The 69,415-nt window shown below is 31.6% G+C and overlaps 1 protein-coding gene and 1 long non-coding RNA gene across 2 annotated transcripts in view; both read right to left on the reverse strand.

Moving 5' to 3' along the window:
* LOC105338679 (T-box transcription factor TBX10) overlaps nucleotides 1-13,710 on the reverse strand; it is a 16,353-nt gene extending 2,643 nt beyond the window's left edge. Inside the window, exons 1-4 of the mRNA XM_011443935.4 lie at nucleotides 13,187-13,710; nucleotides 12,747-13,065; nucleotides 594-867; nucleotides 1-121 (exon numbers count right to left, since the gene is read on the reverse strand). The exon at nucleotides 1-121 is cut by the window's left edge and continues 32 nt beyond it. Coding sequence (XP_011442237.1) covers nucleotides 1-121; nucleotides 594-867; nucleotides 12,747-13,065; nucleotides 13,187-13,373 — 901 coding nt within the window. The 5' untranslated portion in view covers nucleotides 13,374-13,710. The remainder of the gene's footprint in view (nucleotides 122-593; nucleotides 868-12,746; nucleotides 13,066-13,186) is intronic.
* Nucleotides 13,711-20,790: 7,080 nt separating this feature from the next.
* Nucleotides 20,791-60,610, reverse strand: LOC105338623 (uncharacterized). Its single transcript, XR_004604213.2, has 3 exons — nucleotides 60,596-60,610; nucleotides 22,387-22,586; nucleotides 20,791-20,939 (listed from the first exon to the last, which is right to left on the reverse strand). It is a non-coding gene; the product is annotated as an uncharacterized lncRNA (long non-coding RNA).
* Between the last annotated feature and the right edge of the window lie 8,805 nt (nucleotides 60,611-69,415).

Raw genomic sequence — 69,415 nt, forward strand, 5'->3', positions numbered from 1 at the left:
ACTTCGTCTCTGGGAAGATGTACGTCTTAAAGTTTTCTGTCAGGGAACAGTCTTCGGATTTCGGATTTACATAAACAACATGACATCGAGGCTGATACTTGTGCATAGAATTCAGGATGATCTGTAAAAGTGAGATAGAGTCCGTATTTATTTAGATTACATGTTACTTCGCCCGCCTTACCTATCTCACAGAAGTTATCTTAATTAAATCTGTAAACAGGAGAAAATGATACAAATTTCATATCAATGTAGATTCTGTTGATGAAAAACAGTTAGTGGCAGGTTGCAAGTAGTATACCCCCCCCCCCAACAAAATCTGAAGCTGATTTTAAATTAATGAAAACAAAATAGTAATTACATGTATATGCTGACAAAAATGTCTTTTTGAATTTGCCTTAAAGCCTATCTCCATTTCATTTGCCATTCATCAACGTGTTTAGAACGATTATTTATGGACCGAGTTTTCACGGCTAAATGTTATTGGGTCATGTACGAAGTATTTGATACAGTGACTAAAGCCTCAACCAGGCCTGGCAATAAGGATGATTAAATTCAATTTGCAGGTGCACAAACATAGCCATTAATAAACTCACATGACCGTTGTCGTCCATTAAATTATTTGTGAGTTTCAATTTGTCAAACGACACCACTTGCTTCATCCACTGCGAGCCTTTGGCGGGTGAGTCTGGATGCACGTGTATTCTGCCAGGCATGTGTGGGTCGGCCTTGCCCGCCACCACCCAGCTGGAGCTATGGAAGGAATACCTATAGCGTTTGTCGTCACACGGGACGAAGTCCATCATCACCATGTAGTCCGCCATGTGATCCAGACCGTACAGACGGACCTGGAACGTCGGAAACATCCTCCTACAAACAGACACACATACAAAATAAAGACACACAGGCCAGGTACAGACCACATACAAACACACATATCAGATACAAACAGACACACAGACCAGATACAGAAAGACACGCAATTCACATACAAACAGACACACATACCAAATACAGAGAGACCCACAGTTCACTACAAACAGACACACATTTCTACACAGATCAGATAGGTCCGATCTAGTAAAGGAGTCACCGCATGTGATTTTGTGATTTACAGTACGTCCACGATCCTCATATGGCATATACTACCAACATCAATAAAACGAATAAAATGATTAAGGTCCAAATACTAAAATATTGGTAAATAGTATTCAATTTTGTTGGTAAATTTCTCTCAGTAATTTTTAATGGCAATTTCTCAAGAGTAATGAAATAATTGCGTGTCGTCACTTGTCCCTCATTTGTTACAACTGTTTCAGGAAAATTGCTCTCTTTACCCGGCTAAATCAACAAGAGAACTCGTTGATGTTCATTTTATTGACCATAAAAACTTCACCTAGGCGATAAAACCTGTGTTTATTTTCAAAGTTCATTAGAAACCATTTTTTCCCCTGATACGTTGCTCGCATTAAACTGATGCTGAGACAGGCCGCTTGTGTCTTCACAGGACCCCGTATGTCGTCAACAACATCTTCATACAGCACCAATTAGTACGAAAGACGAATAGGGCCACTTAAAAAAATATTTTTATCTCGTAATTACGAGAAAAGATCTCGTTATTACGAGTTAATTATCTCGTTATTACGAGAAAAGATCTCGTAATTACGAGAAAAGATCTCGTTATTACGAGTTAATTATCTCGTTATTACGAGAAAAGATCTCGTAATTACAAGAAAAGATCTCGTAATTACGAGTTAATTATCTCGTAATTACGAGTTAATTATCTCGTTATTACGAGTTAATTATCTCGTAATAACGAGAAAAGATCTCGTAATTACGAGAAAAGACCTCGTTATTATGAGTTAATTATCTCGTAATTACGAGAAAAGATCTCGTAATTACGAGAAAAGATCTCGTTATTACGAGAAAAGATCTCGTTATTACGAGAAAAGATCTCGTTATTACGAGTTAATTATCTCGTAATTACGAGAAAAGATCTGTTTTTGAAATGGCGTGTTTCATTATTCTATTCTTTTTATATAAAGTGTATGAACTACTGCAATGTCTATTAATATACACTTACTTAGCACATGTGATCATCGTTTAAAACGCATAATTTGATATAAAATCGGACCAAGCAGTTTTAAAGAAATTTCAGAAGAATTAGCAAAGCAAATTGATTAAAAAATTCATTGAACTATATGTCAATAATTAAGAAGGATACGTGTTATTTTTTTTCAGACTTCAAAATGTTTATATAAAATCAATTATTTTCAATATACATGTAGGTTGTGTATGAACATATAAAACACAAATTCGGGTAAATCCTGTGTATCCATATCCATGACTGAAACTATATAGTCATTAAAGTGATCTGTAACTAATAAAACTGTGTTTTTACGACTATAGGGCTACCTGGTATTTACTTCGGAGTGGGATTGTAATATATATAAGTTGAATAGAAAAATTACATAAAGTTCTTTCCTTTTATTAATACCAGATAAAATGTCAAATCCAATCATTTTGATATGTAGAAATTTATGAATAATGATCGTTGGTATTTTTAAATATTGATCAAAATTGAATCAACGTTTCTGGAATGAAAAAGATAGGCTTAAAGTGTGATCCAGTCGAATTCTTTTTCAGAAACGCACCATTTTATATAGATCTTTTCTCGTAATAACGAGATCTTTTCTCGTAATAACGAGAAAATTAACTCGTAATAACGAGAAAATTATCTCGTAATAACGAGATCTTTTCTCGTAATAACGAGAAAATTATCTCGTAATAACGACATCTTTTCTCGTAATAACGAGATAACTAACTCGTAATAACGAGATCTTTTCTCGTAATAACGAGATAATTAACTCGTAATAACGAGATCTTTTCTCGTAATTACGAGATTAAAATATTTTTTTATGTGGCCCTATTCGGCTTTCGTAAATTAGCGACAGTCAAGGCAGACTGCGACGGAATCATCTCTCTCCTATTTTTATGCAAACAAATTTTATTGCTTTAATCTCTACATAAATGATGCCCAATCTAAAATTCGTTTTTAAGGTTTAAAACTAGGATATCTCAAAATGTTGCAACTGTCAGAAAGTGATATATAGCAATAAAAATTCGCAAATAAACGAGTATATCGCGGAGCTATTAGACTTTTCTACAATTACTTGTTTAGACTGCTGTAAAATTAATAGCCTTTTTCTTGATGGGGGTTAAAAAATAAAGCTGGGGATGATTGATGGCCCCTATATATACATTGATAAGTAACTGCATCGGAAACACTGCCAGCGATGAAAACTGACCACGCGGCGATCCCTCGCCCTCAGAGCACTGCCCGGGGCTTTCACATCTGTTTACGCTTCTTATGTCAACCTCAAAAATGTCGAGGTATTATACACTTTAATTTATGTGAAAGAACATGTCCATTATTGTTTTTAAAAGATAAAAAACGAGTGTAAATAGCCCGAGCTAACAGCTGACGGGGATTTGTCTCGGAAACAGGGTGTGGGAAAAGTCGGGATAAAATATTCCAAAACAAATATTTATAAAAAATAGAACTGTTTTTCAAGGGGATAAATTGGAAATATTTCTTGATATTTTCCGTAGCAGACAAAATTTCTGTGGGATGGAGGGGGTTGATATCAGAGAGAGAGATCGCGGCATCGGGGGCTGTGAAGATCCACTGATGTTACCCTCTCCATCCTCACATTTCTATCCCCCCAATGAAATCAGGTGTCTACACTTGGCTTTGATCTGTCTGTTTTTATCTTCAGATAAAAAAATCAGGACGTGCATGTTAGGATTGTTAAAATATTCCGTCGCCTCTAAACGCTACATCAGCATAGTCGCGATAAAAAGGATTATTACAGACAGAAACAGGGGATCGTAGCCTCCAAACAAGCTTTGTTGGATTTGGAATATGTCACTCTTCCAGAAGTTAACAAATTATTCATTATTTTATTTGTCAGATTTATAATTAAACTAGCATGCCGCGTGTACCAGTTGATAATTGTGTTGGATAATTTCACTATAAACTTAATTATTGTTTTACAACATCAACACTGTTTGTAAATCTCGAATAAAAAAATGCAAAAAAATACTATCCTGAATATTTTTCTGAATTTCTATTGGTCATTTCAAAATTTCTATTATGAATAGGTTATTTATTTTCAACTTAATCCCGTTTTTTTTTTGTATTCACGAAAATAATCGCAATGTATATTTTACTGAAGTCGTTTTCATATATAAATATTATAAATGACATACAGAAATATACGACTGAAACAAACCACACTGTGGTTTTAGAAAGGGAAACGTTAGTAAAAAAAATTGTCAAAGAATTTCCAAACCATTTTGCATCTATATGATATTCTTATGATAGTTTCAAGTCTAATTGAACCAGTAACATCATAAATATTTAACATTGCCACTAGTAAAAAATAATAAAATCAGTTTACTAAATGTACACAGAAATGATGAAATCAAATCGGAGGATCTAAATAAGCAATATATTATGCAACATGAAACAGAAACCATGTTTTTAAAATACATCTTTATAAATTTGTCACATTACAGTCTTAAAATTCAAAGGGTGTTGCTAAAACGCGGAAAGGAAAACGGAACGAAAAGCGGAACGAAATGGAATATGGAAATGTTACATAATGTTATTTACTTGATAAAAGTGTTAACAAGCTAAGAACGATATACTTTATGTAAATTTCAATATTGTTAAAACAGTTATCCACATTCAAGTTTATTCATTTAGAAAATGTATGATTTTCTCAGAATCAACATTACATGCTTTGACCACTAGTCCCAGTTTATCAAACTAAACCACATATCCAGCTCTCTATTCGGATTAAGTTACAGGAATGTACAATCACGTACGTAAACGTAAAGAAACTGTCATACCTAAAATATTAGAAATAAGTAATCTAAAACGGTAGAAGATGTGGACAACAAACGCTGATATGAGACGAAAGACAAGAGACTTTGCAGGAAATCTAAGGCGTTAGTGATCCAATAAAATGATTTTGTTTTCGATTAAATGATCTTTAAAATAGCGAGACATTAAAAAGGTTTACATGCAGATGTTGCAGCAAAACCTCGTAACAATGATAGTAGATATAGTTCGTCGGTCACGTTTTTTATATCAATAATGCTATTTACAAACTTTTATAATAGTTTGGATCTCTAAAAATTCAATGCGGATGAGAGTACATCATGTTTGAATTTTTTAGAATAAGTTTAAAATCCCATGCACGTTTCAAGTCATGAAAAACACAACCAAACGCACCAACCAACTGCCCTACACTATTATTCAAAAAATATTACAAAAGGAAAGTTATTATTATAGCTTATTTAATCACAATGTGTGTAAACTTCATTTTCCCGTTTCGTACTTTATTAGGCTAATTAAAAGCAATGATTTCGTTGATAGCCATTCGTAAGAATGATATCAAATAATTAAGCAACCTTCTGATAATAATCATTCATGAAATATTTATAAATGATGCCAAGTAAATAGTTTGTCTCCAATCTACACAAGATTTAAGCGATAAACGCCATAGTATGTTTCCGTTTTCCGTTCCGCGTTTTAGCAACACCCGAATTCAAAGAATTTGTAAATATCTATAACAGTTACAAATTACAGCATTACGTAGAATACACTTTATCTATAACCATTCTCTTTGTCAACTTCTGGTATCAGCATTTTGCGGGAAAATAAATTAAAGCTATAACAATCAAATATTCAAAAGTCTTTACGTATAGCTAACAAAACAACTTTGGATTTAAATGTTTCACGAACAAATTCTTAAATCATACAGCTCAAAAAATAAAATAATTTCAAAAGAGCAGGTACGTATGTAGACTATGGCTGTTTATTGCATCTATTTTTATCGCGTGGGGAGCAACGTATTGCAATTGTCCTTTTTAGAGCCAATGATTTTTCAACATTGAATAATACAGGTATAATTCATCAAATGTTACACTTATCAATTATTAATACGGTCGCGATAATTCCTTGATAGGTATATATTTATCCGTATGTTGATGCCCATCTTGTCGTGTAAATTTTACAATTATGATAACTTGTTTTCATTATTCCCATAAATCATCTGTACAATTTGTCTGATGTAAAAGATGTTTACGTTGACAAACGAACCAATATAAAAAAACAATTTATGATGAACATTCATATATAGTTAAAATAATAAACATACAATTTGGAAGAAAGTGAAATAGTTATCTACTTTAGCATATAATCTCGAAGCAACATGTCTGGGAATGATGAAAAGACAAGATGAAAATTTTTATGAAAGCAAATTCATGATCAATATCTGCAGAAACCCTTAGCCCCATCCATATACAACCCACAAACAGACCCAATGGATGTTTTGTGATATCTAAGGTTTTCTATGATATCCATAAAAGCTCTCTGAATAAAAAATAATGATGAGGAGGAAGAGACAAGTGAAATGCTAGGGTCGGGGTTAAAAACATACGACAACTTGTGGTTGTAAAAAATGTATAAAACTATAACAACCGATGCAAAACAAAATGGAAAAATAATCAGTTTGTTTAGACTGAAATGTAATCAGAAATCATATATTTGTAGATAGTTAAAGTAAGAATTTCTTTTAAAAAGGGACTTAAATTAAATTTTCACAACATAAACATTGCTTTATAAAAATTTTCAGTAAATTAAAAAAAAATCTACAACGTAGCCAATTATCAATTAGTTTACTTTCAGTGTAAATACATACCATTAATCTTGGCGACAACTGAGTTAAAGTTAAAAAATGTCACGAATGGCATTTCTTTGCTTTGAAAATAGGTCAGCCACAAAATTTATTAAGCAACTTGAAATTTGACAAAAAATCGTGTTTGATGATAAAAGTCGTTTGAGTAATGATTTGTTTAGAGTTTGATTTTATGTAACAGTTATTCTTTGTGTTGAAACACTTTGAGTCAAACCCAGAACTCGGCTTTGAAGAATTCGGCGTAAGAAGCGTTCCAACAGGCAGAAGTAACCTGTGTTTATGTTGCTCGTTTTCTCGCCAGATACTTTCTTTCTCGTTAATTGTAACAAAATACCTAACAATTAGAAATATTTATTTCAGCTCGCATCAGACGTATATATTGAAACGCACACAGCTGCGGATGTATATATTTATTTCCAACATTAAGCATGCTCAAAATTCAATTAAAACTGATGGAAAACACCGTAAGAGCCACTTCAAATGCCTGCAAAACAATTTATAAGCAAGATCCACCGAGAAATTGCCCGGCGGATTTATTTACACCGCCATTAAGGCGGTGTGATGCGGTTTGAACTCGGAATAGAGTAAATTACTTCACTGCAGAAACTAACACCTGTGTTCGATGTCGGCTGATTTATTAATATATCCAAACGTACATAAAATCGTAAAATTAGAAAGCAATGGTCATTTTATGTTGCACCTTTCTCGTTTAAAAACCAGCTGGGAGAACAGCGGGAATTAAAATCGGTAATTATTAGTAGAGCTCACGGGGGATTCACAGCGAAAGAAAACAGTTTTCATAACAAGGTGATAAGGCGAGATAGGATGCTACGCTCGTCGATTTTTAATGAAGCATGGCCCCATGATGATGAGGGTAGAGCCATGTGATAGACCACGGCGCTCACACCGGGGGGACACGAGGCATGATCAGTGTGCATTGCAATACTGAAACTGTCATCATTGAAACGCTTCACTGAAAACACAGACAGGACCGAGATTGGATCAGCCATTGTTATCTGGCATGTTCCTGCAATGTCCATTTTAATAAGTGAAAACTCAGCTCATTGAAGTTCTCTACACTGCACGCTGATTTCAGGGTACTTTTGGGTAGTTATAGTAATCTGCTGTTTGATGTAAAAGTAACACAAAAGGGTATTCTACACCGTATGTAATGATTTGTAATCAACTAAAGTTAAAAAAATATGTATATTAATTTATTAATAAAAAATTAGATATGCATGCATTCTCCCCACATAAGTAACTGAAGACGATTTTTTAATTTTCATTTATTTAATTATTTTGCCCTCTTAAATTGGCAGTGCTAAATCTCGTAATATACATAAGTCTTGATCGTAAGATTAAAGGGAATCCGTAATATTAAATATTCTGGTTTACTTCAATGAAGCTTTGCATGAATTTACAGGCTAAACAGTTATATAATTAAAGATAAATATTATGGAAAAAAACTTTGTAAACAAAATCAAATATTTTAAATAAGGTTGGTAAGTGATAGTATACACGTTGTTGTATTTTGATTTAATGTGTGGTCGCTAAAAAAACTACAATATTTAGGACCAAGGGGAATTTTGTTCTAAAAACTGCAAAAATGAGTTTTATAAAACTAATACACTATATTTATATAATATAGAAATGATGAAAAATACTAACTTCTTTCGCATACAATATAAATGTACCTGCAAAATAAAATGTTTATAAAACTTTTGCATTTTACTCATATTTCTGAACATTTTGATTTTAGTGGAGAATTGTTTCATTGAATTTTCAATATCAACTAAAGCATTTTACCACCAGTTCCTTGTTTTACCGGTGATAATTTGTTGACTTTAAAGCGACTTGGATGATTTTTGTAACTGCCTCAAGTAAATTCAAACATAGATTTATTTTTCCTTACTAAGTATTTTGAGTTACAATGTTATAATCACGCTGTTACAATGTTATAATCACGCTATTACAGTTATAATCACGCTATTACAATGTTGTAATCACGCTATATAAGATGAACGTCTTCCAGAATAAAGAAATTGAATTGGATTGAAGTATCTCTATAACTTTGTACATACCTATGTATCTTTGATATGAGTGATTATTATAATATATATTGATGGCTGTAAGCAAACGTGAGTCGAAAGAATTAACTTGTGCTTGAATTAATAAGATAAAATAAGTTGAAATCACCTTAGCATAATAAAACCAATATTATCTGTCTCGTGAATATACACATTTTAATTGCCTCAATCATATAGATACATGTATATTTAAAATTTGTCTTTTGTTGAATTTTCATTCACGGACAATTTCAATGTAAAAAAGGCATACTTATACCGTTAGGATATAAAACACTCGTTACAAAGTAGTAAATTGTTGTAAATCTGGAGAGAGGACTCTTACAGGAGTGACGGTATATCTCGGAATATAGTGCTTGCCTTTATATGTGTTTACATACTGTGTACATATCGTTAAAATCTAATTTGTACTAGTGACATGATTTTTATATAAACTTTGTGGTAAATTGCATAAAATCTTCATTTTTTAAAATTATTAAATATTTTTTCCGGTATAATATTGTTTAATGTATGTATTTTCATCAAAGCATGCACATAATATATAATAAGTTTGAATTAGGATCAACTATGTATGATGGATACGCGAAAAATTTTTTTTAGCGTCTACATTTTCTTTCTATTGTATGAAATTTCATGAAATTTTCTGAGAATTTAAAATTTGGATTCGACAAAATTTGATGCATATTTTCTGTAATACAGCACGAGCGATGTATTGTGCTTTTTGATCAACCTTTGTATATGGCGATTAAAATTTCTGTCTATGATTTCGTTTCCTGCCCCACCTCCCCCTACCCCCCCCCCCCCCCCCTCCCCGTTCAAAAATTTCATTTTAATCTCTTATGATAAAATTTTTTATTTTTGTCTCATTTATAAGGCTAAAACAAAGCAAACGGCATTACATTAACCAACGTAAATAGCTTAAACATACCTGTATATAAAACGCTTCACAATTTTACCAGTATATGGGTCATTATCAAAATATGCAGACTTTTAAAATATGTAAAACATGAGAAAATTATTGGTGAAAAAATTACTTTGATTGCAAAAAACACATTTAACAAACAATAAAGTATAACATCTAAAAATTTGCAAACATTGGAATCTACCATTTGGTGGATAATTAGACTAAAATTAAATGAACTGTGAAAATTTTGTCAGTGGTGTAACAGGCATATAGTATAGGAAAAAATTCTTAAATAAAATAAAATAATTCTTTTAAAATGATGGACATAAAGTTTATATCAACAAACTTCATTTAAAGTTATTAGAATTAGATAACAGAAAATATTTGACACATTTACATAGTGACCAACATAACATTTGGGACAAAGTCTTGATGTTACTCAACAAATTTTTAATTTGAGCATTAAAAAGAACACAACTGGATTTTTCTTTTAATGGAGCATAAAAAAGACATTATTGTAAATGCACTGGTGTTTTCAAATATACATGAATCATTGTCAGTTAATTTTATTTGGAGAAAAATGTACACGTTACACCACTGATTATTATGTTTAACCACTGACTTAAAGTTACACCACTGACCTAGCGATAATAAATAAGAGATAAGTGTGTTAAATTTTGTAAAATAAACTAATTTCTATTTTTGATTGCATTTAAAACATGAAAAATTTGATCTTAAATAAAAGTTTTTGTGCCTCTTTCTTTCATAATCTGAAGATAGACACACTGTTACACCACTTATAATCAGTGTTACACCACTGACACAAAAATGGCATGTAGATGTTTTTTTACATGAATTCACTCATTCTTTGATGTTATATTTTTTACTGTTGGCATCCACACACTTTTATCCACCTTGTACCGAGTTCGAACTTTCTTCGGCTCATCAATCTCACAAACAACATCTTCAATACTATACCAGCTCATATCAATCATACACTTTGGATAATAAAATTGAAATTTCTCCAATTTTCTCCAAAATCTATGCATACAATGCATATACACTTCCTCTTTGTCTATATATGTTTTCTGAAGATCAGCTAGCATTTGTTACCTTTAAGTATTTGAAAGATTTTAGTATAACATAATAGGGAATGTGAAATGTCAGTGGAATAACATATATTATTGTACACTATAAGTCATTAAAAAATTCGATTTTTTAATAAAAATATGATGTGGATAATTTCATTTCTTTATTAGAATAAATTTGTTTTTACTTTTATCTTTTAATCAAGTATTTAAATGGGTAAAACATAATTAGAGCATACAAAATGTCAATGGTGTTTCAAATAATGTCAATGGTGTAACAGGTCTCATTTTCCAGATTAAGAAAACACAATTGTAATTAAATAGTCAAGCTTTCTTTATTGTGACAGTGTCTAACTTGTAAAATTGATAAATAACAATTGTTCAAAATGCTCAAAATATAAATAAAATGGAAGAAAAAGTAAAATAATTAAATAATGTCATGTGGTGTAACAGTTTTTTCAGTGGTGTAACAACAATTTTTGGTTACACCACTGACCGTTATACCACTGATGTATCCATAGTAAATGTAGCAGTATGACCCAAGAGAACAAATACTACACTAAGCTACATAGCCTATGTTATAATGTGATAAACATTCATCATTTATGTGAAAAACTTTTTTGTTCTTTCATAATAGAAAACCTTAAATAGCACGTTATCCCACTGACACAGTTTACATTGTATTTTTCGGAGCATACTAACATTTTCTGCCATATTTTCTATCACAATGATGTCATCACTGATACATTTATCTTTTTAGTAGCAGGGAATGATGTCACTATGATCTGGGGGATTCCAACTGTAGTACAATATTATTTACTTGATGTATTTTAAGATATTTTTATATAATTTGCCTTGTAACACCAATGACAAAAACTTTTTGTACAAGCATATATCTCATCAAATTCATTGTTTTTAAAAGAGAACTTGTTAAGGAGCATAGCAGAAATTAAAATATGAATGTTGTTTTGAAAATTAACGGCGATTTTTGGAATAAAACATCAATATTATTGAAGATATTGTAGGTTAAAGACGTTGGAAAAATTTAATGACAACATAAATTCACTGAAATCTCATAACAAATAATATTTTTTTTATACTTTAAGCAGTAAATTTGTCGATTTATTTGTTCAACAATATGGGTTTAAGTTTCTAAAATCCAATGGTACTGTATATATTCCCCAGAACATTATTTTTCCCCCTTTAAATTGACACTGACGCAAAAGGCTGCATATTTTGATAATGACCCATATGAGAATTGTTTAAAAAAAATTTCAATGAGATGACCCGCGATTTTAAAGAAATCGACAGGTAGCATGAAGGTTAATTAATAAAACATAAAAAATATAAATTCAAAGCATTTAGATTAATGGCTTAGTTTCTTATTATTTGAAAAGTTTTTAGAATAATTTGATTTACTCGAAAGTTGTATGAGCTCGCAGTATTTTTTAGAGTCAGTCAGTGAATTCTATTTCTGTAAATTTTTTGTGATCGGTGTGTTCGCTTGTTGAAAATAATGCGATGTTATGTCAGGGAGACACACGCGCAGAGACTCTGTGATGTCATATATAGTAAATACTGTCACGCACTCACTCCAGAGCGCCGTCAAAGCAACGGAATCTAGGACACGCATCGCCAAACCATCAAAGACTGAGAACGACCCATAAATTCAGGCGTAATCAGTTTTTGTAAAAAGCTAAGGTATCCTCTCCTTAATAAATTGCTGGACACGTATCTAACACTGTAACCTTCTGAAGCTAAAACCCTTATAATAAATCCACCGACTTAATTCAATTTCCCGGGAATTAAAAGGAACTGTCCATGGAAATTACTTTTAAAATAGTATTTGTATATCTAACATTTTAGAAAGCCATTCACATCAGGGGGCATCAGTGATCCTTACCTGCCGGCTTTGGTGACGATCATTTCCGTCCCCAGCTCATCAAACTCGTCCCACAGTGACTTCATCTCCAGGTGCGCGCTCACGTTCAGAAGTTTGGGGTGCAGGGGTTTCTTGGACAGCTCACCTTTATCGTCAGGTAAGTTCTCCGAGCAAGAGTCACCTGTTTTGCACGTCTGATCACCTTTTAAGAAGTCCGAGTCTTGGGAATGTTTGGCACAGTTTTCGGAATTGTCACCGTGAGTTCTCGATATCACATCTTGATATTCGTACCTCGCAGAATCATAGAACGGTCTCCCGGTCCCCGCATTTAAAAGACAGGCTGAAAAAAAAATCATTGGAAATATGAAACCAAATTCATTTTGGATGTCATAATTATATTACCGAAAAAATATATTTTAAAAATAAAATATTTTGCTGACAAATTCTACTTTTTTGCTTACCCTCCATACTCTTCATACCCGGGGGATACCCACAATTCCCCCACTCCACGAGACAGTCAGCGCCGTATTGGCCCGAGGGTCCGGGATATCCGAGCGAGTTGAAGACCGAGTCAGAGAAAGGTCCCGACATGAGGGAGGCGATGCTGAATGCGTTCGCGCGAACAGACAGAGGTCCCGTGATATCCATCTAGGATCTACCCAACTTTTCGCACATTCAATAGATAAAACTTGTACAAAACGAGTAAAAAAAAGTTTTGTCAATGTTGCGCATGCAGCTAAATTATCCCATAAATAAGACAAATTTTGGCAAATTAACACCTCCAGCGAACGCCCCCTACTTCAACAAGCGGAGCAACGAGTGATCTGATTGGCTCTCTACTTTGAAGTGTGTAAAGAAGCTGGAGACTAATTAGGGGTGTGAGATGGGGGAATGCCGTGTCCGCGTGCACATTGAGGGGACATTTGGTCACTTGTCGGGTCGGCTTCAGGGATAAGCATCACCAAGAATCCAGATGTGTTTAGAATAGTTTGGGTACAGACAGAGAATTGTTGACACAGGGGTTTATATAAGCAGGTATTGGGGCTCATCAATCATTGGAGGTGTCAGGTTTGACGGCTTCGGGGGGTCGGGCCAACGAGAACCTGCACAGCATCATCATTTATAATCATAAAAATATGGACAAACTCTCAATAGATACACTAGATATATACTAGCACCATTATAAATAGCATGAAATTAAATCTGCATTGGCAACAAAAAAGCACGGTTTTAAACGATTAAGAAAATATATGTATATCAAGAAAGAGAATTGTGTTTTACAAGTGATAAACTATTATAGAAAAAGTTTTAACATTGAAATATATTTATTGAGTTTGAGCAAAAATATTTTTTTTGTTATTGAATTAGGTATGCATGTCAGTAATAATACGGTATAACAGTATTAATAAATGTAAAGAATATTCAATTTATTCAGATAACTAGATTTGATAAATGATGAAATTCTATCACAATAAAAACTTGGTAGTAGTATTTGAACTACATTTCCAAATTTTAGTTTAGGTCGACCATTTTATTTATCCACCATTTTCTTTCAATGTTTTGTTCTCCGTATATATATACTGTTTGCTAGCCATGTTTTAAATTTTATATCTAAATGTTGGTCTTGTTTAGTTATTTTTATTTCTATTAGAAAAAGTAAATAGGTTGTCTTTTGTTAACAGATTTTTTTTTATTAGAAATGGTAAAATATCTCACACATAAGGGTTTCCTGACATTTTTTTCTAAGTTACCGTTCACAGTTTTGGTCATTTTCTTGGTATCAGATATCAACATCAATTTTCATTAGTTTACTTAGTTTATTACATTTTTTATGCAGAGATTAAAGGTTTTTTAAAAGCAAGAATAATATTGACACAAAAAAAAGAAAGAAAGAAAAAAAAAAGAAATTAAACATTGTGTGATTGTAATGGCATCAGAGACGAATTTCATTTTATTTTAAAATGTACACATTTTGCAAACCGTAGAATAGGTGGTCTAAGAGATACAAAGAAAACCCAATTATTATTAGATTTAATGAGCAGATGAATACATATGCTGTAGAAAAACTAAAAGCATTGTCAAAATTTATCAAGAAAATTCTGATTTCTTTTGGTTACTTTAATTTCATATACTTGTGATCCTTGCCTGTTTTTGAGTTCATTTGTATATACATATACTTATGTTGAACAGGAACCTAGTATACCAGACATGAATAAAGAATTGAGAACTAGGAATATATATGTTGACTATTTCTGTTGATGGTACGACCTTCATGTTTGTGGGGCTCACTCGGCGCATTATCTGCACGCGCAGTGTTGACGGACGACTCCCAATAAAGTCTACCATTACCTTCCAGGGTCCGACTTTTACACGTCTGTGACCCGCGACTTGTGTAATGTTCTGCTTCATTTCACGCCTTTTGAAATTTGTTCACGCTGAACCAAATCCTCACATCCAAATCATATTGCATGAAATGTAATGATTCTGTCGGACGATAATGTAAACTGATTATTTCTTTATTTCTTCCTCCGCGGTGAAAGATGCAACGGTGATGTAAATACCGTCAATGGGAATAACTAAATATGACGTCATACAACGTCATTGGATACCATTGACTACCAGAACACTCATGTTAAAAAAGCAACGTGAGAGCTAATTGTGTACACAACACATAACAAACTCAAACATGCCAACTTCTTAATTCGTTCTTATTTCTCGTCTCTGAATAACAGAACGTCGAGATGTCGTCAATATAATATCAAGGTGGTACTTGAAAATTAAAGAAATGGGGTATAACACAAGAAGGCAGTAAATTCAATTAACTTGGGATGACTATTGCAGTGGCCGTTTATCAGTCAGCACCCCGGCTGATGGAAATGATTTGTTTACCCCTAATTGTCATCGAGACGAACGGTTTCCCCCAATGCCGATACATCAATATTTATTCCCGAGATTTCACGACTGCTTTATCGCTCAATTCTATCTAATCGAATTTCTACTAATTGATAATTAGTTTAATGACCAGTTTCATTCTTACATTTATCAAACTCAAATACGAAAGCTGACATCGCAACCAAACTGCATGGGCAGGGCTCTGACACAATGGCTGCGGATCATTTAAAACCCTTTAGGTTGAGTTTTTAATAAAAAAGTATAGTACAACTCACAACCATATTGAATAAATGCTTTTACAAATAATTCGACTCAATGTCGGTTGAATATAGTTACAGAAAATATCATAATTGCGAATAAATAATTTCATAAAATCTTTATACTAAGGGTGTCATTTTAAAGACTGTTTATATTTACCAGTTCACAGCAAATAATTTTGTATAAGCATCCGTTTGCATATTATAAAACAAAGAAAAATTATATGGTTAAAAATCTGTTCAAAAATTGAAGGCGTAAGAGGAAATCTTCAGCATATTATTTATAAAACATAGTATGTAAATTATAGATTATACTTGTAAGTAAATAAAAAGTGAAAGTTTTATTTTTATAACTACACAGTATGTTAAAAAAAATCAAATCAGAGGAATGAATGATACCATCTCTTTATCGTTCGTATCTTTTGGACATTACAATAGGAGTATAGTACTTGCACTTATACTGGAGAGCAGATTGTAAACATAATAATTCATATTTTTTCATCGTTGCCTTGCTTGCATTTTTTTTTCATTTTAAAGATAAAAATCAGAATAGGTATTTACTAAAAATTTTATCAGAAGTAAGAAATCTATTCTGTCTATGCTTCGCTCTATCCGCCATTGTTTAATAAATATACTTTACTAAATATGAAATTATAAACATAATGAATTCATAACCCCCTCCCCACACCATTACGAATATATATCAGTTTCGAAGATGGATCGCTAAACCCTTTTCAAAGATTAATTTCCTCTTTCTCTATTTAGTTAAATTGTGAGGTTTATATTAGTTTTTCTTTTAAATAAGTTGTTAATTCATCTTATTCTAGCGCAAGTTTGAAAAAATATATTTCCCTGCTCTTACTTCTTACCAAGAGGTTTGAAAAAAGTTGCCCGAAAGCCTTGAAACAAAGCTGGCAATATAGTTTATATCAATGATGTAAATATGTGAACATGTATAGGAAACACACAAGCTGCCATAGAGCAACAAAAATATTTAGTTGCTATATCTTCCTGAATTCAAAATTCTACCAAATACAATCGACAATTAATTAAATCAGTTTCGTAGTGTATATTTAATAAATGCATGCATTTTATAATTTTCTAAGCTATATATACAGGCAATATGTATAATTCATATACAATAATGTTTCAATCATACCTGTATGAAAAAAAAAACCATTTTGGGGGTAACCTGCTCATAGCCAGTTTATTGTTGGTTACTATAGATGCATGCTAATCAAAGAATTTTTTAAAAAGATTATTGTCAAGACTGAGTAAATATAAACGAACTAAAACAATTATATAATTATACGGCCAGTTTGAGTTAACGGTTGCTTCTCCCTTTCATTTTTCGAATGCGTCAATTTTCCATGTGTCGTTACGAAATAGCAGTGAGCGTATTTTGCTTTGACTTGTCTGTACAGATTTGCTTGTTATAATAATACTGGAAATAGTGTGTGGTAATGGAGTTTTTTTTATTATTAAAAGCGTCATCACATTGAACTAGCAAAGACCTTTGGCGTACAAGACACGATATTTGCTGGAATCATTCACATGAATCACAGGGTACCTCGATTAGAAAGCTGCAGGCTTGAACAAAATTAACTATACTTTAAAATTGCACGCAGGTGATTACATGTTGTCAAACACTTACGGAATATTGCTATGAAACGTGTTCTCCAGGATATATTCATAATGTTTATGCACTGACTTTATTTTTTTTTTTTATTTTAAGGGAGAATATGCTAAATAAAGCTTTTATGATTGTCAACAGAATTTGAACATCAGCTGTCAAGTTTCAAGCAAATTAGAGTGTTTTCAATTTTTTTTGTTATTAAAGGAAAGTTCGTGTCATGTTTTTGTTTACATTTAGGTTGCTGGATATACACATCGCATATAAAACAAATGAAATGTGACAAACAGTGGAAATTGCTTGATTATGTGCACAGTTAACGAGCAAATAGAAAAAAAAATATCTGATTGAAAAGGATTTTTTTTGCTACTTTAAAACCGATGTAAACAAAAGCATGGCACGAAATTTGTTTACAAAAACAAAGAATTAAAAGGCCCGTATGTCGCTTATATCTTGACAAATGCCACCCAATTTTTGGTTACACATTAGAAATACCTTATTAAAGCATTATATTTACATTTTCCAGTGTCTTTCCCTGTGATAACACTACATATCGATTTTGTACTATATAACCCATAATACAAATGACGCCAAATTGAGGCACCAGAGGGGTTTGCTTATTTACATTTAAATATTTAATCGTACGATGGCTTAAAATCATATAAATATAAGTAATAAGGAATCATTCTTTGAATATTATGAGGTTATAATTTCGGTCGGGGCGTGATCAAATCTATCATAAAGCCCTTCGGGCTTTATTGGATTTGATCACGCCCCGACCGAAATTATAACCTCATAATACTCAAAGAACGATTCCTTATTCCTTTTATCAACAACAAAGAATGGGGAAAAACGAGTTTAACTCAAATCGTGACATTTCCTCTTTGACGAAGTTAAAATGTGTAAAATAGAACAACATTAATATTCATAGACATGTACATGTAGCAGAAAGAAGATCGACATAATAAAATATAGTTAAACTTCTATCAGAATATAGATAGATGTAAACTATCTATCAAATATTATGATTTCTTCCCATGCAAAATCGACATCAAACATCTGCCGCTTCGCAGACAAATTGCATAAGCATGTGCAGTTAAACGCATTTAATTTTGGTATTTCTGTACATAGTGACAGGTTATTAAAAACACAATATTCAGTAGTTAAAAATAAGCGGGGGAAAATAATGAAAACACCGGTAGGACTCGAACCCAAAACAATTCACAATTTTAGAGTCGCATGAGCTAAATAAAAGACATCGAAAGTGTTTAAAAATTTGTAGTATCCAAAATAATAGTCTCGAATCTTTGAACTTTTGCGATTTTTTTACCATTTAAATAAACGCAAAATACGCCCTTTCACGATTTAAAAATATTAAAAACAGACCCAAAACAAGCCTGTGGCTAAAACACATACTATTCTAAGCCCAAATGACATGTTATAGCCCCTGGTCTGAAAAAAAGAAAATCAAATCGGACGACCTATTTGTTTTTCTGACCCGGGGGGGGGGGGGGGTTGTTGTTATAGACAGTGTAAAAGGACAAAGAGAGACAACTCGCACTTCTCACTGTAAATTTTTACCAATTCCCAAGAACACGCTTAACGCTTATACCAATTTGTTGACCCTTTAAATAAAAAGGTATAAAGGTACAACACAAATTTAACCTTTGAAATCTAAAACAGATTAAATGTAAAGGAAAATTTAATCGGATTATTATTTTAAAAACAACAGTTTAACAAGTATCATCAAAATATATCCATAGTATAATCTTTTTGTTTTTCATTTAGTTAGTTTTTAAAAATTCTCTTTTTCTCATTACTTCAAATTCATTATTCATTGACAAAACTTATATAGTTTCTCAATATAATATATTCAATGTCGAATACTTATGAAATTTAAACATAAATTAATTTTGAATTATAATGTAAATTGTAATTTAATATTATATAAATAGTGCCTGTTTAGGAGGGTAAGAGTTGAAATTGACACCCCGAGAAAACCATTGTCGACCGACGCGAAGCGGAGGTTGACAATGGTTTTTGAGGGGTGTCAATTTCAACTCTTACCCTCCTAAAAAGGCACTATTTATTTTATTATACTGAATGTCTTAATTTTAAAGAAAACTTAACAGCTTTTATATCTGTATGACATAAATTCTATGGCGAACCGTACGTGCATAGTGTACACGCATGTAACAATTTGTTGTGTTACCCGTTGCCAAGTGTGTTGCTAACGCTGAGGGTAATAGAACGGATTATCAACTGCGTCTTAACCAATCAGATTTCAGTATTTAACATGAAAGTATAATAAAATGTATTAGGCTACTATTAATTGCTATAAACTGTATTGATAGTAATTTTAACATGTAATGTTACCTTTAAAAGGATTATTCATTTTCATTTAGTGTTTAAAGTCCCATAATAATTTGTATAAATATACTTTTCCAAAGGAAAATTGGGACGAGATATAGCAAATTGTAATGTATCATACTAAATCTTGATTACGGCAATAAAATATACATGTACTTTACTACTTTTAAATTTCAACTCCACATCAATGCACTGTCAACAAGTATCCATGAACTCAATACAAGGACTGGAACATTTTACTTTAAAGGGACTTGACACGATTTGAGCTCAACATTTTCAAAATTTATTTTTTCAATTTTTATGTCTAGAAATGTTATTATAGATGTTTTCAATGCTTTGACAAAATTTGAAAATCAAATATCGAGTTACAGAGGGTAGAATTCTTTGTTTTGTAAACAAAGTTTGAGTCCCGTTATGTTATTAGTATAAGTTTTAATCTAATGTTGCTGTTTGTTCATGAACCCATTGAATCAGTCTATCTTGTTTCCACAAGTTATTTTGATAAAGAAATGGCAATTTCTTTACTTTACAGTATTTGTAAACAAACTTATAAGACTCGAGCTTTGTTTACATAACAACAACTTCTTTCCTCTGCATCTCGCTTGTAACATGACTTCTAACATTCAAATTTTGGTGAATAATTCAAAATACAAAAGTAAACCATTTTATAAAAAGAAATCAAAAATAAAATTTTCATCTGAAATAGTGTCTAGGTCCCATTTATCACCTGATTAGAGTTATGGTAAACAAAATCCTAGCATTATTCTTCTGATGATGTTTTTTTTTAAAATCAATTTTTCATTTAACTACGTTTAAACTTCTATTAGGGAATACATAAAACAGGGCCGGCATGAATTATAAAAAAAAAAAAAAGCCATAAGTTTAATAACATGTATTGAATCACCATGTTGACTTTTTCGTTCAGATCAGAACAAGAGTGAAACATAAATATTTGTTTATCCTAAAAATTCACAGGCTGCAGTCTTTCCATCACAACAGTTTTTTCTAACTTTCTTCTGCAGACTCTATAGGATAAAGCTTTCTCATGTCTGCATACCGCTTCTGAAAAAAAAAGAAAACAGAAAAAATAAAGAGCTAGAAATAGAAAGCCTTTAAAGGATTTATATATATATATCCATATTTAAATAAGGTATCTTTTTAATATTTTGAAAATTATACCTTATATTAGAATCATTTTCACAATTCCATTATTATATACCAGAGTTTTTCATTAGATATTAAAATAACTCTATTTGATGAGTACAAATAAACTCCGCATATATGCACAGTGGTTAAAAGTTTCTCATCAGTCTCGTACTAGTCGAACATATAAAAAGAGAAAAGAGTAAGTTAGGATTAAGCACCCATCTAGAGAATGATCACTTCCTGTAGAGAAATGGAAAAAAGAAAATATACAGCACAAGTGGGTTTTATCAGCTCTTATTGCTAAGTGTTTTTCCTAATAAGGCCAATCAAATTTGTTTTAGATCGCGAGACTGATGTACCTTTTAGCAAGGAATCAGTTTTGATGATGGACAATCAGTGAAATATATTAACTTACACTGGTATTTATAAAAAACAACACAAAAGCAATTTATTAATGCAAAAAAATGGCTTTTATAATTTAAAAAAAAACAAACTCAAGTCTGAAAAGTGCCTAGTTCATGTTAAATAATCTGCCTGTTTTCTATGTCATGTCTTGTAATAGTATAATGCTCAGGACGATTATATGAAGACATTATCAGTTAGAAATATAATTTGTTCGTATTCCTCATTTGATATAACAGAAACTCTACTGGCGTGCGACCAGTTCTTGCCGAGTACCGTCTCTCTACAGTACATAGTGACGTCATTTTTCGTATATAATTTTATGTGTTGATATATGACGTCACAATGCACTGGTGAGAATTGGTACTTGGCGAAAACTGAGCGCACGCCAGTAGACTTATAGCTGACAAATATAATGTTAATACAGAGAAATAAAGTATAATCCCTGCAAGATTCGTTGAGTCTGAAAACTTTTTACTGATGTCTTTGTGTGGCACTGGTATGAGATTCAGGAGACACGTTAGTAAAAAAATTTCTGTCTTGTCGGATCTTCATGAGATTAGAATATTTAATTTATTCCATAAATAAAAATTAATTGTGCAAAGTGTATATAATGTGTTTGGTATATTTTTTAATGATTCCGCGTACATATACATTAAAGGAACAACAACTGGTAAGCATTTTTTTTTTTGGAAACCCTGCAGTTTGTGAGATTGATCCCCAAGAAGTGAATCTAACACTGTCTGTACCTGATGGGTCTTCAAATCCCCGAAACAGCAGGGTTACAGAAAAAAACTTGCTTATAAATGGCAATATAAATGTGTGTAACTAAATCACAATGAAACAGAATATTTATACATTATATCTTGGTAAATAGATTAAACACTTTAAGTTTTAACAAATCATGATTTAATTTCCAAGGAGGAAATTCGAACTTCCGAAAACAAGGTCAAATACTTACGCCTGCATTATGTTGTGCCAACCATTTATCACATATTTCGTTAAAGTATGTTTCAAAGACGATGGCCCCGCCAAGAATAGCTACGGCGAATGTCGAGGACCGCCTGAAAACTCCTCTGTAGACAACATCTACCAGTCCCATTTTGTCCTTTTTTCGTTTGCGACAAGAGAGACAACTCTGTTGTTACTTCCTGAAAATAACTAAAAACCCGGTAAGTATGATATATTCCTAACAAGGCATTAATCATCGAGTACATATAATGTATATTTTGGAATATGATTTCCAGCGTTGTTTGGCAATGCTTGCAGAAGATAGACAAAAAGTATTTCATCAAAATGAAACAAAACTTTTGATTTTCATCATAAAAGATTAAATATAGGCCGATTAAATATGAAATTTCATTAAAAATTTTTTTTAAATCTATAGATAATTTTTAAAATGTTAGTTGATTTATTTATGTATTATATATGTGTCGACTGAGCTAAACTAAATTTAATGGAAGAAAAAAAACCGGATTTTCGTAAAAAAAAAAAAATACAAAAATAATAAAAATCTACAAATCATTTACCAATGTTATGTATACTCTATACTCTAACAATACTAACTTTGTCAAATTTTGGATGGAATAATTTTTGATTACTTTTCTATACAACCTGAATTTTTTTAAATTCAACACGCATGCGTTATTTTTAGTAAAAAGAAACATGTATAATATTGTATCGGCCTAGAATTTTGTTGTTTTTATACTTTATGCGTGCGCAATGGTGTTAATTAAAGAAGTGGTGTAGGCAAATTACTACATGTATCACGACAGTGGCCGTTTAAAAGAGTCCATTCTCGGTGAAAAATATACCAAATTCTAGTTGAATTACGTTTGGTAGAACTCGTTTAAGGTATTGCACTCCTCAATGTTCTTGTATCAAGAATTTCTTGAGAAGTACCATTTTGACTTAATAAAACATGGGGGTCAGTGATGTCAAATATATACGGCTTCAATGGTACAGTTCTCGCAAAATTTGGTTTAAAAAAATTCAGACATTTTATATATATTTGCATGATCTTATGCTAAACGTGTATCACTCTCTCAAGATTTAATTTTGTACATGTCACACAGAATCTATAGAATATGTTACAAACTTATCAAATATGAAAAATGTGAATAATGAATAAAGTATGATAAAAAGAAAAGTATACTGAAAATTCATAAAATTGCTTGTTTCTGTCATTTTCGTCTAAAAAATCAAAGTACTGAAGTACTGACGGGAGTTGATTTTATCGATTATCATTTATTTTAAAATCAGCGATATGTGATTTGCATGGCAAGTAGTATCAGTAATCGAAATATTTCTGAGAAATTGTATGGATCCAGGCAAGATTGAAATCTAGTTTTGTTCAACCAAACGCTCGACTGTCTCCGTTTATCTCCGACAAGCAAGAGAGACTCTGTTTTGTCGGATATTAACGGAGACATTCGAGCGTCTGGTTGAACGAGACTAGTACATAAAAGTCTAGCGTATGAATACATACGTCTTCAAAAAATATCTAAACTATTTGTACCATTTAAAATCTTACTATTTTCATGGTATTAATAAGTAGGTTTTCTTGAAAAACATTGCATCTGAATTTATCGATTATTTTCAGGAACTAAGTGTTGTCAGCGGTATTGATTTGTGCTTAGGTCTAAACACTGTTTCACTTTTGGTTTGCCCGAGTAAGTGCAAAGGAGAGTTGATTAAAATCAACTCCCAAAAACCCTTCCGCACGAAAAAAAAATTAAAACATATTCATTTTGAATTGAAAATGAAAGCTAAAAACCGTTTACAAAAAAGTTGATAATACACCGTTTTAAAGAATAATTTGATATTTTACACAAAATTCATAGAATTTTATCAGCAAAGGTATTTTATTTACGTGCATACAATTGTCAAAACTATAAAACCAATAAGCACACACATTAGTCATTAAACACCCCTTCCATGCGTTGGCGTTACGGCCTAGGTACTAGTATATTGAATATGTTATGTTCAACTCCTAAAAAATTGTATTCGAATGCATTAGAAGTGTTCACAAGTCTTAAGAAAACAAACGTACCAATGACATTCTGCAAATGAACGGTTGTCCCAGTTACCCTAACATATAGGGGTAACTGGGAAAATAAGAAACAAATATAAACTTTTTTGTTTATGTTTATCCATTGAAAACAAAACAAAACTTTATTACCGTTATCTAACACTAATGCAGAACAGTTTAATGCATTTAAGAATATGAGAATTCATACATCATTTTTGAGTAGTTTGAAATTTCATCGAAAAGTGTCCCATTTACCCAATTTCCCCTAATGGGAAATGTTGACATCTTTTCTCCATTCGGAAGGCACTAGGAATATCTCGCACAATTTTTCAGCGTTATCATTCGGGTACTGTTCAATGCAAAAAACCCTAGCCGTGTATTGAAACCTGATAAGCTAGAGAGGGCGTTTAACCAAGGTTTAATATCTAATGGTTTAAAAGAATGATGTAAATATATACAATGAAATGAGTTCTTTGATGACTTATGCACAATATGCGGTCTATCATGGTCTAAGAGAGCTTTCCAATAATTTTCGAACTAAAATTTACCTTCCCTAAATTTTGTTCCAAAGATAACGAGTGAATTAATCTGTTACATTTCCATACTAATTCCATTTAATAATGATTTAACACATGTTAACCTTTTTTTACTTCAAAAGAATACCTCTCTAAATCTTCTAAAAAAAAGCCCCCTATTCCGTTTTGGACTTCTATCTGACACGCATGAATATCGGCATGTCTTAACTTATAATTTTGGTATACTTTATACAATCTTTATTAATTTCACGAATAGCGACCTTCATATTCTTCGGAAGAGTAATCTTTTAAGATGATTTCTACTAATTTCTATAAGAGTATAACAAAACTTTGAAAACAAAAAGGACCCCTTCGTTGGCAATGGGGTTCACGAATAGAACAAACATTTTCCATGTAATCAATAAGTGAAGATATCTTTTTATATATTCTGTATACTCTAATTTTGGTTCTATCCAGAAAAAGATACATCACGATATTTAACTTTCTCTTATATATCTAGATTTTGAAGTAATTATGGCCTTTTATTTGAGCAAATTCCTTTACCAAAGGATGTTTAGCGCAAAATATGGTTCTGGAGAATGCAAAAAGGTGAGCAGTGGACAACAAGTACAACAAAGTATACAACGAAAATGTTTGTCTATTTCTCAAAAAACGTACTTTGACTTAGCTGAAACCGTAAAACGAGACCTCAAATAAATTCAAAAAAGTAAACAAAATAAAAAAGACCCCCTCCCCCTCCCCCCAAAAAAGGGGAAAAACCCTCTAGTTCGTGCTTGTACCCATACAGGAATTTCAATTTAATGGCTTTGAAAAACTTAAAAATAGACTTGTTTAAACAAAGGATGATGTTCATCTGAATGAAACTGGCGCTAGAATAAAAGTTTTAGTCTGCTATATATCACAATTTGAACAAGAGCCAATGGGCCACCCGCTCACCTGAAAAACAGTTTTGGTATCACTTTTTCAATTTTTAGACACGGAAGTCTTCCAAAATATTGTAAAACTCGCCAAAGTTCTCATTTATTGACAAAACATAATAACAATGTTTAAAAAGATCATTGAAACTTACTTTTCATTTGGATATCATATCTTAATTAAGTTCATATGAATTTGATGATTTTTCTATTGATCGACGTATCGAAGGAAAAGTTGACCTGAAAACTTCATAAATGTGCGTAGTGCATTTAAAACCGGGCAGACGACATAAATGTTTTTAGTAGTTTCTCTAACAGGAAAATGTGTCAGCAGCCATCGCCCACAATAATATTCATTTACAGCTTCATATTGCGATTTCACTTGATTTCATTTTAACATATTTTATTGTGTAATTACACAAGAGGATTGGAAACAAGTTCCTACAACTTACGTGTTCCTCTCTTAATGATAATACATACAATATACACAATTATCATTTTTGTTACATGTTACTTATAGTTATTAAATTTATAGTAGTAATATTCATAAATATGCATTTACAAAGTATTTGCAAATATATAATAAATAATGTTGACATACAGTATAAAATAGCATAAACAAGAAAAATCAGTTATTAAATCTTCCAGACTCTTTAATAAAATTTTGAAGTGCTGGAAAAATAAAGCAGTTTGTATTATAAGACAGACTGTCACTACCCCAAAGAAGCAAATGTGAATTAATTAAGATTGTTTCTTCAAGCCTATTAAAAAGTAGTTCAAATAGATTGATTCTAGCATTTACATAATTCTTGCACACAAAGAAAAAATGATAAACATCCTCCTTTTGACCACAAACACAATTAGGTGATTCAATAATGTTTCTTCTGTACAGATCATAATTCAAAATACAACTGTGTCTCAATTTGGTATGCAAAATATTGATAGTGCGTTTACCGAATGAACGAGACTAGAGTTCAATTTTGCTTGGATCCATGCAATTTCTCATAACTATTTCGATTACTGATACGTAGTTTGATGGACTAATTCTTTGAATATTACACAACATGATTGATATTGTATTTTCAGGAAATTCCTGTAGTAGAATTCATAGTAGGCCTATAAAAAATGCGCGTAATTCAAATACTTATAGGAATTTACTTGCCATGCATGCAAAATAACATATCGTTGATTTTAAAATAAATAATAATCGATAAAATCAACTCCCGTCAGTACTTCAGTAGTTTGATTCTTAATTTTGACTACATTTTAAGAATATGCCAGAATGTTAAGATTTTTATTTTCTTTTGAAAAGAGAATAAAAGTGACTTACTTAGTACTTTTTACACACACCTATTCAATATGTGTTTCAAGAGTTTTAAACCTTTGTTTTTCGGACACATATTGAAAAAAACCCCTGTACCTTCTTCTTAACACCCGTTGGCGACGCTTGCATAGTTATATCACAAATAAAGGCATTGTAATTCTCGAGAAGATTGTCAAACATTTTCCCTATACATTCTATATTGAAATTTGAAATACCTCTCGGGCCATACTATTGGCGCCTTTACAATCAACCCTTTCTGCAGATGCATGCATAGTGAACTCACAAAATATGGCATTGCATTTCTTTTAAAAGAAGATCTTTTAAGAAGTTTCCCTTCAAATTTCTCTTATGAGTTAGTCCCTATATATTTTTATGTTAAAATTTGAACCCCTCTTTGAGCACCAGTATTGAGCTAGTGATCATGGTTTGAACAATTTATAATCTGTAATATCTAAGGATGCTTGGCTAGTCATATCACAAATCTTAGCATAGTTATTGTTGAGAAGAAAATGTTAGAAAAATCCTATACATATTAATATTGAACAATGGACACCTTCTGGGACACCAGTATTGGTTCCGGGACCACGGTTTGACATTAAGAATTTTCACTATTTTAAGTAGTGCTGATATAAATACTGGCATTTCTGGTGCAGGGGTTTCTGAGAAAAAAAGATATTTTAAGCCTTACATCTTATGTGTCCATTGTTTAATAATTATCTCCTTTTTAGAAAGAATTTAGCCCATTATTTTTATGACATGGAGTTTCATAAGGATGTTTTGTACCAAGTTTCATGTATAAAATGGTTTACTTGTGCATTTTGAATGATTGACAAAATTTTTTAATGTTAGAAGATAAGATACTAATGAGATACAGAGGTCAGAATTCATTGTTATGCAAAACAAAGCTCGATACTTCTATTTGTTTCCAAATAATGTAAAGTAAGAAATTAACATTTCTTTTGACAAAATTACTCGTGGAAATCTATATAAACTAATTTAATGTGTCCATTAATACAATTATCAACCAAAAAGCAACATTTAATAAAATCTTACACCAATACAACACAATTTAAACATTAACAAGACTCGAGTTCTGTTAACAAAACAAAGAATTCTGATCTTGTATATTGCTTGTCATTCAATATTTGACATTCCACTTACGATATAGCATTTAAAATACACCCTAGACTTTAATAATCCAAAAGTAAATGTTAAAATTTTGTGTCTTTGGTTCAGAAGAGCTGAAAAAGTCTATTCAATGGAGTTTATTGTACGACAATGAAATGTCAGATGCCAAATGCCAACCATTTTTTTTGTCAGCTGCTGACAGATAAATGTATTCCTTTTAACAGAAGCACTTAGTCTAGTCTTAATTCCTTACTGTAGATTCAAGGACTTAAATAGAAACAAGTCTTAATAGCAATGGAATAAAATTATTTTTCGTAACCTCTATTTTTTGTTTGAAGACCCCAAAAAATGTAATTTTAAGATTAATTAATTACTTAATCTTGCTTACTGCTAGTTATCTATCGATTAGTTTTATATTCTACAAAATGTGCCATTAAGTTATAGAGCTAAATCACAAACACTGTTCTGCATATTAATATGAAAGTGTGGGAAAAAAATTTCATTTGGCAAAATGAGATGAAGATAAACTTTAATGTGCAGATCATAAGACCCCCCTGATTATTGATAAGCAAACGCAACAGAAAAGAAGGTTGGTTCAATAAAAAAAAATACAAAAAATGTAATGGGTTCAATATGATTTTAATTTAAATTTTCTAAATCAGCTATTTATGTTTATAAGATCAGAAAGAACTATGAACCACAAATACATGTAAGTGTTTAGGAAGTCCGGAAAATGAGTGAAGGGTCATGAAAATAATTACCCGTGCCCTAATCATTTGAAATTAATAACCCTTGCTCTAGACACAAAATCTTGAATGATATTATTACCTGAACAGAAATATAAGTTTCATTGTACTCTGTATCCGTATAATCTAATATAAATCACAACTATAACACTCAGTTATGTATTTTTAGGAGGAGTGGATGGATGGGGGTGGGTGATGGAATATCTCTCCTTGTTAAGTAAATGCTTACTGCTTGCAATGGCCATAATTTCCAACAATTTCTTTAGATGTTTACCTTTGCCATTTTAGCTTGCGTCGAAATTCATTATGAAGATGACAGCCAGCTGTTGCCATCTGACAATCTGACAAACTTCAGTTTGAACTTATGAATCACACTTTACATGTTGTTTGAACAAAGATTCGAAAAACAAAAAACACGTATTCATGTGTACAATAATTGATTCCGGTTTCTGTAATGTTTTTATACATAAAATTATAGGATATCTATAAAACCTTAGATATGTAGCATAAAATCGAAAATTAGAGAATGCCATGAAATACACAAAAATATTCTTCATAATCAAATTAATAACTCGCAATTCTAAATAAGTAAGAAACAAGATGAATTTTAATCTATTTCACTTTTAATTTGGTGTGTGTGGCATGGATATTGGCCTAGATCCTGACTTGAGTTAGGTTTGTTTTACGTATAAACTCCATTTAACATCGTTATTGATACGTTTTTAATGAAAACAAAAACAAAGGTTGTCTGTTTCAAAACTACCTAAAGTGGTATTATTTCATTATACCGGTATTACTCAGGTTAAAAACAAAGCAATTCAATTTTCACATACTTTTCTCTACTTTGATGTAAAAATTTTGTAACACTATTAAAAAATGAAAAAAAAATTATCATGGTAAACATAGACTTAATTTAAACTTCTTTGCACAAGTGTCAGGCTTAAAATCAAATTTTACAAAGATCCAAAAACTGTTTAGATTCATACCAAAAATCATCAAACGATGTATTTTACCTTTCTCCCACAAAAATCAAGAAAATTAACACTTATTGGGCGAATTTCAATCAATAATGATACATTAGGAATATCCTTAAATACCCAAATACTTAATCATTTAAAACATTTCAATATGATATTTTCCATTTCCTAACCTGTTGTTTTAGTACGTAGATTAAAGAAACGTAATGCCGTGCAAGATTGCAGTCACGGAATACTAAAATGATTTTTTTGGATGCAGCACTTAAAGCTATATTAGTTGGAGGAGTTATTAGGGATGACTCGAAATGTAAAAAGCTTTTAGAATCAATTCTGAAAATGAACATCTCAGAAAAATGGTGCGGATTGTCGATATCGTTTAGGAAAAACTTTAGAAAATAATTTTCAGCTGATTAAAGATAGAAATGGGCGAATTACATCGTATATAGTACAATACCAAATTACATAAGATAATAAATCACTTTTTCTAAAAGTTTTCTTAATACTTTTTGTTAAAGTTAAGTTATACATGTATACTAGGTATTCATCGTCCAAACTTTAAAAGAATTCAGACCAATTATCATTAACCCTATTTGATTGTGTAATGACAATTGTAATGGTACTTACACTATGTACGACTTCTTATTAGATAAACAAAAGACAGCATACACATCTTAACCAAGATAACAAGTAAAGAGGTACATATGTTTAGCTGGAAATTTTTTTTTGAATTCTCATTAGAATCAAAACTGCTTTGGTTTCAATTTTAATTTCATCATCTGATTATTACATCCAACATATTTCTTTTCATTATAGTTTTAAAATGCACTTTCTGAAAAAAAATATTTAAGTTTAATTACTAGAAGATAACTCATTTATTGAATGCATCGTTAAAAGGAATTGTGATCTTGAATAATGGATTTTGAGACAGTTTGAAATGTCAATAACTTTTGATATACGAGTTGTTCTTTTTGGCAAACAAGAGGCTAATGGGCCACACCGCTCACCTTGACAACAATAGCCATAATAAAGTCATTTTTATTGAGACGTATACAAAATATCTAAACAATGTAGTAGAATAGATCATGCGTAAAAAGTTTTTTTTTCAAATTTTTCTCAAGATATTCTCATCTTGAATATTATGCCCCTTTTCTAACAGTATAATATCATATAGCATATTGACTCTGAAGTTATCAAGAAGGTCTAACTTAAACTTGTAAACCTACGTCAAACTTTTAACGCCTTGTGGGGTCCAAAAATTGTCCAGGGGCCACAGTCTAAACAATTAAAAAATAATCATATATCAACATGCTTGCATATAAGTATTACCATGTATTATAACATTTGAGTTTTTCGAAAATAATTTAAACAATTTTCCTATGTAAAATTAGACCCCCTATTGGGCCCAACCTAACGGTTAACCCTATAGGTAGTGATTTTGACAAATTTGAATCAATACTATCTGAGGTTGTTTTCATTAAAGGGACAGCTTTTCTAGGCAAATGTTTTTTAATATTTTAATTTTTCTCTATATATACCTTTGTAAAATTTTGACCCCCCCCCCCCCCGCATTGTGGCCCCACTCTTACCGCCAAGATCGTGATATTGACAAACTTGAATCTACACTATATGAGGTTGCTTTAAGGTATCCCACTCCTCAATGTTCTGGCATCAAGAATTTCTTCAGAAGTATACCATTGAAACCTATAGACAAAACATACTTAAAAAAAACAAAGATAATTAGGGGTCAGTGTTCATCCCTCTGAGTTATGGCCAATTTAATTTGACCTTTTTGCATCTAAAATGCAAAAAGGTTGGTTAGGATTAGTTGTCAGTATTTTTGATTAAGCAAACTTACTTCTTTAAATATTGTTTTTAATTATGTACAATGGTCCCACTGAATAGATAAATTACAACAAATTGTACGAAGCTGCATATAATTTTGTGTGACCTTTTTGTACATAAGATAGACACTTTTTATTATAGCTACAATTTGATTTGAAATAAAAACTTTTTGAATAACAAGAATTTTATAAGAATATCTAGTTTGCCTAGATATGTATTCAGTATCATTTTGACATAATAAAAGATGGGGGTCAGTGATGTCAAATTTTAGATATATGGCTTCAAAGGTAAAATTCTCGTAAAATTCGGATTTAAAAATTCAGACATTTTATATATATCTGCATGTTCTATGCTAAACGTCTATCACTCTCTCAAGATTTAATTTTGTACATGTCACAGAGAACCTATAGAATATGTTACAAACCTATTAAATGTTAAAAAATGTGAATAATGAATAAAATATGATAAAAAGAAATGTATATTGAAAATTCATGCAATTGCTTGTTTCTGTCATTTTCGTCTAAAAAACCTTCCGCACGAAAAAATAGTTCCCCCAAAATTTGTTTGTTTCTTGAATTCAAATGGATTTTCTTTATGAATGTTGTGTGATTATGAAATAATTATTCTTTTGTGATGATTAAATAGATAAAATTAAATTCATTTAAAATATAATGATCATCAAAACGTGAGGAGTGAAATACCTTAACTAAATATACAGCTTTATTGACTAATTTGTTTTGGAGAAGAAGATTTTTTAAAGTTTTTTCTATATATTTTCTTTTGTAAAAATTTGACTCTCTTGTGGCCCCACCCTATCCCCTGGGATCATTTTTTGATCAATCTTAAATTTACTCTACTGAGCTAGATGCTTCCACACAAGTTTAAGATTTTCTGGCCAACTAGTTTTAAGAAGAAGATTTTCAAAGATGTTTCTCTTCTTATCCTCTGTAAAAATTCGACCCCCTATTGTGATCCCACCCTACCCTAGTGAATTATGTTTTGAATCAACTTGAATTTACCTTACATGAGGAAGCATCCACACAGGTACCAATTTTTGGCCAAATGGTTTGAAGAAGATTTTCAAAGATGTTAATATTCATATTCCTGTATGTAGAACTTCGACTCCCTCATTGTAGCCCCACTCTACCCTACCCTTTGGAAAAATGGTTTTGAAAAGATTTTTAAATTTTGCTCTACATATTTCTATGTGAAAATTGCATCAAATTGTGGCCAAACACTACCCGCAGTGATTATGATTTTAACAAACTTGAATCTACCTACCTGAGGATGTTTCCACACAAGTTTTAACTCTTCTGACCAAATTGTTTTGGGGAAGATCTTTAAATTTTCTCTATACATTCCTTAGTTAAAATTCGACCATCCCATAGAGGCCACATCCTACCCCTAGGAATCATAATTTGAACAAACTTAAATATACACCACCAGAGGATGCTTCCACATAAGTGTCAGCTTTTCTGGCCAAATGATTTTGATAAGACGATTTTTGGACTATACCAACCAATTTTCAATAATTCCTAATGATCTTCCCTTGGAAGAAGGCGTGGTCCTTCATTTTAACAAGCTTAAATCTCCTTCATTCATGATGATTTGTGCACAGTTTGGTTGAAATTTGCCAAGTGGTTCTAAAGAAGTAAAACAATGTGAACAGTTTACCGACGAACAGAGAGACAAAAAGTGATCAGAATAAAATAAAAAAAATCGTAATTTTTTACATGGTACATTCATTTTTCTTTCATGCAAGTTATAATGTCAGTCTGTAAATTCGTATGTTTAGAACGTTGAAAATAGATAACCCAAAAATATGAAAATGTTTGTTTAGAGATAAATCCTTTCTAAATAGTAGTATTCACTTTACTTCATCAGTGTTTAGCAATTAGTCTTCTCTTTATCAAACATTATTCTTATATAAAGAAATTTATATTTTTACACAGTCAAACAGATCATATAATCAAATAATTCTATCAGTTTAATCAATTTTGACCATCTTGTTTTCGCATTAAGGTCAGGTCAAGGTCACTATTTTTTTCCTCAACTTGAAGGATAATAAAAATAAATGAAGCTATCTGATGTTATGTAGACATCTGTTAAAGATATGAAGTTTCTTTTCTTCAGTTAAATAAAAGAGTATCAGAATGTCTATCATCTTATACTACTTAATTAGAATAAATATGTAAACTAAAATTGAGATTACTTAGCCTGCATTTCCTCTAATTTTCTTAAATCTAATTTTGAAGGTATTTTGATTATTTTTTAATGCCTACAATAATAAAATATTTCTGATTTTTACATATTATGAAGACTTCATATAAAGATATGAACTAATAGAAAAGCTAATATACTGACTATTTAATAAGAAAGAAAATCCAATTTCAATGATTTTTTCACACAGATCTATTTATAGAATCAGCGCTTAAAAAGCTAATAAAATTGTACTTTTACTTTTTTTACTCAAAAATTTAGACATGAAGAACAACTTGTGAGTCTTATATTATCAAAAAACGGCATGCATCGCATTGCTGAAAAATGTCTTTCGTCGTTTTACCTTGTTAAAATGCATGTAGCAAATTTACTATTTTAAAAAGAAGTAGAATTTGTTAAAAAAGGGCAATGCCAGAACCGAAAATGATCAATGTACAACATATTTCAAATGGATTTAGTGCTTATGAACAGACATGATGAGGAAAAAATACACTGTAGTTATGTTTACAAACATAAGACGATCTTTTGGAATATCAATGAAAGAGAAAATCACTGTAATGCTTTTTTTAGTTGATAGCAATGAAATATTTCTAAAATGCAACGCTCTTATTTTTGTAATGTGATTGTAAATTGATTTATTTCATTTGAATTTTTAAGTGGGGTTTATTTTTAAAACCTATATTTTTTTTAACAATTCATGGTAGAAACCACTTTTAGCCAGCTCCCTTTTGCAAAATCTCTGTACTTTCTCAACGGTAAAAATAAACGCCTATTCGTTCTTTTATACATTTACTCTTGTTTCCTAAACAAATTTTTGCCTTAAAAATAGATGAGGTGTAAAAATCTTTCTCTTGTCTTTAATATGTTGGTAATTGAACTGTATCTTTGGTCATCTCAAAGAAATTAAATTATATTAATTAGTGTTGACAAATCATCGCACTATAAACTAATTAAAAATCGAATCCCAGAATTTGTGTGATTTATACATTTTTTCATGAACGTGCGGAAAGTGCGTAATTTTCCAAACTGCGATATAACAGCCCAATCCTTTCATTGCAAGATATCATCTAAAGATATTTATGTTCTTGATATTTTTGACAAACTTTACAGAATTTTTTAAAATTTCACATGTTAGCACTTTTAGATATCTAAGAATACGTACATTAGGATTTATATAACTGCAAAAAAAACCCGGAAAAAAACCTCTGATAAACGTAAATACAAGAAATGTGAAAATATTCTGGAACTAAGCTAATCAAACTAAGCTGCCCTAACAAATAGGCCAAGTGAAAAAGAGAGTCCAAACTGTTATTTAGAAAAATTCTTCTTAAAAACTGAGACTATATTTGTATAGACTATAGGTAAAATGAATTCTAGTTTGAAGCGTAACCGTGACCCTAGGGATCAGAGAATGACCAATATTTTGGATGGAAGACTTTTACAATTTGTTCACATTTTCATCCAAAACTCTTCTTAAAATTACTTGATGGTGAATATAGAAGGAAGCAAGCAAAGAACGCTTTTTCAATTCACTCTTTGACCCAAAAAATGGCGACAAGCCAACTCACACATAGAAAAAAAAGTAAGTACGTTATTTACAAATAATGTACAAATGACATGAAAGTAAACTTAATATATACAGTATGTATCATTTTACATTAAGTTAGACAATGGCTAAAATTGATACTACAACTCTGAAATCACCCTTTTAGTTTTACCTCGTCTTAAAACACGAATAATTACCTTGACAATATGTGTTTGTTCATTTAACAACATTCTTTTAAATCAATCATATTCCCAATTAAGTCCAAAATTATATATGACAAGTTTAAAATCATTGTTGTCATGTTCAAAATTCAGCAATTTTATTCAATCAACATAAAGCATAGATATTATTAATCATCGCTGTGGCATATAATTATTTAATGCCAAGCACGTAAACAGGTACAGACAACAAAGGCAGTTTATGATGATACAAAGGAGTAAAGAGCAAAAGTATCCAAGCATTTCTCTGACTGATAGAATTTGTGATAAGCACTTATATTACATCAGCTCTATGAAATGCACAGACAGGGACCATTAAGTAATCTAATTTAAAGAAGAAATGAATCGTAATTTAATGTTTTGATGACTAATTGAATTGTAACTCAACTTTAAACACCTCTTGAAATTTCTAATTATATCACCACAGGCTTTTAATCTAAACGATCATACTCTCTTGATATTTCTATAATTATCTTTTTTATTTTATATTGATAATTAATGAATTTATTTAATAATATAATGATTATATTATTTTGTTTAGTCATACTTAATTAATAATTGGGAAATATCCACAGCAAACATAGCACAAGACTTCTGAAAGTATACTCTTCTTGAATCAATATTGTTTGTTAACATGATTTGTATTACTAAATTTTTGTCGTACAGTTAATGTAACAGTAAAAGATCAATTTACCTATGACTAATTTAGTTTTTAAGTGTCAAGATGAAAAGTGTATTTCATTCATAAATCAAAGAATGTCTTTAGAAATAACTATTTATTGTTTTACTACGTGTTCGAGTACCTTATATATCAATAGACAAATAGTACTTTAACCTTCGGGTTTACATTTATTAATTTGACAGTCGTTAATCCATTTCTAGCTTATTCATATAAAACAATTGTTTAATAGAAATATGATGCTTTTACAAAAAGTAATTCACTCGCGTAGGTTATGTAAATCAAGTCCTTGACAAAAGATTAATCGACGATCACGTTTCCTTTGACAAATTGCCTTTTTCTGAAATTTATATCTATCGCATTATATTACACATGGATTTTTAAGATCATTTTTGACACGATGTTAAACGCAAAGTTATAAAAAATAAACACTTATTATAATCGACAGCGTGTTCTGTTGCAAGGAATATATATATAAAAAAGCCCAGGTGAACAATAGTTCAGATCACTAAAAACAACGACTTCATTTGCAGCCGTTTCTTTATATTCTCAAAGAACGTTTTGTCACAAAGACGATTAGATGTTATATTCTGAAACACAGCAAAAAATTACCACAAATAATTACGTAAGTTAAACAATTAAGTTTTAGTTCGACATCAAATCGTTTATAACCACCCGTAAACTATTCCACAATTTAACAGCATGTCAAGACAGATTTGATACGATAAGGCATTGATATGCTAAGAAACTAGTATCTAGACAATTTTCAAAAGCAAACTGTGTTAACACATGACCCTAGAAACACGTAGTTGCTCATTGCATTGGGATACCTAGTAAGAAATTTCGTCTGCTAACATTGCTATCGATCGACCAGATTATCAAATCCGGTGTTATCAGGCGGACGTGACTAAGCGCATGTAGAGTGTATTTATGTGAGAAATCTATAGTCTGTTTCACATACCTCAGGATCTGAACATTTTGTTTCGAGAACCCTACAGTACTGATCGAAAGCTACAACACGTGGATGGATTCCACTTAAAAAAAATCTTAAAATGTAGCATAAAGGAACGAGGTGACAACAAAATATATAGAAAATATCTCAAACATTGATTTAAATGTTAACAACAATGAATATATATAAAAAAAAAAACCTACAGCATAATTCTAAATAGGGTGTATTTTTATTGATTATGTGTTGATTTTCACCGAACTTGAGAATATAAACATAATTAAACGTCAGCTTAAAAGTGATTTATAATATTATTATAACTAACTAATCTTTCACACTGCTATATTTCCTTTACAACGTTCAAATATGACTAGTCTTTTGATAGCACGTCAAGTGGTTAATACAACGCACTTGTTTAGAAACAAACGTTTTCATGCCAAATCTGAGCAAAGCAAAACAGAAAGCAATTAAATAGATTTTGTCCTTCAAAACCTATACCAGATTAGATCGCTAATAAGAATTGAAGTTCCTACAAAATCTTTTACAAAAATGCATGTAGTTGATAAAATCAATTTTTTTGTATTTTAATTACATCAATAATCAGGTTCAATATTACAATAAAATTGATTATAGAGTTATTGTTCTATACCAAACTACCTGATTTTAAAAAAAAAAGTCACAATCTATCAAGCTATTTTGCAACAGCCATATCATCTATCAGATTCCCATCGACTACGAAACAACCAAACTTGAATAACCTGTTGTACCCCAGCAAAAACCAAATATTTAACATGAAAAAATCCATTTTAAGACGAATCCTACTTAAAACTGTGAGAGTAATTATTATTTCTACTTTATCTGACATGTGAGGGAAAACAAAGCATGCATCTTAATGCGGATGTCAATATTACTTAAACGTATAAAAAGACATCTCAGCACATGCATTTAAAAAAACAAATATTGTTTCGACAAGTTAGCCGAAAACCGTTTTCTCAACATTTATGTAGTTTTTCTTTTCATTACTCAATGTCACTTATCAGATTTTACAATACAAATGGTTCATATAAACTTTCCATTTCTTTTCACGCATGATTTAGTTATAAACTACTTATGGCCGTTCATCTGACCACGTTTCATCATCGAATATTTCTTTAAGAAGCTGATATGTTACCCCTATTCGAGACACTGTATAAAAATATAAATGGAAAGTCATCATCCAAAAAGACTGAAATTAGGGGCTATATAAAATCTTGTTTCAGACTAGGAAAAACTCAAAAAAAAAAAAAAATCAAAGAACTGTGTGATGTGTATAGAAAAAAGTGTATGTCATTGAGACAAGTTTACAGGTGGGTCAGCAAATTAAAAAAAAAATGACAAACAGACCTTAAGGATAAACAACATCCTGGATCACCTCGTACGACTTCAGCGGAAGCATTGCCTGCAGAAATAACCGATGCTATTCAAGTGATGGTCAATTAACCATTAAACAAATAGCACATTTTGTAGGCTTTTCATTGTGACAGTATTTACAAATTCAAAGAAACACCTTGTCATCCGAAAGGTTATTGCAAGATGGATACCTCATCTATAAACAGAAAAACATAAACGATTGAGGGTTGAAATGTGTAGAAAACTTCTTAAAAGCTACAAATATTGCAATGAACGACGTTTATTGGACATTATTTAAGGTGACGACCGATGAATACATTATTTGGAACCTCATAGAAAAATTGAATACAAGCTAGGATGGGATTGACTAAAAAGGCAAAACGCCATGTTATAGCAAAACAATGCCAAAGCACAAAGACAGTATTATACGCAAATTTCTTTAAAAATGAAGGTCCTGTAGTTGAAGTTGCTATTCCAAAACGCTGATCAATTACCGGACATGTATACCTTAATTCTATGCTGGAAAAAAATAAGGAACATCACGAAAGAAAGAGACCAAAGTATGAAATTTGAAACATTCGATTTCGTCATGACAACGCCCTAGAACATAAATTCTAGACTGTGAAATCACTTCTTAGAAAAAGAAAAGGTTCATGTTTTGCCCCATCCTCCCTATTCACCTGACTTTTTTCTTTTTCTTTAATTAATTGTCAGGAAGAAGAATGCCTTGGGCTCTGCAATTTATCAGTAAATGAATACCAGTCCCCAAAAAACATTATATGAATGCATTCAAAGCTTGAATCAATCGGTTGAAATTACGTGTCTGTTAAAGGGGAGTATTTTGAAGGTAACCATTAAAAACAACAAAAGCATATCGTTTAGTGTTACTTTTGTAACAACAATGACATTATTTATTAAACGCACCTCGTGTAAAGTAAAAACACTAGCAAAGCAACTTCCGGAATCTAACTGAAGAAAGTAAATTTACTAACGCAAATACCATTCAGGACTGCAACCAAGCAAAACAACTTGTAACTACTTTGATATCATTTAGTTAACAAAATATGCTTATTAATAATCCTAGAATTCTTTCCTTTTCTTTATCTACCATGAAGTTATTTGATTTCTTGTGAACAAATTTTTGTGGACTGTAAGATCTAAAAGGAATGGTGATTGTTATTTTGTGAACTTGGTCTCGTGTACAATGCTTAGCAATGCGTTTGGATAATGAATATTACGTAAAGGGTACAAACAAAATCTATTTTTATATACCTGCAAACACTTTATATGTCAGAAAGGTACAGAGTTCTTAAAAGAATGGTTATATGGTTTTCATAATGGTAATACTAATTTTCTTTTTTAAAATTAGATTCTTGCCTATGTATGTTTGAATTTTGTTAAAATTATTTGATTCTATTTTTGAAATTACCAATAAAAATGTTACATTGATATGGTTTTTGCATTAAAGAATCATTTATCGCCCGAAACTCAACAACTGACTTCCTAATAATTAAGCAACTTGAAAGTAATATTCTAATTCTTATCATAAGTAACCAAGTAATATCCCTCTAATAGTTATATAAACATGAACATTGACTCTGTACAATTCTTAAGAAGTTTGCACTAATCTTTTTCTCTGTCAAGCCCTGAGTTCAAGATGGCGATGATGCTGCTGCTGCTGCTGCTGCTGCTGCTGCTGATGATGATGATAAAAATATGGCTAACAAAATTTTAAAAACCATGAAATTTTTGTCATTTTAGTAGAAAATAAAATTTTTCGTAAAAAAAGTTTTCAGCATGAAAATTGCGACTCATATTTCTTTAAATTTAATGCCCTGATATAAAGCATATGAATGATGACATATCTGTTATCCCATTTTATTTTGTTAACTTTTTGGTAGTTGATTTTAATCAACTCTTCTATGCACTTACTCGGGCAAAGCGAAAGTGAAACAGTGTTTGGACCTAAGCACAAATCAATACCGCTGACAACACTTATATAAAAAATATAGAAAATAATCGATAAATTCGATGCTATGTATTCTGAAGCATTGTTTTTCAAGAAAACGTATTTATGAATACCATGAAAATAGTAAGATTTTAAATTGTACATACAGTTTAGATATTTTTTAAAGTCGTATGTATTCCTACGCTAGAGTTAATGTAGTCTCGTCCAACCAGACGCTTGGCTGTCTCCGTTAATATCCGACAAAACAGAGTCTCTTTTGCTTGTCGGAGATAAACGGAGACAGATGACGCGGGGGTGTTAAGGAAGCATATGGGCAATTTAGCGTCTTATTTTGACTGTTATATTCAAAACCGTGAAATTAAATAACTATTTTGAATACGATCAAAAACTTAGTATTATCCTTTGAAATAGATGTAAGTGCAATAAAATCGGGTAGTACATTACTGCCACATTGGTGCATTATCACGTGACAACTATAAATAGCATACGTATATTCCTTAACATAAAATGAGATAGAACAACACTACCCCGCGGTTTCCAAAATAAAATAAACATACCAAGTGAAGGCAAAACATCTCAGTTTAATCAAAACTGCTGCTAGAATCCTATGTTTTTCTTAATTCAATAGTTATTCATCCAGTTCTCGTAAAACCTTCCCAACTTTTATAAAGTTTGCACGGAAAACGGCAAGTTGCATCAAAACAACACACAACATGGGATTCTAGCAGCACTTTTCATTTTAAGCATTGATCAAACTAACGATACATATAAAATTCAAAGTTCAATATATGCGGGGTAGTGTTGTTCTAGTCGGATTTTTATATCGTAAACAACGACAGAGGAAAGCCTGGCCGAGAAATAAATTTACATACCTTTTAGCGAATGATTGATAAAACTAACATCTCCCCCAGTATTCTTATGTTCAATTCACGATAAATCACAATGCAATACTTTATTAGAGTTCTTAGATTAGTTTTACAATGCTTTCCGATCAAATTCACACGACATTCAACTTTTAGTCATGACGTCATCAATGTATAAATCTACGTAATACAAACTAATTTCTGAAAAAAAAAATTGACTTCAGTATTTTTATTTGCTATTGGTCTACGTTTCGTTGCTTAGATAATTGAATATGTACATAATAACTAAGATTTGTGATATCACGAAATTACATGTAACTCAGAATCCATATGCTTCCTTAACACCCCCGCGTGAGCGTTTAGTTGAACAAGACAAGAGTTCAATCTTGCCTGGATCCATACAATTTTTCAGAAATATTTCGATTACTGATACTACTTGCCATTTAAAATCACATATCGGTGATTTTGAATAAATGATAATCGATAAAATCAACTCCCGTCAGTACTTCAGTACTTTGATTACATCCACTTGTTCATATTTTCAAGCCTTAAAGTTATGGAAATTTGATATATTGTTTTGAAGATTGAGGTTACTGATCTCATTTACCAACTTTTCGTTAAACAATGTTTCAGGAACCCTAAAAATTTGATATAAGTGATAAATGCCTAATCTTCTAGTGCAACAATAATATGTTGTAACCAGTTGATCAATTATTTTCATACTGATTCCAGAATATCCTCATCATACGTTTAATCTGATTAGGGAGATTTATATCGCGATCTCGACTTCGCCATTACTTGAACTATCAGTTTCAACAAAAGTCAATAACATCTTAGATTTTCTTAAAATGTAGTCTGGATAAAAATCATATTTTTATGACCTAAAATTCCAATATCACACAATATGTCTCCTCTATTATTTATCAAACTGCGATACTAACGTAAGTTTTAGAAAAGTCGAATTTAAACGGGAGGAGTCTGTGATCTTATAGTCTTTTTTCTTAAATTCGTTTATCTTTTTGTACGTTCAAAAATGACAATTTTTCTTTCTTGCCAAAATTGCAGATGTTTGATTCTAACTTAAAGTATAATCCTCTCTTTTAAAAAAGTTTATGGTAAAACAAAAACCAATTTAAAGTGGCTCACCACACCGTAAAATATTTTCTCAAATCAGCAGAAATCAGCAGATACTGTGGAATCATTAGATTTCGTGGTGGCTCAATTTTCGTGGAATTCGTGGGTACCTCTCATCCATGAATTAATATCCTCCACGAATGAATAAATTAGAGAATAAAGTCATATATCTTTTGTAGTTTTAAGAGAATACACGAAATTACGTCCCCACGAACCTGTAAAATTTAAGCAATCCACGAAAATTGGCCCCCACGAAATTTAATGATTCCACAGTATACAATCCTTTCGAACGATATAAACAGTTTAACAAGACATTTAAATCGCCATCTTGTGACGTAGTGTCTTAAAAAGTATGAGTGTAGGTGTAGTGAGGTACCTTAAACAGTCCAATTTTGCAACTATTGCAATTTGATATTTTTGAAAATCAGAAAATATTTTTTCTGTTGTTTAATATCCCACAAATGCAAGGTATAAAAGTAAGATTAGAAAGACAATTGAACATGTTTACATTTTAACCTCATCAAATCAGATATTTACAAAATTACTTAAAAGAAAATAACTCGAGTTTAATTCTTCAAGTACCAGCGGATAAATTTATTGTTTGCGCATTGAAAGTTTTTTTTTTATAATTAAAGACAATTTTTACCATCCATATCATTAGATTTACACTTAAGATTCTCTTCCTAGCATAACTATGATATATTTACTTGTTTTAAATACACTGATTAAATGCTAACCGTTACTTTTTTAGCAGTTGAAGGAAATGTTTTCATTTGATTCATACACAAGTCAGCCAAAAAAGATAAACGAGTAGAGTTTACAACCAATATTGTATTTAGTGTCACCGCATTTAATTTTGAAAAACAACGTCTCGTGGACCATGATTGTTTGCTTTTGAGAAGAAACTTTATATATGATGAAAATCCTGAGTAAGTTTCAAAAAAAAAAATATAGGAAGCTTTATTTACAATATTAAGTTTGTATTTCTTTGTAAACATTTTTAGTAATTATTTCACAACTGTGGAAATTTCACGATAAATTATAAGCATTATACATCAAAATGATTTATATATAGATTTATTCTAATAGAAGAACTATACAAGGCATCATAAGTAAATATTTTAAGGCTGTATTACCAAATAAATATAATCATCAACTTTTTAGACAATCGCCGTTTTTGAATAACCTAGTTGGGTGTTTTTGAAACTGCATCTTGGACGAGTGCAGTAGGTGTCACTTTGAACATAACATAATGTCATGTATTTGTTTTGTTGGTTATCCATACACACCTAACTACTTGAATCGTTTATGAAAAGAAAATTGTCTTAACTTCCAAAGTAAATATATTTGTAACTAGACACGATCTCGTTGCGAGCAACGAGGAGGTCTTCCGTCCGCTGAAGTGGAAGACCCTAATAATAAAACACTGTTTTTGTCTAAATCTTAATTAAAGAGTGTTTTCCAACTTGTTTTACAGTCAAACACCCTTTTATGTTGAATATTTTAGTTAGAAAATTAGACAAAAAGGAGAGAAAGAAATAGAGAGAAAAAACAAATCTTGGCTCTGGCGAGATTAGAACACACAGCCTTTGCAGGTGTCTCAAAACATTGCTGACGCGAAATAATTCCCATTTTAGTAAGAAAATTAGACAAAAAGGAGAGAAAGAAATAGAGAGAAAGAACAAATCTTGGCTCTGGCGAGATTACAACACACAGCCTTTGCGGGTGTCTCAAAACATTGCTGACGCGAAATAATTCCCGAATTTGTCTTTGAATTTTGGGAGTTTCCGCCCGGGAGAGGAGTTGAGTTTTTGTATGAGATGAAAAACAACGTGTAAGATGTCTGACTATTCAGGTTTGGTAACAGTGCGAGGTCATTTGAAATATTGATGCGTGTTTGTGTCTGGAGGGGGGGGGGGGTGAAAAGACCCGAGCTTGATTTTTCGTCTTAAATAAATCGAAAATAGAATTTTTAGGTGTGGATCTCGGATTCGGTTAACAACAATTAGGGGAAGTCCTAAAACAATGACTGATGCATTTTACCCATGTATTTCAGTGTTGAGAACGTTTTTTCGTGTCGTTTACTATTATGCTTGACTGTTTTATTTCAGCAGGATTGATAACATCTTTATAAATGTAGAAATAACGAAATCAGTAACACGTAAATTTATTCGGTAAAAATTTGATGACAGTAATTTCCACAGTTCTAACATTCATAAGTAGTTCACACGCTATCGTAGATACAGATTAAACGGAAAACAAGAAATATACACGCAACAGAAATATTACGCGGCAGCTTACATGTACTGTGTAAATTTTAAGTCCCCGTACAGGCTATACTCGCCGTTTGATCTCAGGAATTTCTTCTTAATTGTTCAATCTGCTGCATATTTGGCAGACAATAAGAATGGGGTCCGAGGTACATTTACACAAAATTTCATTTGGATTGAGTAAGGGGCTCGGGAGTTAGAATTTTTTCTACAGTACATGTCAAGCACGCCAATCGAAACTCGAATTATTTGAATCCATAGACATTATCCCGTAACTTGATATAAAATATGTATAGTTTTTGGACGCCAATGTACATTTAGCTTCTTTCCAATTTACTCCACGTTACCTGTACTAGTTCTTATTCAAATGCTAAAACATTTGTACTTGAGAGAGAGAGAGAGAGAGAGAGAGAGAGAGAGAGAGAGAGAGAGATTACATAGCGTTTTATAATGTTCAGGAAATCAATATATAAGCAACCTTTGTCAATAAACGCATGTATACATGCATGTGTGTATCTATATATGGGATTAAATACTAAGCAGTCCTCCTTTTTAAGCCGAGTAGAATAACTTGGGTGCATTGCTAAATGTTGTGTGCATACAGTCATTGAGTTGGCGGCATTTCTTTGATGCCGGCAAAGCGACCAAGCGAACTCTAATGCGGGCGAACTACACTTCGGCGGCATGTCTTTGATGTCGGCGATGCGACGAGCGTCGTAATATAGAGAGCTGCTGACAGAAAAGAGCTCTATATTTGTACTAAAAAAAGCCGCTATCTTTTTTTATTTATGACAAAAATAAAACTGAAAATATTCAAATCCATCATTTTAAAGATAAACCCATTCATCAAAACACAAATGAGAGAGAATAAAGATTCGGCACTCAGGGACTGAACCCGGGTCGCCTGGGCACAAGTCCACCACTCTAACGACTGAGCTACGCGGACCCTCGCTTCAGAACTTTGGAGTCCAAAATCTCAAGAATGCGTGGATTGATTTTAATACGAATTTCATATTCTGAAGTTTTGAGAGCGTCTCTATCGAATGAAAAACAAAAGAAAATTCAAATCCAAAAAATAAAAAAATTAAGGTTTTTTATTTCCTTCCGGTGACGACCGGAAGTGACGGCGGACGTTCGGATATGCGAAGGGCACTGCGGCCGTTCACTCTCTACCTTCTCTGAAAATTTGAAAGTCCTCTCTTCAATACTTTTTGAGAAAAATTGTGAACAAGCAAAAACATAAAATCTTTAATATCTCGGTACCGGAAGTGACGACCAAAAAAATCTCGTGTAATTTTCTTACAAATTTTGTCATGATTAAGATCTGAAAGTTTCACGAAAATCGGCTGAAGCGTTTTTGAGAAAACGTGACAGAAAAAAAAAAATAATAATAATAACTAGACACGATCTCGTTGCGAGCAACGAGGAGGTCTTCCGTCCGCTGAAGACGGAAGACCCTAATAATAAAACACTGTTTTTGTCTAAATCTTAATTAAAGAGTGTTTTTCAACTTGTACTACAGTCAAACACCCTTTTATGTTGAATATTTTAGTTAGAAAATTAGACAAAAAGGAGAGAAAGAAATAGAGAGAAAGAACAAATCTTGGCTCTGGCGAGATTAGAACACACAGCCTTTGCAGGTGTCTCAAAACATGGCTGACGCGAAATAATTCCCGAATTTGTCTTTGAATTTTGGGAGTTTCCGCCCGGGAGAGGAGTTGAGTTTTTGTATGAGATGAAAAACAACGTGTAAGATGTCTGACTATTCAGGTTTGGCAACAGTGCGAGGTCATTTGAAATATTGATGCGTGTTTGTGTCTGGAGGGGGGGGGGTGAAAAGACCCGAGCTTGATTTTCGTCTTAAATAAATCGAAAATAGAATTTTTAGGTGTGGATCTCGGATTCGGTTAACAACAATTAGGGGAAGTCCTAAAACAATGACTGATGCATTTTACCCATGTATTTCAGTGTTGAGAACGTTTTTTCGTGTCGTTTACTATTATGTTTGACTGCTTTATTTCAGCAGGATTGATAAAATCTTTATAATTGTAGCAATAACGAAATCAGTAACACGTAAATTTATTCGGTAAAAATTTGATGACAGTAATTTCCACAGTTCTAACATTCATAAGTAGTTCACACGCTATCGTAGATACAGATTAAACGGAAAACAAGAAATATACATGCAACAGAAATATTACGCGGCAGCTTACATGTACTGTGTAAATTTTAAGTCCCCGTACAGGCTATACTCGCCGTTTGATCTCAGGAATTTCTTCTTAATTGTTCAATCTGCTGCATATTTTGCAGACAATAAGAATGGGGTCCGAGGTACATTTACACAAAATTTCATTAGGATTGAGTAAGGGGCTCGGGAGTTCGAATTTTTTCTACAGTACATGTCAAGCACGCCAATCGAAACTCGAATTATTTGAATCCATAGACATTATCCCGTAACTTGATATAAAATATGTATAATTTTTGGACGCCAATGTACATTTAGCTTCTTTCCAATTTACTCCACGTTACCTGTACTAATTCTTATTCGAATGTTAAAACATTTGTACTTGAGAGAGAGAGAGAGAGAGAGAGAGAGAGAGAGAGAGAGAGAGAGAGAGAGAGAGAGAGAGAGAGAGAAAGAGAGAAAGAAAGAGAGAGATTGATTGATTACATAGCGTTTTATAATGTTCAGGAAATCAATGTATAAGCAGCCTATGTCAATAAACGCATGTATACATGCATGTGTGTATCTATATATGGGATTAAATACTAAGCAGTCCTCCTTTTTAAGCCGAGTAGAATAACGTGGGCAAATTGCTAAATGTTGTGTGCATACAGTCATTGAGTTGGCGGCATTTCTTTGATGCCGGCAAAGCGACCAAGCGAACTCTAATGCGGTCGAACTGCAGGGGCACTTCGGCGGCATGTCTTTGATGTCGGCGACGCGACGAGCGTCGTAATTTAGAGAGCTGCTGACAGAAAAGAGCTCTATATTTGTACTTTAAAAAAGCCGCTATCTATTTTTATTTATGACAAAAATAAAACGGAAAACATTCAAATCCATCATTTTAAAGATAAACCCATTCATAAAAACACAAATGAGAGAGAAAAAAGATTCGGCACTCAGGGACTGAACCCGGGTCGCCTGGGCACAAGTCCACCACTCTAACGACTGAGCTACGCGGACCCTCGCTTCAGAACTTTGGAGTCCAAAATCTCAACAATGCGTGGATTGATTTTAAAACGAATTTCATATTTTGAAGTTTTGAGAGCGTCTCTATCGAATGAAAAACTAAAAAAAATTCAAATCCAAAAAATTAAAAAATTAAGGTTTTTCATTTCCTTCCGGTGACGACCGGAAGTGACGGCAGACGTTCGGATATGCGAAGGGCACTGCGGCCGTTCACTCTCTACCTTCTCTGAAAATTTGAAAGTCCTCTCTTGAATACTTTTTGTGAAAAATTGTGAACAAGCAAAAACATAAAATCTTTAATATCTCGGTACCGGAAGTGACGACCAAAAAAATCTCGTGTAATTTTCTTACAAATTTTGTCATGAATAAGATCTGAAAGTTTCACGAAAATCGGCTGAAGCGTTTTTGAGAAAACGTGACAGAAAAAAAAAATAATAATAATAACTAGACACGATCTCGTTGCGAGCAACGAGGAGGTCTTCCGTCCGATTTTTAGAAGAGGAAATGACCTTGATTTTTATCTTCATCAACGAAACATATCAGGAAATGCAGATGTGATCTTACAGAGCGATGGATGAAGGATTATACACCCCGTTGGATCCCTAATTTGAAGGACCAGCCCCATATATTTCATATTAAATAAGAGGTCTTTTGACCTAATAACACGTCTAATAACCTGTAATAAAAAGAAACCGAAGAAAAAAAAGAGGATCTTCCTTTGTAAACGGAAGACCCTAATAACAATAAGAATAGAAGGGTCTTCCGCTGAAGACGGAAGACCCTAATAATAAAAGACTGTTTTTGTCTGAATCTTAATTGAAGAGTGTTTTTCAACTTGAACTTTAGTCCAACAACCCTTTTATGTTGAATATTTTAGTTAGAAAATTAAATAAAAAGGAGAGAAAGAAATAGAGAGAAAGAACAAATCTTGGCTCCGGCGAGATTAGAACACACAGCCTTTGCAGATGTCTCAAAACATGGCTGACGCGAAATAATTCCCGAATTTGTCTTTGAATTTGGGGCGTTTCCGCCCGGGAGAAGAGCTGAGTTTTTGTATGAGATGAAAAATTAAACAACGTATAAGATGTCTGACTATTCAGGTTTGGTAACAGTGCGAGGTCATTTGAAATATTTATGCGTGTTTGTGTCTGCACCCCTGCGAATGTGTTCGGAATGTTTTCTTTATCGTTGCTAAGTAAGTAATAAATCCAGAGGTGCTCGAATGAAAGTTCACGAGACTTCACCGATATTTGTTCACTTCCTGTGAAATTTCGAGCGGAAGTATAAGTGTTCGGATAATATTCTCAAAATACGTAAGTACTGGTCGTTTTTCATATCACATCCTACTATGATTTATGTTAAAACAGGAAAAGCTTTCAAGATGTATGTCTTATTTTACCATCCAGCAGTTATTTATATTAAACGATAATATTCAGAACAGAGTTATCGTTCGTGTTCAAACACGTGTAGAGTGGTTGAAAATATAACCATTGGGTTGCTTAATAAAATCATAGCCATGTTTGATGCTTGTGGTGTGCAATACCATGTTTTAAAAAAAAATAGTGGGTGTCTGTTTTGCATTTAAACTTAGTATATCGAGCCATTTTCAAGGAACATTCTGCATAAAATGGTATAGTCTGTTTCACTATTGATGTTATTACTAGGTCAGGCGCGGATAAAAAATTAATCCTCAGGAGGGATCTCTTTTAAACATGTTAGTTGTTGCAACAGCAAACAAAAACTAATTTTTGTATAGTCACATTTATTTCTAGAACACATTTTATTCACCAATTAATGAAGATAAAGTTTAAAATCAATAAACCTCTAGATTTTATATTTGACTACCTATATTAAGAACCTAGATACATGTACTGTGAAATAGACTTTATACACGAGGTACGATTTTTACTGCGAAACTGAAAGGGTAAAATAAAACCACGTGGTCTAAAATTTGAATGACAATAACATTCGCAGGGGTGTCTGGAGGGGGGGGGGGGGGTGAAAAAACCTGAGCTTGATTTTCGTCGTAAATAAATCGAAAATAGAATTTTGAGGTGTGGATCTCGGATTCGGTCATTACATGTAGTACAGTAATCTAGAATTGAACTAGGTTGAAAATAAAGGTTCAAGATGAAAGATCCAGTAAAATCAGGCCAGAAAAACTAAATGATTTTCTGAATAGGAAGGGGGGGGGGGTGTCGGTGCGTGTACTGTGTAAATTTAATTTTCCGGTATAGGCAATAAGCGCCGTTTAATCTCAGGAATTTCGACTCGATTGTTCAATCCGCTGCATATTTGGCAGACAATAAGAATGGTGTCCGAGGTTCATTTTCACGAATTTTCATTAGGATTGAGTGAAGGGCTTGGGAGTTATGATTTTTTTTACAGTACATGTCAATCACGACAATTGAAACTCAAATGCTAAAAACTTCATAACTCTGTTAATAATGAACGAATTGGTCTGGTAATTAGTACAGTAATCTAGAATGGTACTTAGTTGAAATTAAAGGCCCAAGATCAAAGATCAAGTAAAATCGGGCCAGAAAAACTAAATGATTTTATGAATGGGGGGGGGGGGTCGGTCGGTGACTTCTATATTAAACGTAGACTATTAAATTCTAAATATCACAAATTACACAATTTCTAAACAATATACATATGTTAGAACAATGTAGAAGCGTTGTTTGAAAGATGTAACTATTGATTTTTTAACATCTGTTTATCTTAGGCTCAAACACTCATAAACGGCTGGTCAGTTTTCAAACCTTGTCGCAGTCACCCGTTCGTTTGTATAGTTACGTGTATAAACTTTGGAGGTTTTTCTTAATCCCAGACAGGCAACAGATTTGTATCAGTATATAGACATGCACAAAAAAAGGAAAAAGTCCACCATCTTTAATTTTAGCGTTGACTTCCAATCAGTATGAAGACAATCATTAAGCAATGAATTTCAAATTATTTGAATCCATAGACATTATCCCGTAACTTGAAATAAATACATGTATACTTTTTGGACGCCAATGTACATTTAGCCTCTATCCAATTTACTGCATGTTACCTGTACAAGTACTTTAGAGAGAGAGAGAGAGAGAGAGAGAGAGAGAGAGAGAGAGAGAGAGAGAGAGATTTTCTAGTTTTTTATAGTGTTTAGGGAATCAGTATATCAGCAACGAATGTCAATAAACGCATGCATACATGCAAGCGTGTATCTATATATGTGAACAAATACTAATCAGTCCTCCTTTTAAGGTCATGTAGAATAACGTTGGTGCATTGCTAAATGTTGTGTGCATACAGTCATTGAGATGGCGGCATTTCTTTGATGCCGGCAAAGCGACCCAGTGAACTCTAATGCGGTCGTACTGCAGGGGCGCTTCGGCGGCATGTCTTTGATGGCGGCGATGCGAACTGCTGACAAAAACGAGCTCTATATTTGTATTAAAAAAGCTGTTATTATTTTTATTTATGATAAAAATAAAACGGAAAACAATAAAAACCATCATTTCAAAGGTAAAATCGTTAAACAAAAGAAAATTAGGGAAGAACAAATAATCGGCACTCGGGGATGGAACCCGGGTCGCCTGGGCACAAGTCCAACACTCTAACGACTGAGCTACGCGGACTCTCGCTTCAGAACTTTTGAACTCAAAATCTCGGGAATGCCTGGATCGATTTTAACACGAATTTCATATTCTGAAGTGTTTTAAGCGTCTCTATCGAATAAAAACATAAATAAAATTCAAATCTAAAAATTTGAAAAATTAAGGTTTTTCATTTCCTTCCGGTGACGACCGGAAGTGACGGCAGACGTTCGGATATGCGAAGGGCACTGCGGCCGTTCACTCTCTACCATCTCTGAAAATTTGAAGTTTCTATCGTAAATACTTTTTGAGAAAAATCGTGAACAAGCAAAAACGTAAAATCTTTAATATCTCGGTACCGGAAGTGACGATCAAAAAAAGCCCGTGTACTTTTCTTACAAATTTTGTCATGAATAAGATCTGAAAATTTCATGAAAATTGGCTGAAGCATTTTTGAGAAAACGTGACAGAAAAAAAAAACAATAAAAATAATAGTGAAAAAGAAACAAAGCAATAACAATAAGGTCTTCCGTTGGAAACGGAAGACCTTAATAATAATAGAGGAAAAGAAACAAAGCAAAAACAATAAGGTCTTCCGTTTCCAACGGAAGACCTTAATAATAGAGGAAAAGAAACAAAGCAAAAACAATAAGGTCTTCCGTTTCCAACGGAAGACCTTAACAATTTTATTTTTTACTTTTATGCATTATTTGGAGACAAATATGTACAAAATTTATTATACCAAGATTGATATTCATTTAGTTAAAGGGAAGATTTTGTCAGAGTGGGTTAAAAGCATCAGATGTATATTAAAATCATCAAATGAAAACCATCTATCCTTCTGTTTTCAATAAAGCAGAAGTGAGAAAAGAACTAGACAGATTGCACGATCAGTATGTACTGGTCCTGCTGATAAGGCAAGTAACAACATTATCTTTGTTTGTAAGGCACATTATATTCATTGCATTTTCAAAGAACTAGGTTTTGATTCTACACATGGCAATCCTACTTACACCCATAGCAGCCTTTCTAAGCAGGAAATACTTCAAAATCATAAATCGGTTATGGATATCTTTCATATCCCCAATACACAAAATGAATTTGATTTATCTTATTCACAAAAGTCCTTACAAACAGAGATATATAGCAGGTTCCAGTAAATGTTATAGCAAACCTCTCTCTTTACCCCTCACTAAAATTCTTACGGAAGTAAAGGAGAAACTTCAAGAGTACTGTATAACAATATACTCCAGACGTGGTGTGAATCAGATGTGGATATTAAAAAACTTTAAAGAATTATTAGAAATTTTGATGTCACAAAATCAATAGCATCAAAACAAACGATTTTTAAAACCTTTCTACAACCATTTCCAATGACAAATTAAAATCTAGGCTTTTTGATTTCATCGACAGTTGTTTCTTCAATAAAAATGGAAGTCGTAAAAATGCTTATCTTGTCATTGGAAATCTAAATCAAAGTATTAAAGTACTGACGGGAGTTGATTTTATCGATTATCATTTATTTTAAAGTCAACTTATCTTGCATGGCAATAAGTTTCAAGTCTGTATTTGAATTACGCGTTTTTATTATATGAATTTTTAGACTTTTCTGACAAAAATTTTGAGAAACCCCATATGAATCTTGTTGTGTAATATTTAAAGATAGATTTCAAACTATGTATTAGTAATCGAAACATTCTAATGGATCCAAGCACTAATGATATCGAACTCTAGTGTCGTTCAACCAGACGCACGGCTCCGTTAATCTCCGACAAGCAAGAGAGCCTCTCTGGTTGTCGGAGATTTACGGAGACAGCCGAGCGTCTGGTTGAACGAGACTTTATTAAACTCTGGCGTAGGAACACATGAGACTACAAAAATATCTCAATTGTTCGTATTATATAAAATCTGACTATTTTCAAAGTGTTTATAGATAAGTTTCCTTGAAAAACAATGCTTCAGCATACATTACATCGAATTTTTCTATTATTTTCAAGAACTAAGTCTTGTCAGCGGTGATGATTTGTGCTTCGGTCCAAACACTGTTTCACTTTCGGTTTGCCAGAGTAACTGCATAGGAGAGTTGATTAAAATCAACTCCCAAAAATTATTTTAAAACCATTCTGATTGCACACACAAGTACTCTGAGGTTGACATTAAAAAGATGCTTGAGTTTCTGATAGACAACATCTATGTAGTTCTTGGAAATCAAGTCTTCCAACAATCTGTTGGAATTCCCATGGGTACCAATTGTGCGTGCCCCATTGTAAGCAGCTCTATTTATGTATTCTTATAAAGCAGAATTTATTCAAAAACTTGTACGTGAAAAAAATAAATCACTCGCTGTGGCCTTCAACTCAACATTCAGTATATCTACGCCGTATTATCAATTAACAATTGTTATTTCCATACTTACGTCCACTCAATATATCCCAGTGAACTTGAAATAAAAGATACCACAGAGACTGCGTCATATGTGTTATATTTGGATATTTTACTGGAAATGGACATTGATGGTAACCTAACAACAAAACTTTATGATAAACGCGATGACTACAATTTTTCTATGGTCAACTTTCCTTACTTATGTAGCAATATACCTTCATCATCTGCATATGATGTTTTTTGTCTCTCAGTTGATTCGATACGGAAGGGCATGCTCTTCGTACGAACAATTTCTAAGACGAAGCAAGCTACTGACAAACAAGTTGATAAAACAGTAATATCAACAGTCTCATTTGAAGTTATCGACAATAAGTTCTATAGTCGATACAACGACCTTGTCAGCAAATACAATCTTCCACTGGGTCGCATGCTGACTGACGTTTTTCATACTAATTGTTAGACCATAATTAATCACCTAATTGTCTTTGGACTTTTCCGCCCCCTCCCCCCCCCCCCCTCCGATTACGACAAAGAGCAGACGGCGGGTGTAGCCGATCAGCAGAGGATACACACTCCTCCTGGGTAACTGATCATACCTCTATCTATTTGGAGGTCTGTGTTACTCTGCTTTGAATTAGTATTTCGTTTTATGGTTTTTTGAGATGTTTCACGGTTTGTTATTGTCATTTTTTTTATAGAATGATTTTATAATTTAAGTGTGTATACAGTATTGACTTTCATAAAAAACAATACCGATGATGGTGCATCTAAATCAAATGAAACATGCTTAGTGGTCTGCAAAAAATGTTTTCGTATTTCTAAGCTATTGAGTCAAAAATCAGAAGAATCAGATACCGAAAAAGGAAAAATCATAAGTTCGTCAAATCCTTATATTTCGAAGTTTAAGCCTTTGAGAAACTTTAGCAAACCAATTATTTTTTAAAAATCAAAACAGTTAAAACAACATATTAAAAAAAGATGCGAAAAAGATTCCAACATATTTATACCTTTGCTTTTCCTACAGTGAGCTTCATTTCAAAAGGTGCAACATTTTAACAACCAGATTTTAACACAAAGAAACATGATCTCATAATTAATTAAATTATGCACCAAAATACATCATGTTAGATAATTATTTAAGAAAATTCAATGATAGTCATTAAAAGAAAAAGTCTTACTGATTTTCTACAGAAAATATACAAAAAATAATGCTTTAATTCTTCACACATCAGTATGTATAACAAAAGTTCATAATTTTAGAAATTTCTCAAAAATTTTACAGTGTACATGTTATTTTGATTATCAAACTTTTAATGAGAGTTATATATTTTAACAATTCACATAGTTTATCTTAATTGTTTGATAGTCTCTTGAACGTATACCTCCAAATTGTTTGATTTAGTTTTACAACATTGGTAAAATTTGAAATAATTATGGTTTCCTTTCCTTTTGAAATATGACCTATATTTGGTATTGAAGCCACTAAAACATACTTGTACAATACTTTAAATCAAAAACATTCCATCTTAAATGACCATTGATGTAAACACAACTATATCCTGAAATTGTTCATGCTGTGTAACCGGACGCAAAAGACACTTGGGTCACCTTATCTGTAATTCGGAATGACTGATCTGATTTTTTCAATATATGATTTGATAAACTTAATGAGAAAATGTATGTGAAACCTCAAACAACATAGTTTTCTTTAATATGCAGTTAGATATAATATGGCATACCCAAAATGATTTGAAATTCACGAAGTTAGTAAACTACATACCCTTGCAAATGAATACACCAAAATACGTAATTTCCTTCTCTTAAATGTCAAAAAAGATTCGGTGGATGTTTGAATGGAGGACTTTAGTTTGAAAAAGTTAAAGGAGTCAAATTTTTTGAATATCAAAACCGTGTGTAAATTTACCTTTCTGAAATGCATACAAACGTTTTTTGACCATTTGTCTCGTTTGTATTTTCCTATCACGTTTTATCATTTTAATCACTGTGGTTTCATTAATATTCAAGGGTATCAATTTTCGTGGATAAAGTGAAAATCACAGTTTCAAGGATACGTAAATTCGTGACCAATGACCCTTTCAATACAAAATGTTAATAGAAATTGCGTTTCAATGAACATTTAATTTCATGGATCAACTTAACAACGAAATCCACGAAAATTGGTATTCAACGAATATTAATGAAACCACAGTATTAGGTCTAATATAATTTCATTGTTATTTTGATCCACTTGTCAGTTTAGTAACATCGTGCCTAAAGACATATATTTATTATCTAAGAGACGGTTGAGGTTTTTTTTCTTCCAATTTATGATAATACATTTATTTCTTATTTTTCAGTTGTGGTTTTACCAATTTCCTCCAATTAATTTTTGTATTTGTAAAAACATGCAACCTGATTTCAGTTAAAGCAAAGATGCTGAAAAATTCCTTTTTTGCCGAGTTATAAAAGCACATATTATTTATTTAGGAAAAACGTCCAAGTTGTAATCAAATGAATGTATAAATGCAGTTTCTTTCTTTCAATTTCAATGTTTTGTAAACCTGAAATTTAAATTTTTTATTTTTCTACAGCTTTTGACTAAGGTTTACAACTTCTTCATGCTGTTAGAGCTTCGTGTCTGGGTACCTTGCAGAAAATCATTACATAATTGATGCAATTTCATAATCTCCATTTATATTCCGGGTGCAATCATATACCTTAGGTTATACGTCGTTTTAAAATGTTGCAAGAAAGGTATTGGCACTACCGTAATTACACTTTGAGTTATTTTATTGACAACTAATCAAAGGTCATCCTCCGAGTCATGTGTGTGCGACTGTCAACTATGAGAAATAGATTTCGTATCAATTCTTATTAACAGCGATTGTTAAAAAGGTCAAACGATCACTAATTCGACAATCGTTGCTTGTTCAAAGGAATACCGTGAGCATTATATCTGTCAACTTTTTAAAAGCTCTGGGTTTTCGTATTCAGGTAAAAAGAAGTGGCATAGAAGAAATATAAAATAAAAATGTTTCAAAGCTAATAATTCATTTCATAACTTTAAAACATAACATGTGTTCTTGAATTCGTTGATATCTTAAGATTTTTGGAGATTGTTTATCAATATAATAATAATTTTTATTATGATTCAATAATTTTTATGATAAATGAAATTCTTTCCTTAGCTTGATAGAACATAAGTTCAATGACAAAATGTAATGTTAATGACTTTCTTCATATTCGAAATGATTAATTTATACCCACCGAGTATGTTCTCCTCTATTTCTTAGAAAACCGATTGTGATCCTTTGACTAATAGGGTACTGACAAGTCTGAAATCTACACTATCTAGTTCTAACCAGTTTATCGACCGGTCGTAACCTTTAGCAGCCTAACGAAAATCACGGAATGCAGGAAATAATCATGATGATGTCAGACTTTAATTCCTATTAAAGACGAATTTTATGTTCTGTACATTTACAATTGTATAGTCAATTTTACTTACTATGATTCATAATTAAATCAATGAAATCTATAAAAAAGATGTGAATATAAAAAAGGGTTGTATTTTTGATAATTCAAACGGGCTTTGAAAGAAGCGATAATTGTAGAAAAAAGTGTGCAATGTCGCTACCATCATAGCCCGCATGAATCACGATTAAACATTCTATTGTTAAAATAACAACCAAGATAATTAGAATATTTAAAACCTTTATAACCAATACTACAACGCATTGTACATATTGTACTTCATATAAATGTTCTTTCAAAGATCTTGAAAGAGTTTAGTAGATAAATATCAATTCATTCAAAACAAGACATGAAATCATGCGTTCCTAAAATAATGTTCAAGTAAATGTTTGAAGAAGTTTTAAGGGAGTTGTCAATGTAATAAACATTACACAGGAGATGTAAAAAGGGAGTTGTCAATCTAATCCACATTACACAGGAGATGCAAAGCAGCACCATACTCAAAAACATTTAAATTTACGAATCTTTTGCTCATCTTTAAGCTATTTATCCCGTGTGATTCAAAGATACGATAAAAAACTTTGTTCTTGCTTATTTTTCCTATTTCTTTTTGAAAAAAAATCCAAAATCTCTGAAAACGCATGGTAAATATACTGACAATTCCTCACCAATACTTACAAGAAAATAACATTGGAATGTAAATTCTATATTTTTGAAGACAAAGACCAAAGATTTGTGGTGATTCTTTTTACCCTCTTTACCGTGAATTTACACACAAATAAAATTTTGTAGCACATTATAATTTTTTTTTTAATCAAACAGGTATATCTAAACATGAAAGCCCCAATGAACCTTTGAAATACAGACTCGGACAGAGTCACCCCCTGCGAATTTTTATTATTCTACATGGCATGCTTTTTGTCCTTTTAAGTTTGTTTTCAAAATCTTTTTGACGATACAAAAAATGAAAATTCCTTAAAATGAATCACCACTGAATAATATTTCGGTTTTTGATAGGTGTTTTTTTTTAAAATAAAATATTACATGTTAAGGTTAATAGACAAATGATTGATAATAAGTGTATTTTTATAAGGAATCAGGAATCATTCTTTGAGTATTATGAGGTGATAATTTTGGTCGGGGCGTGATCAAATCCAATAAAGCCCGAAGAGCTTTATGATAGATTTGATCACGCCCCGACCAAAATTATCACCTCATAATATTCAAAGAATGATTCGTTATTACTTATATTTATATAATTTTAAGCCATCGTACGATTAAATATTTAAATATAAATAAGCAAACCCCGCTGGAGCCTCAATTTGGCGTCATTTGTATTATGGGTTATATAGTACAAAATCGATACGTAGTGTTATCACAGGCAAAGACACTGGAAAATGTAAATATACCAAAATCTTTACGTTCGACAGTCAGTCTAGCCATATCTTATAACATTTGTCATGTCAAATTGAGACAAATTGGAATATAATTATATGCAGTTTTGTTCATACTGTTATGTTTTTATGCAATGTACATGAATCTACGATAAGCAAAATTTAACTAACATAAAAAAAGGTTGACTAGTCTACTTCAAATTATAATTCCTTTGCCTTTTATACTTATCATATACTTTTTTGTTTTATCAAAACTCTCAAAATCAAGTGATCGGCATTGATTTACTAATTTTACCTGGGTCAAAAGTAATTTCAAATGATAAAAAAATGTTTATTGTATTTTGAGCATCTTCCTATGGAAAACATTAAGTTACCTGCTCCCTCTAATTCTTGCTTTTTTCCTTTATTTATCTTTGCTACCCCTTTAATTTGTCCGAAACATATTTCATGCAATTTGTAATCAGATTTTTGTTATTATGTTACATACAATAATGCTGCAAGTCAGAATATTCTAAAATGCGTAATATAGGAAAGTGCAAAAAAAAAATGTATGCACTGACAAAGACTATATAATTAACAAAAAAAGAATGATATAATATATTGAAATGTGCATTTGAAATTATTCCATTATGAATCATTTAATACTTTACAACTAACAAAAACCAAAATTTAAAAAGGCTATCGAAATTTGAATAAAATGTTAGACCCTTTTTCTAATGGTATTTAAAAATAAATGTAGCTTTCAAAACGAATCAATTAAATATAGCATTGTTAGATGACCATCACAAACTGGCTTTGCGGTTAAAGCTTTTGGAAAAGCCTGTAGTGAACTTATAACCATATTTATTGTCTTACTCTGTACAATGTTTGATTGTACAGATATTGCAATCGATTGACAAGGAATCGATTCAACTTGCACTGAATGATATATCAGAATACCCAAAGCATTTAAGTTTTAAATATGACATCGGTGCTAACATTTAATGCAATGGAATTATGAAACGAACTATAACTCTGGAAAAGAGAACGTTTTATTGTCAAACACAAAAACATTAAGTTAGGAGAATAAGGACTTCTTTAATACTGTTTCTACAAAACAATCTTGTTGTACTTAGTAAGTCGTCAAAATACTTTTACTGTACAAATGTATACTAATCAAAGATTCGTCCAATCGTGACGAAACATAGCAAGCCGTGACCAAGAGCGATATTTGCTTTAAATCACTTTGTATTCTTTGTCGATATACGCCGCCATTTTATAGAGGGGCTTGACCTACTTCTGTGGTTGCGTGTTGTAACGGGTCTCTCGATCAATTCACCGAGCTGTTTGTTATCGTGTGTGTACACAGAACCTACAGAAATATCCCAATCCACTGGCAAACTTAGCTACAATTACAAAATACTCTTACCTTAACAATATGCTCAATACAAATGTTATATATCAATGGACGAATGTATAATAGATATGAACATATATCTTTCACATTGCTGACATAATTTTGCAAGAATCCGGGTTATTTTATTGTTCTCTTTGTTAACTGTTTGGTTTTATAAACATTAAACTGTACTGAGGCGTGCGTTTAACAAGAGTATTTTAATATCCAGGTTAAATATTTAAAAGGTACCGGTCCAGCAAAGTTATACATGATTAAGATTCTTAAAAACCGCGGATATCAGTATATCATTATGTGTACAGAAGATTCACCACGATGATTAACAGTCTAATATTGTATTCCACATTGTAGTATATTAAATTAACAAAAAATCCCCGAATGTGTTTACACTTAAAAATAAACTGGAGGAAATCGGAATTAATAATAAGTCTACGTTCTTCCTCTTTGGCTCTTTGTTTTAAATATTGCGCTTATGTTTTTATTCCGACAAATGTCCATGTCCTAGTTACACTAGACATTCAACTTTGTCAAGTTGGTTCGGTTTTAAATAACTATCATCATGGATTGTTTTAATTGTGTAAAAGTGATGCCTGTGCTTTTTATTAATTTACCTGAATGATTGACACGGATTGACAAAAATGATTAACTTTTAAAAAAATTGTTCATTAAGAGCATGTTAGTTTTCAAATACATTATATAATTTCAAAAAATTAATCAGAGTTCTGAATTGCATTGTTGGTTTGCAATTTAGAGTAGCTGTGTATCTTAACCTGAATTCATCCGTTACAGGATAAAGAAATATTTCGTCGATACCGCTTGTAATTATTAAATGTCTGACAACAAAATTCTTCAACAGTAAAAGATACATGGATGTTATTCTATATTCTAAAAACTGTCTGATGTAAAGAACGTAAATATCTTTTCTGTTAAAAATGTTTATTTTTTACATATGTGCTACAGAAAATACCATAAACATCAATTTAGACTACATTAAAGAGCCATGGTCACGATCCTAGTCAAAAAATAAATAATGTTTTCGTTTTTGATATTTACAATGCTTCAGTGAGACAGTTCTTCTGGTCATCAAAAACTTGAGTGTCAGTCTTCGAGTTAGAAGCATGATATAGAGCTCACAATTACCCGTTATGTAAACAAACCTTAGGCCATTTTTCTGTTTACATTTGGATCTTTGCATGAAAATCCCAGTTTAAAGCTTAATTGAATGTGATAAACTCTAAGAAAATGTATATTGATACTTTAAATAAATTTACAGATAGTAAAAATCAGCTTGTAAAAGAACTTTTTTTGGTATATTGAACCAACGTAAACAAATATAGGGTACGAGCATTGTTCACATTATAAAGAACTGTAAGCTCTATATGTTGGTTGTGTAACTATACGACTAAGACTCAAATTTTGATTGACCATTTTAAATGTATTTTTAAGCACTGTAGACAATAACAATAGAAAAATCAAATAAGACAAAAATCGTGACCATGCCTCTTTAGAGACTGTTTCATTATACACCTTGGGTTCTTTTAACAAAAATATAGTTGATTAAAACCCAAACATAGCAATCAACAGGTTCTGTTAATTTTTATAGAATATTTACAAATAGCATATAATCCTTACCAGCCTGATATGTTTCTACCTTTCTTTATGAAAATAAGATTAAAAGCAAGTTTTGCATATTCAAAACTACAAAACGCCTTGTTTGATAGCAGAAAAATTCAATTCCAATGTTGATTAAATGGCCCGAAGTTAAGTTAAGATAAACATAACGTAGGAATTTGTCAAAGATAGGAGAGAAACATTAATTAAAAAAAAGTATTTTCAATTAAAAGAACAGCGACAATGCGTGCTTAAATATCGCAAAGAAGGTCAACTGACACAACTCTCATTTAACAATTTAGGCTCCTCGGATTGTTCACATTTGTTATATTAGTCAAGAATGTTTTGTTTTTCAATTGCTAATAATAGAAAATGTCTGTCAGAAAAATTGTCGATTGCGCTTTGCCTGAAATTACTGTTTAAACTCCAGACAGCGAGTTGTTTCACTACATTTAGCAATAAAATGTCTCCCGAGGGCACACACAGGCAAATATTGATGTATTTTAAACCCGAAAAGTACACCAACAGTAAATTTAATCACCGGAGTCGTGAATTAACCTTTACCTTTATAAATATTTAACAGGTGAACAACTTGAATTCATCTTAGATAGAATAAAATATAAGGTTAATTTAAAGGACGCACGTGTGTTTAACCACATATAAAAGATGACAATCTTCTGTAATTTTACTATTAATATGAACTGCATTCTTTCACACAAAAATTTATAAAACCTCATTAGAATATCAAATTTAACAATTGATATAGGAAATAAATGTCTTTTTTGTTATACAGAAAATGTCTTCGCTTCTAATAATTTTACCCTTGCACAAGATTGTTATGAAAATAATACCGACTTCCAAAATTTGAACGATATTGAATTTAAGAATAAAAAATCCTCACAAGACCCATGGACTACATTGCTCACCAAAGCGGTTTTTTTCATATCATGAAATTTAGTCAATTTCAGCGACAAGTATTTTCCTATTTCTATGAAGATCATATCTGTTTTTACTGACACGGAAATGTGAAAGTTGTTTTGCATACAATCTTGATTCTATGTCAATTGTATCCATACTTTTCAGCAGTTTTTTTTGCGATCAAAATCCACTTACATATGTACATATGTGGTGTATTTGTTCCCCTAATTAAGGATTAAAAATGGACACCTACCATCTCCTTTGATTTAGTAAAGTGCTCAAATGAATAATTCATGTTTACATAGAATTACAATATTGGTATATCATTGTTCAAATAAAACCATGTTGGACGACTCATTTTTTTTTTCAGGTCTATGTTTTTGCAAACACTTACACTTTAAACTAAATTCAATTTTGCATGTTGCGAATTGTGTATTACCGCCTAATGCAATGCAATATATGATGCAAATGAATACACACAATTCAGAACACGGGCAATTATCGTTGAATTAAGCAATTTGATTTGTATGTTTTATTTCGGACAAAAACTATGTAAAGATATATAAAGATGTAACATTACATATCATGATACTTTATTAAGAGGTACAAAGATTTGAGCCTTTCTCAAGTCCTCGGAGTCATCGTATGAAGATTCTTGAAACTTCTTTATATTTATATTCACTGGATTATGTATGTGTCATAGTAACACACATTTTATTTGCGATATATTTTATGAAAATATTATCATCATTATTTGACATAACTCCAAATACGGACCTTTCACCGAATGTAGAAAAAAACATTATAATATTTGATGTCCTCACATTCATTTGAAAATTAACAGCCTTCAAACTCACATGGAAAATAATTTAAAACTTGCTTTTAAGTTATTTTAAAGAATGAGCCCTCGTTTTCTACCAATGACGTCCGTTTTATTTTTATGTACATTTGAACTCCACGCTACATTGATCACTCTCTGAACTTGCCTTTTCATCATAAGCAATGTTTTTACTAAAAAAAATACATTTGTTTTTCTATGTAAAATCTGTCCCCCGTTTGTGGCCTTCTTAACCTACCAATGGTAGATGTATAAATGAAAAATTGCATTTATATATTGGGCATACATCTCTCTCAAGATGAATGGTAAATTAATTTCCCTGTCAGGTGTTTTATCAAGATGATGATTAATATTGGTGTTCGTTTAATAAAAAAATAGTTCTTCAAATTAGGAAACAAACAATTCAATCATGATAAAGAAGGAAATAAATAAAGAACAAAACTACGCTTTATTTTTCTTTAGGGAAAATGTTGATTTTTTCTGCAAGTAGCTCCGTAAAATTAAAGAAAATGATTAATTAAAAAAATGATTAAGGTTGTTACTTCTACCTACTTAGTTTATGTTTTATCTTTTACAATGATATGTTACATATATAAACAAGTTATTCATGTATCCGATGTACCATACCATGAAAGAACGAAGAAATCCTAAGCCCAATCAATGCTGAATAGAGCTATTCAGCAATAATAACATATTGAATGAAATTGACACTGACTCAAATATGCAACATGATTGTCACTATATTGTTAAGCCATGATTTTTAATTTCTAAAAAAAAAATATTTTGATAAAAACAATCATATTGGATAACAGTTTTATTGTTTTGAAGTGAATAATATTTCCTTAATGACTGAAAAAAAATGTTTGATCTATCAAGCACAGTGTCGTTCGACTTTGGTCATCAAAAGTTTATATAGACTTTTTGAGTTAAACAATATGAAGTAAACATTGAACATTAAATTTATAGGTTATTCAGTTTTAATTATACTCGAAATGTTGTCTATCACTAAAAATCTGTTAATGTCATCTATTATTTTTTTATGTCACATTCTTGCAAACAAAATCTACTTTAAAAAATATGATGGTTTGTATCAGCAATTTGATAGTACATATGTTGAATATTCTTGACCTAAGTTTCCAGTTATTTTTTAATTTGTTGCATCTTTTATATGAGAATATTTTACTTAATGCATTTTGTAAACTTAAACAATGTATTGACCTTGTATAGAAAGAGTTATTTTGTGTGTACATCATAATTACATTTCTTCCATTAATTTTCTACAAATAAAAAATGAACTGTAGTTCAGTTGATTTTAGTTGAGTACAGCATAAATAATGATTCTCCCCTCTTGATTCAATTTTATACAGTATATTGAGGTTCGATTGAAATATGAACCACATGTAGGTTATAAATGCACCACACTTGACGCGTGCGGACTTGGCACCTTTCGTCTGGTGTCTACATTGTTTCTTTGCTGTATAAATCTTGCAGGTACAAGTGGAAGTTTCCTTTTCATTAATTTACGCGGAAAGGGAATACAATGGCATGATGCAAATACCATATTTACATACGGTTATATTGCATACAAATGCAATTGCATCGTTTCCGTCTGTTTATTAAAATTGTTTCTTGTAAAACACAGTCTTATCATATACGCCAGGTTCACCGCCATGATCCTGCCTTGTTGATTTTCCATCAGTAATGATTACATGGTTTTTTTTCTGTAAGATTGATAATTACCTACACCAATGTGTGCGTGATCACGTACTGTTCATAATGTAGGACTGGTAGAAATAAAATGAAACTGAGCAATATCTGTACAAAAATAAAACCAAGTTGTTAATATTCTCCAAATACTGGATCTATACTACTGTCGGTTATATAAAGGACGTCAAACCTTTCATAATTCAAATGTCAATAAAACTTAGTTATCATACATTAATATTTAGCTATTTTTTGGTGAAAGCAAACATTTATATTCTTGAGGGTGGCTTTTTCGAGAAAAATTAAAATTGATTTTAAGGCAAGGCAAACGAAAACACATTGCTAGAGAGATTGCGCCATAATGCAAGTTGTCATGACAACGTTAGAATGAGCATCGATTCTCGATTATATAATGCACCGAAAGACAAGACTATCCTTTTAAATGATGTATATTAACTTGGCAGAATCGTAAACAAGCTTTTTGTGCGTCAGGCAATTGCATTCATTATTGATGGACGATAAAAGTTGGTTCGGGCATAGATAGATCTGACAGCGTTCCTGAGTTTTAGTTCACTGGTAGGAAAATATGCGCCATCATTTGATAGGATGTCTGCTGAACATGCTTTCTAGAAAAAAAGACCCGTCGATTTCATCCTTATTGTATCTTTACCAGAAAACAAAATTAGTCAAAAGATAAGATGCTGAATCATATAACAATAACTCTTAGGATTAACTCGTATCTTATATGGTTTCAAAGTAAAAGTAAAATTCTTGAATCAAAATATCAACTATGGTAGGATGAATACAAATTCAGGAGATCGAAAAAACTGCATGCTTACTTTGGTTAATACATGAATATATAGCTATTAATTAAGCATACATTTATAAAAATGATTCTTTTAAATCAGGAAAGCAGAGACATATGTTTACTACATAAGTGATACTAGATATGCGTTAATCGCTAATCTGAAAAAAGCACATATACAAAGAACATCGTAAGATTCGTTTTAGATAAAAATGAGACTAAATGTCCGTTTCATCTTGTATGTTATCCTCTTATTCAGATCTGTATGGCCTTATGATTTTGTGCTTTGATTATACTACCAATTATATGAACATTCCATAAAATTGATAATTAAAAAAAATTCTAATGAATCCAAAAATTGAAAGTTCTTTATATAGCAATGCTGAAATTTTAGTTCTAATGATTAGAACTAATGTGGGGAGATTGCAACGACGGCAGTCCATTGATACTATATTGTAAAACGTTACCAATAAATATGTGGTTTTTTTTATATTGTCCGTATTGGAGTAAGCAAATCATAACCATAGATAGGAGGAGTGTTTTTGTAAGCAAGTTGATGTATTAAGGTTTACCAATGATCTTATACACAGTCACTGGAAGATTTCAATACGTTTTAAAAAGTCTTAACCTCTATATCAATGTGACATCTTAAAAATAAAACATGCTTTGAAAAAATGAAAATGTTTAATGGAAACATTTCTGCTAAAAGCATCTTCTCAGTGATACGTTTATGTAAATGCTGATGTAAATTTATAGTCAGTTTTTAATTATTTGAAATATTGAGTTAACTAATCTAAACAATTTTCAAAGATATGTTATTTTAAAGCATATCAGCATAAGCAGACCGTTTGATGTATGACAAACTATATATTGCGTTTAGTAAGAATTTAAAACATTTCACATTTTAGCTGTTTATGTTCGCATTAAGATAATACATTAAAACTGCGTGCATGGCAAGAAAAAAATAAACTTCACAATTTCTAAGTTTTGTTATTCTTATCGTATGAACAAAAGATAAACTTTCAACATATTGCAAATTCACCGGTTACTTCGAGAGTATCAGCTTAAATATTGGCAATTAAAAAAGAACGCTTCTTTTACATTAATATTTTAAATATCATTTGCATGTAGGCCCAATTGAATATGTCTGTAACATATTGATTTTGGTTTATCATACTAATATCAAAATGACGATTAATTAATCCTCTCGGTGTTCAATGATTTTTTGACGTATTTTGCTATCGCAGTAAATTATATATTGCCAAGACATTAATTTAAGTCAAGTATTTCGAACGTTCCGATGAATTTTATGTATTTTTCCCTCGATATATTAGTTGACAGATGGTTGCCATTATGAGTTAACCTTGTTTAAAAATACATAAACCTAAGGGCCCCGTAAAAGGAAAATATGGCAACTTGCCAAAAGTGGATTTGTGAAACTAAATGATAGTTTGGAATATAATACTCTTCATTTTTGACGGAACATTTTATGTATAGGATAACAAAGATCAAGTCACTAGATTACACATGTCGTTCAGTGCTATAATGCAACACTTTTGATTTACAGCTGGTTTATAGCTTTGAACTTCATCAAAGCATAGCGGACTGATAACAACATGTATGCGTATAATAGGTGCACTCAAAAATGTATCAATATTTTACGTTTAACAAATTAATCGAGGGAAAAATAACTTGAAAAAAAAAATGATCAATTGAATATCAGTAATTCAATTGAAGTGTACATATACGCATAGATTTGAATGATTCAAGTTTTATACATTTGGTTCTCAAACTTGATTCAGTCGTTTAGTCGCATTTCTTTAAATACAATATAGCTCTTATCAGTAGTAATGTGTAATGTTTGGATTCGATCATGATTCGATTAACATATTTTTCCAAAACATTTTGACTACTAAAGTTTGGCCACTAGGAAGGTTCAACGGTTTTACATAATGCACCAATCATCGTGTTTTCATCTAAAGAATATGACATTTTCTATATTAATGCAGCCTCATTTAAAACGTCTTATGCTGAACATTTTGATACATTAAGACAGGCAATACATCTACTATCAGATATGCTGTATCAATCCTCAGATAAGAAAGTGAATGTATGTGATGGGTATGTTAACTAAAGCTATCGACACTGCTAGAGCCAAAAATAAAAAGCAAACAATGTGACCTCTTTTCTTTGTCCTGACTGTTCTCCTAATGTACGGATCTTGAAAGCAGATCAGGATAAGATAATGCTTAATCATTTTAGAAGCATTCACTTAACTGCGAACAACATTTTTTAAAAGGTAGATAAAAAGGAATTTGTTCATTTTTACTAGTACTATACCAGATAAAGATTAAAAAAAACACCACTCATAAAATAGCAAAACATCTATATAGTAATATGAATTAATCATTGTATCTTTAATTGTACAATCTTTTAGTGAAATGGAAAACCAGTTTCTTAAATACATTTACATTTAATATTAGCTTTAATTCTTCAACAATTGTTTATACTTTCTTCTGTAACAATATGCAAACAATAACAGTTTGACAAACATGAATCGTTTGTTGATAATAGTTTTTTGCATAAATGACGATGTTGTTAGCAAAGTCCCAACCAATTTAATCTTTCTAACAGCGATCAAAATTTTATGGATTTTATTGTCATTGCTTTGTCTTTCAACTATTTTTTCCTGTATAATTTTACAACATACGTATTTTAGATCAAAGTTGGGTATACGATATGCCTTATCTCTTAACTTGACTGGATGTTATATTTTTTCATTGCTTTGTTCGAATCAATAGTTCAACTGTTACAACAACTGTTATGCTTTTGAAAAGTTGAAGCTATTATAAAAACCCGATTTGACTTGTATATACCTTTGCGTAATGTTTAATGTTTTTAAATTGATATAAGTCTTATGGTTCATCTTGTAAAATGTCTACATTTGATAAGTACATGT

The sequence above is a fragment of the Magallana gigas genome, chromosome 3 (genome assembly GCF_963853765.1).
Source record: "Magallana gigas chromosome 3, xbMagGiga1.1, whole genome shotgun sequence".
Taxonomy (NCBI): Eukaryota; Metazoa; Mollusca; class Bivalvia; order Ostreida; family Ostreidae; genus Magallana; species Magallana gigas.